Raw genomic sequence first — 54,784 nt, forward strand, 5'->3', positions numbered from 1 at the left:
CACCATGTGCGTCGCTTGCAGGAGTTCATTAGACTGTGGCTGTCCAGGTTTGGCAGTAGATAGGGGACTGGGGCCACGGGCAGTGGGCAGCTCAGCTGACTGTGTGCCCACGGGTGGCTGCTGCCTGCCCCAACCCATCCATTGCAGCGGCCAGGAGGCCAGCCCGCCCGGACAGAGCCGTCCTCCTGCGCGCCCTAGCTCGGCTCTGAAGGAGACAAACGGCCCATAGGTCCCTCCAAAAGGCCGTGCAGCCCGAGGGCGCAGCCGCTCCCTCGACGCTGCGCTCCTGAGCGCCGCCTGGGCGGGAAAACGACATCTCCCATGATGGCTAGCGGCCCGCCCGGCCGCAGCGCGCCCGCGGTGACGTCATCCCGACTACAATTCCCAGAGACGCGCGGCGGTGCGTGGCGCGGCGCATGCGCGCGGCTGCCACCCCTCCGGCCCCCGCGGCCCCGCTGCCGAGAAGACGACGAAGGCGGCAAGATGGCGCTCACCAGGTGGGTCGGGTAGGCCCCGTCCGGCTGGCCGCGCTCCTCCGGCCTCCCTGCGGTTTCCCGGCCGCTTGCGAGAGGCTTCGACCGGCGAAGGAGGCCGTGCTGCAGGGCCGCGGCTTCTCCCGGGCAGCGGGCCCGCCGGGCAGGCAGGAGGCCCGGCCGCGGCTGGAGGGAGGGCGGTGAGGGCCGGGGCGGGGGGCTGCCCTGCCCTGCCCTGCCCTGCCCTGCCCTGGCGGGAGGGGGGGTTGGTTCAGGGTGCTGTTAGTTGAGGGCTCTGCCTCCTAAGCGTGTTTTCTGTGAGAGGAAGGAGCTGCCCCTGCTCGGCTGGACGTGATCGGTTCCAGGGGGGTTTTGTCAGGGTTTCCTTAACCGTGAGTGAGGGCGAGAGGTCTTTGTTGTGAGTTACCGGGCCTCTCGCAGGGATCAGGAGTGCAGCTCTGGAATGCCAACTTTCTCGGAGGTGGACACTTGCTTAATAAAAGTGTAAAAGAGCTCCACAGTCTAGACGAGCTAGAAAAGGGGAAGTCACGAAATTGGGGTTCGACTTCTGGGCTTTGGCTGGGAGGTATGTGACGTTAGGGGGGAGGTCGGACAAGTGGAGTATTTTCTGTTTCTACTCTGTAGTGGTGGAAAGAATACACAGTGGGATGTGACCCTCCTGTTGGAGAATGGGCATTGTCACTGTCCTGTTCAAACATGATGTGAATGTGGATGAATTTACCGTCAGTTTTCATAGGAAACTTCCAAAATGCTGAGAAAACACACATTGCTTTTCCCTCTATAACTTCAGACGTTATTGCCCTCAGGTTTATGAATGTAGTACTCGCGTTTCATAAATTTCTTTCTTAATCTGTATGAAGTGTAAAGAAAGTAATAATATAGTCATGGACTCAAGCATAGTTGAGTGTCGCTGAGTGAAATGATCAGAACTAACCTTTTATGTCTTTCTGGTTTTGGTGGCTGTCTGTGGACATGCAGCTTTCTACCAGCTCCAACCCAGCTGTCTCAAGATCAGCTAGAACTAGAAGAAAGAGCAAGAGCTCAAAGATCTAGGCAGACTGCTCTGGTCTCATCACGAAGGGAACCTCCCCCATATGGTTACCGAAAAGGATGGATACCACGGGCGCTAGAGGTAGGTATTTAAATTCACACTTTAGTAGTGTGTCTGCTGATGGGAAAAAGAAGTCTGTTTTCTGAAGCAGAAATAAACTCCGAGCATCTTGAGTGTAGCTCAGAATTGTGCAAAGCCTTACCACATGCACCATTTCCATCCAGACAGCTCAGTATATTCTTGGGTTGAGGGAAGATGTTGTAATTCACCAAACTGCTTCAAACGTTTGATGGTAAACAGGATAAGGATTCTTCCATTCAGAGGTTGTTGTGTTGTAACATGGAAATGGTCTTTTCAGTTTACAGTCTGCGAATGCAGGGTTTCTCTGAGAGAGACATCTATATTATTTCTCAGTCGTTACTTGTTAAATGAACATTCCGGATTATAACTTGAAGAAGTGAACATGTGTATGTCAGAGAAGAGAGTGCTCAGGTGTATTCTGTTCTTAGCATAATAAATAGCTGCTATTGGGGGAGGTTGTTAGGCTTGGAAGGAAACTTAATTTGTTAGATACTCATTGATAAGTGCGTTACTGGCAGAAGGGTTTTGGACAGTGCTGTGTGTATTTAGCCGTAATCCTTGACACTTTAATTTTAATTGGCAATGATAAAAGGTAGAAGGGTAAATACAGATCTGTAGCTCTGATTACAAACCTGTTTTAGTACAGCTTCTCACTGTGAGCCACAAAAGCTTGCAGATTTTGAAATGGCACTTAACATCTGAGACTTTCTTTGATGAGTCATGAGCCAGTGCTCTTGGGACAAAGCGTGCTGTTGAGGTTTTGATACAGTATTTCATGTGTGATCCTGCCTTGTTCCAAATACCATAATTTCATGAACTACTAACAGCCTTGCCCTCATTTATGTTTAAGTCCCATTTATGTAAAGATGGATCCAACACTACCCTGGTGATTCTTTAGTGCTAGGTAAGGTGACTTCAAATAGCAGTTCCAGTGGTTCTCTAGAAGAAAACGTTTTTGTATGGGTTCAGTATTTAATAAAGTTTATGATGTTAAAAATTATACCTTTGTTATATCCAGTATAGGGTTTCCTCCCTACACTGTTGATGACTAAGTTAGTATTCTAGTGCTTATTCTTTCTGAGCGTTAGTAAAAGAACTTCTTAACAGGTGATGGAAGGTTTTCAAAGTTTCCAGCATCACTGAGCCATAAAGTGATGCACATTTCCAAAAGACTGATAAGGACTCCTTTCTGCCTCAAACAAATGCAAATTCTTCAAGAGCAGTAAATTCTTCCAAAGCATAACTGTTGTCCAGTGATGCTGGAATTCCATTGTTAGAAGAACCAAGATTGTTCTTAATAGATCACTTCATAGTTATGCAAAAAATTTTGAGGAATGACTGACTTTTGTTCTGGCTAATACTTCAGCATGATTCTGTAACTAATTGTTGAATGCAGGTCATGCAGTGGAAGACTTTAAATAATGGAAGCAGTATTTCAGTGAGCGCTTAAAGATGGTGTAAGCATGTTCTTTTTTAGAAGGAAGTGTTCTGCTCGTTCATGCCAGCCTCACTCCACGCCCTCTTTGCAGTGGTGTTAACTATTTGGTCATGTGGTGAGCGTGGAGGGAGATCAGTCTACCCAGGACACCCATTATTCTTCTTTGATCTGGTTCATTATCAGACCCCATGTAAGCAGTGCCATTGCAACAGGGGGAGGGGGAGATGCTTATGCTGCTTCAAGCAACTGCTTTCTCTGAAGAGTTGCATTTGAAACTGTAGCCTGATGCTGGTTTATCAATCATACAGATTCTGTGTGCATCTTCGGTGTTACTGAGACTAGTTACTGGTCTGCTTTAAGAGGGCTTTTCGTTATCTGCTCATTAAATGCTTTTACAGCAACATGTTGAATGAGAGAGGAAGTACCTCTGTTGGGTGTTGGCCCAGTTTTCAGTATATTCACGTGTTGAAGTAAGGAAACAGGATAGCTTGCTATCTGTACCATTGTAAACCTATGAGCTACAGTTTTTGAAAGGAATTGAAAGCTTTTTCTTCATTATGGTATGAAAAGCAACGAATAACGAGTAGAAATTTTCATCAAAAAATGCTGCGCTTGTAATTTTAGTTTTTCCACAGTTGCTTTATTGCAGAAGGTAAATTTTGGGGGTTTTAATTAATAATTTGCATATGAATTAAATACTTAATCATGTATTGTCTGTAGCATAGTAGTGCTTGCACATTCGTCGGTGATAAGGGCTCTTGCTCTGTGCAGGGAGTAAGTGCTGCAAGATGTCTATGCACTTCAGTGTCTTTTAATAAGTGTAAGTTCTATAGCCCATTGCTGTCTTACCCAGCTAAAACAATAAAGTTACTGGAGCATTCTGGCCATGTTTGATTTGGTTAAAATCAATCCACTCTTCTCATTCCATTTCCCACCCTTGCAAATGTTTATACCATGTTTTTGTCTTTCAGTCATTCACTACTTTTTCTTTTATGCAGGATTTTGGAGATGGAGGTGCTTTCCCAGAAATTCATGTGGCCCAATATCCATTGGATATGGGCCGAAAGAAGAAAATGTCCAATGCTTTGGCTGTTCAGGTGGATGCAGAAGGAAAAATAAAATACGATGCAATTGCTCGACAAGGACAATCAAAGGACAAGGTAATATTTCTTCAAATATGTAGACTGGCATGTACACCTGGAAAAGTAAGTATATGCAGTGTGTACATACAAAACTCACTGGTCTGGCATTAGCCAAATGGATTGTGTCCTGTTTCCTTAAAGTTTAAGAACTGAAAGTGTCAGACAAACATGAACATTTTGACTGGGATCACTGTGTGATCTTCTCTGTTATGTAATTAAAAGCTGAGGCAAAAATAGTGAGTCTACACAAAACTTACTTGATAGCTTAGCAGCTTTTGTTAGAGAGCTTTCCGGTGAAGGCAAGAAACTGAAAACAGGCCTGATTACAGGCAGCCTTATTTCAGTGTGTAGAAAGAGGGAGCAAAAAAAAAAAAGTCAAAACACAGTTCAGCTTTCAGAATACTACACCTTGAGCCTTACTAAGTTAACATTTGACTCTCTTGGCTGTTTTCAGTATTGTTGGGTGCTTTTTTTTCCTCTCTTCAGTTGCCCCAGAAAGTATTGCCAGTGCTTATACTCCAAAATTTTTGTGCTGAGTTCAGTGATGGCAAGATTCTCACTGAATTTAATGGGAACCAACTTCAGTTTCCTGTGTACAGCAGCCTTTCTAAAACCAGATGACACCTTATGTTGACATCCTAACTAGTATTGAGGAGATCAGATACTTGGGTCTCCTAAGTCCACATTGAGGACTATTTGCATGTGCTTTTTCAAATGTAACAAAATGGACTACATGGAAACCTTAATTCACTTAAGCAAGTTTTGGAGACTGGAAAACTGCTGAGGCATGACCAAATGTATGACCAGCTGCTTGTTACAGCAAGCATCTCCTGTAAAGGATAGGGTAATCCGAAGAATATCTTAGAAAAGGGTTAACTACATGGGGTGTTTTACCTAATAGTTATGAGTAGTTGTTTTCAAAATAATTTGACTTCTCCTGCTGTAATGTAGTGTCATGGTTTAACCCCAGCTGGCAACGAAGCACCACACAGCTGCTTGCTCACTCACCCCTGCAGTGGGATGGGGGAGAGGATCATGAAGACTAGAAGTGGGAAAACTTGTGGGCTGACATGAAGACAGTTTAATGGGTAAAGCAAAAGCTGTGCACGCAAGCAGGGCGAAACAAAGAATTGATTCACCACTTCCCATTGGCAGGCAGGTGTCCAGCCATCTCCAGGAAAGCAGGACGCCATCATGTTACTCGGGAAGACAAACTCCGTAACTCTGAACATGCCCTCTTCCTTCTTATTCCCCCAGTTTACATACTAAGCATGATGTTCTATGGTATGGAATATCCCTTTGGCCACTTCGGGTCAGCTGTCCTGGCTCTGTCCCCTCCCAGTTTCTTGTGCACCTGCCCAGTTGGCAGAGCGTGGGGAACTGAGAAGTCCTTCACTTAGGGTAAGCACTGCTTAGCAACAACTAGAACGTCAGTGTGTTACCAACATTATTTTCATACTAAATCCAAAACACAACACTGTACTAGCTACTAGGAAGAAAATTAATTCTGTGCCAGCCAAACCCAGGATATTTAGAATGCCTTGAAAAGCTTATGGATGTGTAATATGCCCAATGTCAGAAAGGTGGTATATCCTCATCCTGTGCATCGTGTTACTGCAGTACTTCTGGAAAAAAAGAAGTTACTTCAGTAGAGACTCTGTTGTCATGTGGTAGAATGTAGTCAGACTCAACAGAAACCACAACAGTAGCAATATTTTCATTGAGAAGACTATCAGTGGGCTTCCATTAGACTTTATGTAGTGTCTTGAATTATTTGTCAAGAAGAAGGTACTGAAATATTAATTACACTTAAAAGAATTCTGTGACAAAATATTTGGTACTGATACTAAATGCTTGATACAAAATAGAAATTTGTCTTACCCCAAAGCATAAAAAATAATTTGGAGCAGATCAGTAGACAAGAAGTAGACATACTGATTTTGGAGAAGCTGTAGGACAAATAAGAAACAAAAAAATTTAAATGAGAGTTTAACTACACTAATTTACAACTTGCCAGGTATGTCTTTACTTACTGTGGGATCAGATTTAGCTTTCTTATAATAGAACGTTCAGATAGGCATCTAAGTATATTTGGAGAAGAACTAGAAGAGATAGTAGGCTTTAGGCAAGAATTTTCCATATGGCATCTATAAAAAAGTACTAATATTCTCATGTATGCTCATGTGTGGCTCCTTCATAAGCCATACGTACATGATGGAAGAGATGTGTGGTTTTTCCAAAACTGAGGTCTGTAGAACTGGAATTAGGGTTTCATAACGCTAAGCTCTGCCTTATGGGTCAGCTTGAATCTGAGTGCATCCAGCTGGCTTTAAATGCTGAGATTAAAGATTGAGTATGTGATTCAAGGGGGAGTAAAAGTGGGGGAAAGTTAGGTACTGGAAAAAAATTCCGCTGGAAGTAGCAGAACTACTTTTTCTTGATTTGTATTGCAGGAGATGTATTGGCACAGATGTCATAGGGAGTAGCTCTTCAGTGATCTGTGTTGAGTTGAATAATGTGGAATATTTTCTGTAAGAGAATTTCTGATAGTACAGTGTCAGTAGGATTACATACAGAAATTTCATTATCCTGAGAGCTGCAGTCATAATTCAAATACTTCTCCAATCTTAATACTTAAGAGAAACAGATACTTAGCAGCCTGCCAGAAATGAGATGGAGTTTCTGATCCTATTCTATGAACTTTGGTTTGGTCTAGGTTAAGAAGCAAATTTTGCTTTTGTTACAGCTTATGGATTTTTTGGAAGTTGAATTTAGTATTCCGCCACCTTGTAGAGGCAGCACTCCCATCACCTAGACCCTGTCTCTGGATGGCTTGTCAGCAGTTTCTACTATTGCAGTGGTTCATCTCTCTTGCATCTGTTCCCTTACATAGTTGCTTCAGAGAATTTTCCTTGAAAAATGCAGACATAAATGAGAGAGTCTGACAAGCCTCCTGTCTGGGGCTGGCAGAAAGTCTCCTAGACGTGAAATGCTGGATAACGTTGATGAACCTGGACGCGTGACCTTATAGATCCAAGGGTAGAGTTCCGTCTGGTTGTCCAGATGAAGGATTTCCAGCATTAGCTGTGTGGTTAGCTATTGTGCTGCTATAGATTCTTCCCGTACTTTCTCTACTCACATTACTAAAAGCCAGGCTACAATAATGCATCAATATTGATATATTTTGGTGAGACTGATGCTCTGTCTCCTTATTAGGAAAATAAGGACATATAATTGTTTCCCGAGTTTTTATTAAGACAGAAGAGAGCGAAATCAAGGAGGGGAACTATTATGTCCATTACTTTTTTTCTGGCAAGTGCAGGGGTCGGATTTCTTGGTGACCCAAGGCTGTGGCTTAGAAGTTAAAGGAGGAAAAAAAGAACCACAAATCTTTCCTACAGTTGTTTTCTCAAGAATTTTGGTTATTTATTTGCCTTTGTGGTAGAATTTGGTTTGATGACTTATTGTCAGGTTTTTTTTTCTCTGGTGTATGTGCCAGGCTTACAACCACATAATTTGTAGAAACCATTCTTTGATGAGGAAGGAATTCATCCTGCAGTGCTCGATGGTAGCTTCTTGATTTACATGCTGCTCTGGATATACAGAATAAAATATGTTGAGGGGAGGGATTTATATGTTACAAACTAAGAAATTTCTGTCAAGACATCTGCGGCTGTTGGGTGTCTTGTGAAACTCTGAATGTGATTGATGTCTAAATTCTACCATGAGCTACAGTATATTATAAAAGTACTTAAGTAAAAATGTTTTTTCTGATGACAGTGGCACACAGACTTCTAATTGCTGCCTGTTAAGGCTGCCCCAGCCAGAAAGGGAATCATGTAGCTGTCCCAAAAATTGAGCATTTTGTTTCTGCCTGGGAGATTCTGCTTTTCAGTAGCAATCAAAATGAAATATCTGAAACACAGGCTGATGCTTCCTCTTAAATTTTGTAGATGAAAAATGTTAGTGGGTGGGCATACTACAATATCGAACAATCTGAGTCTCTGCTTTAATCTTGGATTAATAAAATGTCTCAGTATTACTGTTAAAATAAGGTAAATATGTAGAAAAACAACACAGTGCAACATCTTTATCTGCCTATGTCCTCTAAAAAGGACTCCAGTTAGAACATGCAACTCTATCAAAGTTTTTGATGGAGACAAATTTTTTTGTATTTTCAGGCTAGTTTAATCTATATATTAGCTTGCCATTTGCATGCAATACTTTAGGGTTTAAATAGTTCATGTAGTTCATTTGTATCTTGGTGTACTGTAGTTCTTAGAGCACCTCTTAGACTCTTTTTTTTATTTTCTTTTTTTTGTCTTCTGAGATACTCGCAGCTCTTTTGGCGTACTTTGTTCTTCATGCAGCAAGACAGTTGTCCTTGGTTAATTACCTTAGAGGAACACTGCTCTTCAGATGTCCTTCATTCAGCATCTGAGAAGCTAGGGTATTTTTTATACTAATTCAGAGGTTTAAAATTTTAGGAGTGAAGGCTGAGAAGCGGTAAATGGCTCTTGTGTGACAAATTAATGCTGAGGGTAATAGGTCAGTTTCGTAGTTGGACATGCACTTTATAATGAACTTGAAATAACAGCTGTAATGACTTTTAACCCTTTGAACTAAGACTTTCTGATGTTATTTTGTTGAACAATTGTGAAGCATTAATGCAATACAATAAATTTTTCCCTGTAGTCATCTAATGGTGTTCTTTGCCTATATTTAAAATCGGAGCTTAAAGTTACTGACAGCTAGCTGCATGTTGTATGAAGACTGAAGTACATACGTAACAGAAAGCATCAAGAACAGATTTCTGAAACATTTACTTTTTTCAAGAAAACCACAAGCATAATGAAATGAAAAAAATCTAGATGTTGAAAAAGACTTGTATCAATTTCTTAAGTAATCCATGAAAACAAAAGTACAAATGTAGATATTTTTTTTGTTGGTCTGTCTTGGGGACCCTGAAAAAGGAAAAGAATATGAAAGGGAAGTAGGAAACTAGCATCTAATCCCAACTCTGAGAGTGATTAACATCATATTTTATCAAATTGCTTCTTTTCTTCAATTACTCCATCTGTAAATTGGGGTCCCAGGTATATCCTTGTTCTGTGGGAGTCATTGAAGAATATGTAATTGTAATGCATTTAGAATTGTATACAAGTTTTAATTAGTACCTGAAGTGTAATCTAAGCCTGAAATGTTTCCTTTGATATATGTACAGTTATTCCTGTTTGCCAGCACTAATAAAATAAAATGTTTTCCAGGTTATTTACAGCAAATACACAGATCTTGTGCCAAAAGAGGTCATGAATGTGGATGATCCTGAACTGCAAAGACCAGACGAGGAGGCAATCAGAGAGGTATTTTATGCACTGATGTGCATAGCTATTGGTGGCATATTGTATGGTTTGCGTATATGATGAATGCACACTGTGGTATTTTTGTCTTCAGATAACAGAGAAAACAAGAGCAGCCTTGGAGAAATCAGTTTCCCAAAAAGTTGCAGCAGCAATGCCAGTTCGAGCAGCTGACAAACTGGCTCCTGCACAGTACATTCGGTATGTAGCACTGTGTGTGTGTACATGTAAGATGTGGTTACATATAAAATTGATTAAAATTGGGATATTCCTTGAATTTCTGAGAACAGAAATTGCTCTTGAATTCTGTTTTCCTGGAAGTAATATGAAACTGGCTTGCGTATTTTGAATTTATCCACTGATGACAAGCTAATTTGAAGTGGGTTGAAATACGCCTTAACATGTCATGAGTTGTGGCATTTTGTGGAGGGGTTATTGTTCTAGCAACAAAATACAGATTTGTCAGGGGCCACTAGTAATAATGCTGCCCTAAAAATAGTCTTTACTGGGAGTTTCAAGCCAAGGCAAGGCATGTAACAAAGTTCTTCCCTTATATAAAGTGAGCAGCTAGAAAGAATTGGGATTACTAGGAGGCTGAACCCCATTTTATGATGATTTTCTGCTGTAAATGCAGAAAAATTCCATGGCAGGGTTAGACTTGGCCTGAGGTGAATTCTGAAAAAAGTATGTGAAGAGGTTCTTAATAACCAGTAAGTAGTCACCAGGGATTCACAGACATAGGTAAAGAGTATTGGGACATGCTTAGTGTACTCTATTAGTTTGTTTCTTCTACTTCAGAATCTAGGTTAAAATAGGAGAATGTCGCCCTGGGAAGATATATTCTGTCTGGTGTCATTGAGTCTCTACATTCAGTAGAGTATCTTCTGTGCAGTTACCTGCTCATGGTGTTCACAGTGGAAAAGTCTTAAACTGGCGTAGATAAAATGAAAATGCAGCTGGAGCAGTGCACTGAGTAAAAATGGAGCTGGGCAAGGAATATCTAGCAGTTTGCAGAGAGAGAACTGAGCAATCTGATTGTTTTATTCAGGTACACACCCTCTCAGCAAGGTGTTGCCTTCAACTCTGGAGCAAAACAGAGAGTTATTCGGATGGTGGAAATGCAGAAGGACCCTATGGAGCCTCCAAGATTCAAGTAATTTCAAAACTTTTTCATGGCAAATACAAGATTCTGAGGTGTATTTCCATAAAATGTGCTGATTAGTAATTGTTTTCTTAATTGTTCAGAATTAACAAGAAGATTCCACGTGGGCCACCTTCTCCTCCAGCACCTGTAATGCACTCTCCTAGCAGAAAGGTATGAAATGCCATAGCTGTTCAGAGTTTTGAATTCTAGATGTATTCACAAGTTCTAATTTGATCTCGTTCATTTCTGTGCACCTTCCACTTACTGCTCTTTTGATGTGATGTTAAGTTATAAACTTGGTGCCCAGTGCAGTCTTTTTGGCTTTTTCCTATGTACCTTGTCAAAAGTTGAATAGATTTCTCATTTTATGCAGGGCTGTGTTGTTGGATTTATTCATGGCATGGATGAGTTGACTGAGGCTTTAGCCTTGGTACGCTGGTGCTGCTTTTAGACAACAACTATTAAGCTAATCCATAATGATGCTAATTTGTGTTACTAAGCATTAGCTCCTTCTGAGAGATGAGTGGAGGGGTGGTTCATCAGTTTCCTACAACTTGAACTGCTATTAAATGTGCAAAAATTAACAAGCCGGCTGTGAGTTCCGGTCTGTGTGAAAGAAGTTTTAAGAGGATGGCTGAAAAGCTGTTGTGACTTCATTCAATGTCGGCAAAGGTGCAGTGCGGAAATTAACATCTTATTGCTGCTGAGAAGAGTCGAGGGTTTTTTTGTAGTGGTGTCCTGAACTTTGAACTTTTAATTTATTTCAGAAGTTTCAGAGAAAGAAAACAGTATTTCCTTTTGCTGTAACTCTAAAGATTACTTTGCTTCTTTTCTTAAATCAGATGACTGTGAAAGAGCAGCAAGAGTGGAAAATTCCTCCGTGCATTTCAAACTGGAAAAATGCAAAGGTAATTAGGTTGTCATAAATTCATCTTTCTAATGTTGCACCCTGCTGGGAGACTTCTGTAAATGATTTAAGCTTGAATAGTACTGGTTTTAAACCTCTATAGGTTTAGGTAAACTGGTTGCTTCCAGCGTGGAGAACACATGATTTTACAACTTGTTTTTTCTGTTTGGCATATAAAGGGTTGTCAAACTGACAGGACTATAAAACTGAGAAAGAATGTGTTACTTCATGGCAGAGATTATGCATTCAGAGAGGAAAAGATGGCATTAGTTAAAATCTCCATAATAGTGCAGTGTGTGAAGTCTGAAACCAAAGTCTCTGGAGCTTGCAAAGTGAAGTCATCTAAACTGAAAAAGGAAAGGGTAATTCACAGAGAACTGAGCGTGTTTCTTTTTAATACTGCAGTCCAGATTTCTGGAAAGTTCTCCTTGTTGCATTCTTTCACTAGTTAGTTTTCATCACTGGTTAGCTATTTTTACTCCTTGTTTGCATAGGTATGTCCTGTCCCTTTGATTTTTATCAGCCAGTAAGTTTATGTTCAGAGAGAAAGGAGTATTTATAATTTGCTGCAGTAATTGGTCTAAGAGGCAGCCTCTTCAAATGGAGGAAGGAAAAGCTGCATGTTTGGATGGGTTTTTTTCTACCCCAACACAGCTGTATAACTGGGACTGATGCTAATCAGTAGATCAAATTTTAGGTTACAGATGCTAAAACCAAAGCAAAAATTTTGTAGAGTTCACTAAAGAATCTTAAAATATCATCTATAAATAATGATAGGTTTCAGCTTTTGAAAGCAAAATCGGCGTTCAGTGTCTCTTACTTTTGCTGGTGGCCTTGCCCCTTACTTTCTCATTTTGAATCGGCTAACCTCTTAACAGGTATGAAAACAGTTTAGGGAAAACAGTTTTTAGGCACAAGTGGTAAAACAGACTGGGAAAGCTATTATCTGTAGTTCTTAATACAAAGCAGAGTGGTCCTCATCAATCAAAAACTGTCATTCGTAGTAAGATGTAACTTGAAGGGAAATTGTGACACAGATTTGGGGAGAGTGTGGAATTGGAGCAAAGCTTATTACTACCTGCCATAAATTTGAAGTACATATAAAGGAGGGCCATCGGGGTGTATTAATGATGGGCTGTGAGTTCTGTGTGTGTTCTTGTTTTCTTACGCAATAAATGTAGCAATGTTCATTATTACAAACAATGTTAGTTTCTGTGGTTAACTGCCTTCGTTTTCTCTGTAGGGTTACACCATTCCATTAGATAAGCGCCTGGCTGCAGATGGCAGAGGATTGCAGACTGTTCATATTAATGAAAATTTTGCCAAGCTTGCTGAGGCTCTCTATATAGCTGACAGAAAGGTCAGGTGGTTGTCTAAACTATTTTGTTTCATGTGGTTTTACCTTCTTTTGCTTATTTCCTTGGGAAAATCAACAATGAATAGGGTATAGCTTTTTGATTTGTCTTGCTTCTTGACTAACATAAGACGTAAGGTCTTACTCCCACTATCTTCGAATCCGTGGCTCAGTGTGGGCTAAATTATTGGCGGTGATGGGTCTCGTTTCTCTCAGCTCTACATGCTGTGGTTGTCTGGCTTTGAACTTTCTTTTTGTGGCTTGATTCCTGCCCTGTTTACTGAGTAACTCCAGGACAGAAGATCTGCTTGTATCCCAGGTACTAGCTTTCTTTTTAACTGTGTTTTATGTGTGCAGGCTCGTGAGGCAGTAGAGATGCGTGCCCAGGTGGAGAGGAAGATGGCTCAGAAAGAAAAGGAGAAACATGAGGAAAAGCTCCGAGAAATGGCTCAGAAAGCCAGAGAGAGAAGAGCTGGGATCAAAACCCATGTTGAAAAAGGTACATTTCTTTGTTTTTAAGATGCTATGGGGTTTTTTTAGCACTCTCTGAAGTATGGGTTTGGAGAAATAACCTGAGAACTTAAAATACCTAAATATCAACTGTAATTTCTAAGCATGACGTCTGTTCTTCATGTCTTTACTTGATCAGCTAGTGAATTAGTTTAATTCACTGGCTGGTTTGATGGGATCTGGATTTGAACCTCACAGTAGTTTGTGTATGCAGATTTAGGACGCTGTTGAGAATTTCAGAGTTGTTAATAATCAGTGAAAGGAATGGCTTTCGTGGACTGTTATAAACGAATTAATATATTATGTTTTTATAATAGGCTTGTTGCAGATGAAGAGTGACTTTGTTTACAAGAATTAAATCATCTTGTTAAGTTTTCAGAGATGGTAAATGCAATATTCTGTCTCTTGTACTGTTATAACTGGTCTTGCAGAACTGTAGTTCTGTTGGCCTCAAGGCCCAAGACCTGCTAACTTAACTAAATCATACCATTGTGATAAGTGTTATATTTTGAACTAAATGACACTTCAGAGATCAAGACGCTGAACTTACAGAGCAGTTACCATCACTCTAAAAGCTGGAGGGATATGGTCATACGGTGCCAAATGCTGTAGCTGGGATGGCCTAACCTGTTGCCAGCAGGCTGGGGACTGGCTGGCTGGAGAGCCACTCTGTTGAAAAGGACCTGGGAGCCCTGGTGGACAATCCACTAAACACAAGCCGGCAGTGTGCCCTGGCAGCAATAATGCCAAGGGCATACTAAGCTGCATCTGCAGGTGTAACCAGTAGGTCAAGGGAAGTAATCAGTTCCTTTTACTGGTGACCAGTTAAGACTGTGTCTGGAATACTGTGTCCGGTTATGGACCCCCAGGTACAAGACTGATAGTGGTAAAAAACTGGAGAGGGTTCAGTGGAGGGCCATCAAAATGGTTCAAGGGGCCAGAGTATCTGCCTCATCAGGAGATGCCGAGGAAGGAAGCTTGTTCTGCCAGGAGATGTGGCTTTAGGGGACACTTTAGGGACTCGGGAGCTTTCCTGACTCTACAAGGGGATCGTTAGAGCTCTTCACTAAGCTGTACAGTGGGAGAATGAGACAGTGGTCAAAAATTAAACCAGGAGGTTCCAATTACGTGTGTGGAGAAAAATGTTCACCATGAGGACGAGCAGCAGTGAAAAGGCTGCCCAGGGAGGGTGGAGATCTCTGTCCATGGAGGTTTTCCCCACCTGAGTGGACAAAGCCCTGAACAACCTGGTTTGAATTCAGCATTGATCCTGCTTTCAGCAGGAAGTTGAACTAGAGACTCTCTTCCAACCTGAGTGATTCTCTGATACTGAGTGTTCTTCAAAGCACTTAGATGCCTGTGTGTTTGAACAGTATTTTTACACTTCAGAGATAGAAGTATGATAATGATGATCTGTAGGTGTTTTAGGATGTTAACTTCTAGATGGACAAGTATTTTAAGCTCTTGAAAGTTGAGACAATGTAGTTACTGGCTGTGTCTGCTTTATCTGTCTTGTCAAGGACAGTTAATCACTTGTGGCACAAGAAGGCTGTGGTTTTCCATGTGTTCTGTTTGTTTAAAGTGTAACATTTTAAACAGTGCTAAGGGTCACATCTCTTCTGTAAAACACTGAATTGAATCACTGTGCCACTGTCTGTGGCATAGTTAATTCAAACTTCAACTATTTGTCTATAATGAGCAATCTTGCATTTGTTCAGAGGATGGAGAAGCTAGAGAAAGAGATGAAATTAGACATGACCGACGCAAAGAGAGACAGCATGACAGAAATCTTTCCAGGGCAGCCCCTGACAAAAGGTGAGTCACAAAGGAAAGCTGCTTTATTCCTCCACTGGCGCCGGCTTGCCCACCAGGGAAGCTGTTACACGGAGCTTCCTCTTGCTTGATAGGAGTGCCTGAACGTTACTTTGGGGAGATACTGGTATGAAGCACTGTTCATTCATTGCATGCAATGGTGTTACTGTGCTAGCGTGTTGCTGTACTCGTCTACATTTAGAATTTTCCAGATGAAAGGAGGAGGGGGCACTGCTGGCTTCGGGTAGGTTTTCCTGTAGCAGAACTTCAGTATATTGAGATTTAATTAATATGTTGACCGCAAAGGTTGAAACCTGGATCCTGTAACTTCAGTGAGACCAGAGTATCATTAGTGGCTTTGTTTCTTGAAGCTGTTCATTTGAAGGAAGCTTGGATTTATGAGTGTAGGCTGAAGTATCTTGTTTGCCCAAGCTAGTGAGATTTCTGAGCACAAGTGGTTTCTGGAGGCTTAAAATCTCTAATATCTTAAAATTAGATTGCTTTGCCTTCCCAGAATATAATTACACTGGTTCTTGCAAAAAATAAATATGACATTTTAGACTAAGTCAGCTTGATATAAATTGCAGATAGTGGAAAGCAAATTTAAATGTCATGCCCAGCTGAACATAACTTTCCCAAATGTTTCCTTTGCCAGGAGACAAATTTTAAATGTTACCTAGTAAGGAAGGGCAACAGTCAAAATCTGGCTCCTGAGGCAAAGATTTAGCAACTAATACAGGATCAGGTTGCAGCTGAGCATGTCAACAAATACGGTTTACTGACCTAATAAAACTTAACATTTTTAATTCAGGTCAAAGCTGCAGAGAAATGAGAACAGAGATATCAGTGAAGTTATTGCCCTGGGGGTGCCCAACCCCAGGCCATCCAATGAAATCCAGTATGACCAGAGGCTGTTCAACCAGAGCAAGGTAAAAATACCTTTTCACATCTGTGTAGCTTTCTGTGAGAGCATGCTCATCCTTCCTTAGTGGGTATGGCTAGAATACTGAAGGGACCCTGTTTGCGTGGTTGGTGTGGATATACTTTGAAAGAAGTCTCTACACAACTGGTCAGAAAACTATTGATCTCCTTTATCCATAGCTGATGCAAAAAAAATGGAATATTCTGAATGTGTAAGTGGATTAAAGTGTTTTTGTTGTGGTTTTCCTCATTGGGGTGCGGGGAGAAAAAAGCTATTTTGCCTTCAAGCTGCAGTGACCTCCTTTTCTTCTTGTGTATGAATGTACTGACTGAATAAGGGAAATCTGCTCAGGGAGAGAAGCAAGTAAATACTTTCTATTCCCATTATTGCTTATGTTAAAAATCCTTCTGAAGATATAAATAGTTAACAGCAACATTTATGTTCCCTGAGCTTCATACTGTTCAGAGATGAAAAAGTAGATTAGGCTTCAGAAAGTCCCTGAATAGATCTGCAGTTCGTCAGTCGTTCTTTTTCACATATCCAGTGAAAGACTTGCAGGCAGAAGGGAAAGCTGATGAACCAAAAGTGAACGAGCAGGCGCTTCTACTTTCAGAGTTTACATAAGCCTCTATGTGATTTGGATCCATCAGCTTAAATCATGTTTTCCAGAAATTCTGAGTAATACACATTTTTGTAGGGTTGTACTTGGCTATTATAGACAGCTGTACTTGCAGGGCAGACTGAAATGATCCGTTATTCTGAAACATTAGTGGCCTGTAATCCTTCCTCTTGCTCTCTGGGAGAGCAGAAGTGGCCCTGACTGAGGCTTGCAGTGATTGTGTCACATCCTCCGGACTTGACCCCAGATCCAGAACCGCTTATATCCTAATGAAGTGCTTAAATGACACAATACCGTCTTTTGTGTATCTGTGACACCATCAGTGTATCCTGATGTTAAAACAAATGAGCTGAAATTGTGCAGACTCACTGCTGTTCTTTTCTTCTTTACAGGGTATGGACAGTGGCTTTGCTGGAGGAGAGGATGAAATTTATAATGTTTATGACCAGCCCTGGAGAAGTGGCAAGGATATGGCCCAAAACATCTACAGGCCAAGTAAAAATGTGGATAAGGACATGTACGGTGATGATTTAGAGGCTCGAATAAAGACCAACAGGTAAGAAAATAAAGTTAAGAAACGGTCTTAATTTGTAACCAGAGTACTATCAACTGAGTATCACCTCTTCTTCTGCAGGTTTGTTCCTGACAAGGAATTTTCTAATTCGGATCGTAACACAAGAGGGAGGGGCAGAGATGGACCAGTCCAATTTGAGGAGGATCCATTTGGTTTGGACAAGTTTCTGGAAGAAGCTAAGCAACATGGTGGTTCTAAACGGCCATCGGACAGCAGCCGCCCTAAAGAACATGAGCATGAGAGCAAAAAGAGGAGGAAGGACTGAATGCCTCTGCTCGTGAGAGGTAAAGAAATGGACTAGACGCTTGGACTTCATGCAGAAGGCGTTTTTAGTATCAGAGGTGTATAGGGGGATGGCACTGTAATGCAGCAGTTCACGACTCTTGTCACAGCTCTGGTGTGGATATATACACACACTAATTCTTCTACATAGGACAGCTACCCCTGGAGCGTGGAGAAATGGTGACCACTTTGAAGCATTTCACAAGGGAATTATTCTTTAGCAGGTGTTCTGACTTTTGATTCCCTGTTGCCCAGCATCTCAGGGTAAGAATGTAGCCTCTCCCTTCAGCTTTTAGGTTTTGTAGGTAGCTAAAGCTTTTACTTCATCTGTTTGAAGCTTTCCTGCTGTATATAATTACTGTTCTATGCTGTCATGAACGCTAGGGAGTTTACGACTTAATGTTTCTTTAGTGCGTCTATACAGTTTATTTGAACAAGGAGGGGAACCAGCTTGATTCTGTTTAAAAACAAATACTCACTCATAGTTTCTCCATAACCTTTATTTTAGTTCCTTTACATTTAGTGAAATAAAGCCTCCTTCCACCGCTCATTCACTTTGGTTCTTTCTTTGACTGAGTCTTCTATAGGGCAGCTGTTTGAGAGTAAGCTGAAAACAATGGAAATTATTTAAATTAGCTAGGAAAAAAGGTTTGATATTTTTCATTTCTGATCTTCTAAAACATTCGTATGGAAAGTGGAAGATGGGTTTATAACCGGTTCAGTTTCATGCGCCATAACCCCAAAAGCTAAGCTCCTGTTGGGAGAGCTGAATATAATTTGCACAGCAATTGCTAGTTGCATCAGCAAAACGCATCTTGAAAGCTTGGGCTTTCAAGTGGAACTAATAGAAGGTAACTGTCTAAACCTAGCCTGGAACGAAGTGGGGAAAGTGCTCCTGTATTTTGGTTCTAGAGAAGCTTGCATTTTTGAAGAAATTAAGCAAGCTAACTACTACCTACCTTCTGCTTTTTATTTTGCTATAAAGAAGTCTCTTAGCTCTTGCACCTTTTGTGTGGGTATACTCTTCAAACCCTAGGCAGTTAAGTGAATGTGGCTATCGTACAGCTTCAGGAATAAAAAGCGGCAAAGTAATTTCCAAGAAATTGACACTAAATACTTATCTGTGCTGTTCCCATACTTAATTTGATAACTGCATACAGGTAAGTTTTTTTAGTTGCAGCCCAGTTCAGGAGGGATCAGCCCATTGCCTGGCTTGTCACAGTTTACAACTGAAGTTGGCAAATGACTCCTTCATTTCCCCTTCCATTTTGTAACTCTGAGGTCAGTTCTTCTTAGGAATAGGTACCAAAGTAACCACAACCAATGATGTACGAACCATGTCAAGCAAAATACTTTTTATCACAGACAACATCCTGAATCCCTGAAGTCTCTTGCCAATTCATTTTACTCTTTGTACTTCCTAGCAGTGGAAGCCTCAAAATGAGAAAAGAGTTGTCAGAAAGATACTGAAGAATTCTTAGTAATTACTCAAAGATGAGAGTTGATAGTGTCTGTCATAACAGCCTCCTTGTTGCTTATGGTTATGGTTTCACTCTGTACTACTGAGTGAGTAGCTAGGTCAGCCGAAGCACATGTAAGTCTACAAGAAAATCCCCTTAGTAATTTGCCTCTATTTAGCGAGCATTTTAGATGCAAGTTTCTAATGGCTTTGCGCAGCCATTGACTCCCTGTCCTTTCTCCCTTACCTGTCAACACCACTGCATATTAAAGGTTTGGAAAGTGGTGGGATGGTCATTTCCATGCTCTTGTTTTGCTGCAGTGAAGCTAGATGATACAGCTGTCTGGCTCTAACTGACCAGTCAATGACAGACACCTTTGTATAGGTACTAGACCAAATGTTTTTAACTGATGGAGATGGCAAGTTAAAAAAAAAGCTGCACTGAAGCTAATTTAAAGTTACCTTGAACACATGAAAGTGGGCAGCTGATTTTTTCCAGTACAAAATGATGGCTGAAGAACTTTCACTAAAGCTCAAAGCTTAGCTTTACATTGTTTGTCATCTTCCCCATGCCACTCAGCATCCAAATTAGATGCTGGAATCCACCTGCACAGAAATCTCTATTACAAATAACAGCTAGTTGTATGGCAGTTCCTGAACAGTTTTACTGCATTCATATTCCTTTAGCTTAGCATAGGAAGAGATTTTGATTTCTGGTATGTGATCTCTCTGATACCTGTATGATCTCAGACCCTAATGAATTGAGGGATGAATAAGCAAAAATACTGATTATTTAAAAAGCATACTAAGTGACAAAATGCTTAATCACACTTGGAATGAATATGGCAATATTTTGATGTTACTATGTCCAACCAAAGGCAGAATTAAAGAGCTCAAATCATTACATTACTTCAATAAAGGAATTGGCACATTACCCTGGCACCTTCAAGTATGTGGGAGTCCTGCTGAAACACATTCTGAAGGTCGCTGGGAGTTGAGAATTTAATCCAGCAATAACGTCTGTGAAAGCCTGTATCTTTATCCTAGTCAGCAGTGTAAAAAAATAAAATCCAGTTACTATAGAAAACACTCACATAGGCTATTAAAAACTTTCCATGGATATTCAATTTGACAATTCGGAAGTTATCAGAGAAATCAGTACACCTACTATTTCAGAAGCCTTTTTCACACTTTAAGACATGTACTCTCATTGGCAGCATGCAGGGGCCTAGCAGAGGCTGTTCTGCATCCCCTTCTCTCCATTTGAGTCCAGCAATCATAAAAAAATTAAACTATAACTTAAAGACTAGAATAATGCATAGCTGGTTGCTTTAAACTGCAGTAGTTACCTACTATTAGGGCAGTCACAACAGAACTGACATTTAAATGGCTGCCTGATTTGAAAATAAGCCTGCCACAGTACTTGAAAAGCACTGAAGAAGATAAAGCAGCTGCTTAAGATACTAAGAAAAGAGGCTGCAATTCAAGATGACAAGCACTAACTGCGCTGAAAAGAAAAAAAAAGTTTAACTTTTGAGAATAATTTGGCAGTGGGAAAAGACAGTTGTCAGTAGAGAGAAGATAATGCTGAAAAGCCAGATGTACCGGAGTGGCTTTTATCCCAGCTCTGATCCCCAGAGTTCACAACAGCTCTGCCGCTCTGATCAGGCATGACTGGCTGCGCTTCCAAACACCGGTGAAGTTTTCACACACAAGGCACTGTAGTCACACTGCCCTGTTTCAGTATCCCAGTAATGTCTTAATTAGGGTTTCTTACGCTGCTGGCAGATTTTTGTACCTCTGGCAGTTTTAAGCATTAACAAACACTCCTAAAGTAATCACTGAATCAAAACAAATAGACATGCACCAGTTAGGCTTTAATCAGTGATGGAGGCAGGTTTTCGGTAAGCTGCCAGCCTTGGCAATGAAGCAATGCATTCCGTCCTGCGCCTGAGGAATAGAGCATGGCAGGCACACACCAACGCTTGAGCATTCAGACCGTTTCAAACTATCTTTCTCCACTTCCAAACTAGTCCTCAGCTGGCAGGGAAACCATCAGCTTGCTAACTGAAGTTCAGTGCACACTAATCATTGCTCCACATGGAGAAACAGGAGCAGGCAGAACCTCTACTCCTTAGCAATGACCTGCAACTTACCCGTAACAGTGGGAAAGGAACGCTTTTTTTTCTCCTTTACTTTTCTAAGAAGCTGCACTAGATAATATTATCCCTAACCTACATGCTCAGAAGATAAATAACCTAAACAGCAGAGGCATGAACAGCTGACAGCTTGGGAGCATCCTGAAATGGTAGGCTTTGTGTTAGTCCCGCGCTCCGGATGGGGTATGAACGCACAGCAGGAAAAGACTGCAGGTTCATACCCACACCTTTGCATTTGTTAGGCCAGCGAGACCAGGCACACGAACACTTTCTTGTCTGTCAAAATAAAGACAACGTGACAGAGAAGTTCAAATCACTTTTAGGTTATTTTTCCAGAAACAGCAGCACCAACAGGATCCGAGGGATGCGCTTTTCTGAAGCTCTTTCAAAGCCAGTGGCAAGCAGGAGGCCTCAGCGAGGCCTGCAGGAGGCCCGCAGCTCACGGACAGGGGAGGCACCCGCCGGGGTGAGGAGCCACTAGGGGGCGCTCCCAGCGCCCGCTCCGAGCGCCGGGTGGGCTGCAGGCCGCGGCGCGGGAGCAGCGGAGCCGCCTCCGGGGCCGGGCCCACCCTGCGGGACGGGAACCCGCCGGCCGCTCTTCCTCGCTTTACCGAGAAGCCACGAACAGCAGCCCGGAGAGAACGCCCGGGTACTCACAAACGGCAGCTGGCACCTCTGCACCGACCCGAACTGGGAGAAGTACTCCTTCAGCTCCTCTGTGGGGGAAACGCGCGCTGGGTTACACGGGCCCGGCACCCCCGCGGCCCCACGGCCTGTGCCGGCACACGCGGCGGGACCGCCTCCCTGCCTCCCTCCCACCGGCGGGGGCGAGGCGGGTGGCGCTGACTCACTGTGCGACACCGTCCAGGGAACATCAGTCACGAAGAGATCGAACAGCCTCCGGGAGCGGCGCACCACCCGCACGGCGCTGGCCGCCGCCATCTTGGGAGCCGCAGCGGAAGGGGGCGCCCGGCCCGGCCCGCCCCGGCAGTGAGCGGCGCCGCCCGTCGCGGCCTGGCCAAAATGGCGGCAGCGGCCCTGACGCGGGAGGGCGGGGAGGACGCCTTCCGCCGGCTTTTTCGCTTTTATCGGCAACGCGACGCGTCGGATCTGCGGGGCGTGGTAGACTTCTCGGTGCCGGGGGGCCAGGTAACGCTGGGCGGCTGCTGTCCTTGCGGGCCGGCGCGGCGCGCTGCGGCCCTGCGAGCGCTGTGGTGGCGGTGCTGCCGCCCGTGCTCCGCGCCGGCCGCTTCCCCTCCTGCTCGGCGCCGTCTCTCCTGCCGCGCCCTTAGCGGCTGGAAGGCGCTGCCGTGCGGCGCGGAGCCTCCTCGCGGGCCGCTGCAGCGTTTAGAAACGAGCTGGGTGGCCGCAGAGGAGCCCGCCAGGCCCCTGGGGCCCGCCGCCCTCGGCCAGCACGCCGCCTAGCTACGCATTTACTGCTTTTCTTTATGTTTATTTACTCCCGTAGTGTTTAATTGTCACTCTACGCAGCAGTAAGGTGTCCCCAGAGCCTCTGTTGAAGCCACGTGTTACTGAAGGGACGTGCAGGTACACGTGGGTGGCAAAAAGCAAATGTCGCTCTTGGAGCTGATGCTGTTTCCGGGCCTCCTGGCCTTTGTCTTGGCCATGAAATAGCTGGGTGAGCCGGGATCAGCCTCTCCCCGCCGTGCAGTGGGTGCCCAGAGTCCTTGTTGTCTTCCCCTTGGGGAATTTTCTTCGCTTTTCTTGCTCCCATATAATACCCACTTGGCTTGGCCCTCAGGCCCAGCTGTTGCAGCGGCTGTGCAGTCAGGAGCACATCTGAAAGCGGCAGCCATCGTGGTTAGTAGTTTACTGTGTCTTGAGTGATGGAGAAGTGACCTTTAAACTCATCTTCTGTTTTGTCGCATCACAAAATGAACTATTGTTAACCAGGAATTTTCTGCGTATGAGCCTGTATGAGAAAAAAAAAGGAGTAGGGAACATAGTTAAAATGAAACTTTGCCTAATTTTTCATAGTTCAATGCTTAGTGTTTTCCTTTTACTCTTCTATTAGAATATATATTTTTCTATCTTTTCAGACAGTAATTTTGATACTGTTAATGGGACAGAAAACCAGACCCATCTGAAATCGTTCAAGGCATTAGCATTAAACAAGGGAGTTGTTAACACTTCAGCCTTTCTTGATCTTGCACCAATCCTTTATCAAATAGGATTCCAACATCACTGCCCTTGTGAGAAATTCAAAGTACTTGAAAGCATCACAAGTATCTGTCCCCTCTCCGTATCATTCTTTTTGTGGCTGTTACCTTCTAAGATCAGTTGATAGCTTACTAGTGAAAGCACCTTTTTATTCCTCTTTCCCTCAGGTTAAAAACATTTGGCTTTTCCCTTTAGGAAGGCGTACAGGCCAGGCAGATTGGCCCAGATACTTCTGTTCCTTTTCTCTCAGAAAACTTTCAAGTGATTGAGTTCTTCAGTGAAGTGTGACATACCGCAGCTGCCCTGCTACCAGGCTAATTTAACTGATTCAGCTCGTGTAATTTTTTAGCGCAGAAACAGCTCCCGCTTTCCACAAGCCCTGGCAGCAGCTGATGTGTAAGCAGTTTGAGAAGGCAAAGAGGTGGCAGAGTCTTAGTGAAAGGCAGAGCCTTCCTGGGGATGTTCTGCAGACAGGACTATGGACTAAGCTCTTCAAGGCTGGCAGTCACTAAACTGCTTTTGGCAGAGAGCTGAACAATTGGTAAAACTGAGCACATTGCCAGAGGCTGCTGCCCAACGCTAGTTTAGAGCTTTCTTACAAATTCTGTGTACATATTTTAGACACATTGCTCAGGAGGTGTTAACCGGAGCTGTCAGCCTGCGGAAAGACTGATTTTTACGCATTTGCCACTGCAGAGTCTGTGTGCAAAGGCCTTAATTTAATATACGCTTTATCATAAACAAAGCCTTGCCTGTCTCTGCCTGCTTATGACCAGCTCTTTCCTTATACGAGCCTGTACTTACTATGCATAGCCCACATGGAGAGCTGGACTGGGGAACCAAGCCAGAACAAAATCAACCTGCCTCTACCCTGCCGTCCCTAAGACAGTTCCCAATCCTCAGGGAAGAAGGGAACGAGAACACAGTGGATGAGTTTGGTTCTTTGCAGCAGGAGTTGGCTTATTGCAGCTTAAATGCAAGCGTTACTGCGACCCAAGAGAGTTCCTCAAGGAAACGTATCTTGCTAAGCCTTGAGCTGTTGACCCTGCTGTTGGAAACAGAAGTGGCAACATGGTGTTCAGTTTGAAGGTATAAAATGTTACAGGTATATTGCTGTCTAATGGAGATGATAATTACCAGAATATTTTACAATGATGAGGCTGCACTGTAGAAATGGACAAATAGTGCAATTTTTTTTCTCATTGGTATAAATTGATGGGGTTTTTTATGAATGGAGGACATCTGTCCTGATCCGTAAGTATTGTATAAACCGCAGGTACCTTTTGATTGTTGTATTGAATACATACTAGCTCTGTTAGCAGCATGCCCTGTTCTGGTCACAGTTGCTTAGACAGTAGTTCTGTGTTACAACTGGCATTTTCACAAAACTTACCTTGGAATATGGTAACACCTTTTCTTATAGGTGGTATATTTGGATGCGTTCTTCATGTCTTCCTTTTTTTCTCCTTTTTTTTTTAAACCAGATTTGTTTTCTTTTGCCAGGTGTTCAGATCACAGCTCAGTATTTCTTCTGTCAGTGATCAAGATGCCTACAGAGCAGGATTGCAGCCAGTTAGCCAGTGGAAAGCCTATGGCCTCAATGGGTATCCAGGTAGGTACCTCTGATTTAAAGAAAAAAATAAACACAACCTTGTTGCTTGGGATTTGAGCATCTTCCATCTTAGCCTCCTTGCCTTGCCTGGAAAAGCTATTTTCGTTTACCTAGGTGTAGTTTAGTATTATTTTAAGGGCAGGAGAACAAAAGAGTCAGCTAAAGAGTAGGATATATATATATGAAGGTGAGTACAGAAGGGCCAGTTGTTTCACTGTCTCTGATCAACCAGACCATCCCTCATAAGAATGGATTTGCCTTTGATAGAGATTTTGCATTTCTGTAGCATCTGTTTTTCCTCAGCATATATCATGAAAATTAGATAAGTGACTGAAATACAGTGATTTCAGGGCTGAAGTGTGGCATCTACTTGCTAGTGTAGAACACTGAGTACAATAAGTGAATAAGAACCTGTTGTCCTGTTCAAGGTACAGAATAATTTCATTAGGCAGGTTATTTCAAAAGCTGAAATGGATCTTAGGCGTGCAGGTCGCCTGGTAGAACCACAGAAAGATGTTAGGTTGGAAGGGACCTCTAGAGTCCTGGTCCAACTCCCTGCTTAAAGCGAGGACAAGCTGAAAGTTAGATCATATTGCTCAGAACTTTGTATAGGGGAGTTCTGGAAATCTCCAAGGATAAGAAATTACATACCCTTTCTGGGCACCTCCAGTGTCTGGCCACTTTTGTGGTTTTTTTTCACCTTGTATCTAACCAAAATTTGCCTTGCTGTAATTTGTGACTTACCTCTCATAATCTTGCTATGCATCTCTGAGAAGAATCTGGTTCCACCTTCTGCATAGTGCCCCTTTTACTAATATAGAGCAGCGTGTAACCAGCCTTTATTGCCGCAAGCGTGCACTACTGACTCGTGCTTAATTTGTCCTCCAAGACCCCGTGGTCCTTTGATTCAGAGCTGCTCCCTGGTCCTCAGGCTGTATGGTGCATGGGGTTATTCTGCCCCAGGTGCAGCATTACCACTGTTGAACTTCCTGAGGTTCTTGTTGGCCCATTCCTTCGGTTTGTCAAAGTCCCTTTCAGTGGCAGCAGTAGCCTCCAGCATATCCACTGCTGCTCCAATTTAGTGTGATCTGTGTGATGATGATGGACATCCTGTTGTCCCGTTGTTGATGTAGATGTAGTTATCAGTCTTGGCCCTGGTATCAGCCCGAGGAACACAGCCCGTAACAGCCACCGGTTAGACTCTGAACCATCAAATCACTGTTCTTTAAGCCTGGTGGCCCAGCCAGCTTTTGCTCACCCTTTTAGTTTACCTGTAAAATCCATAAGCCCCCAGTTTGGCTGCGATAATGCTGCAGGAGACTTGACTGGAAAACTCACATTTAGCAGGCAGGAGGGCTGATGAGACAAAATTTACCTTCAGTAAGTCCATGCTGGCTGTTTCCAACCACCTTGTGTCTGGAAATGGCTGTTATGAAGGCTTGCTCCATAATCTTACCAGGGATTTTGGTAAGGCTGATGAGTTTGTAGTTCCCCATATCCTTATTTCAGGGGAGTTTTTTTGTTCTGTTTTGGTTTTTCTCATGTTTCTTTTGGTTCATTGGAACTGCAGTCAGTGTCTGTGTGGGTTGCTATGAAGCCAGCCTACCACTTCTGAAACTAAGGCAGCCACGCTAGCCATCTGGCACAGTCAATACACAGGGAATAACTGTAGGAGAAAGGCTTCCACCTCTTCTTGCCTCTCTCAATTTTTTTGTTCCACTTAACCTGTCATATTATAGCTGCCCTTCCTTGGTTTCAAGCATTTTATGACTGTGTAAATGTCCTTCCTAGCAATTACATGGGGAGGGATCACAAGTGTTCCACTCAACTGCGTTTTTCTTCTGCTTTGACAAAGAAAACCTTTCACTAAAATAAAATGCAAATACATCAAGAAATTCCCGTTCCTGTTTAGCATCAAGTCATGTGTGGACAAGAATAATATTTTAACCTTTTCCAGCTACCTATATCTGGACACCCTAAAGCACTATAAGATATTTAACTGCCCTAATAGCCCTCTAAAGTAAGTTAGAATTTCTTCAGTTTGTCTATGGGCAAATGAAAGGGAAGTAATCTGGTTTTGTCCCCACAGTGAGCAATGAAATACAAGACTAAGGAAGCTGGGTGAATTTCTGTTGCAGTGTCCCGAGTTCTGTGAGATGTGGGTGATGCTGTCTTTGGATCTTTGTAACTGACACAAATTGGGTTTACGATGGGTTGTTCTTGTTGCTAGACATCTGTATGTCTTACGCTTCCTTTGACTGAGGCTGGAGACCACTTCCACCAGGTGTAAATTAATTCCTAGTGTGCCGTAACATCTTGCTGCAACAAGAGAACAAGCTTCTGCTTCCTCAAGGCAAATTCCTTTAGTATACAGATCCCCAAAGAATTCATCATTTGCCTGTTCCACTCAGACCAGCTCTTTCAAGGCCAAGAGGTTCAATTGTGTTGACTTCAAAGCTTGTCTGTGGTGTTCTTTAGTCAGCTCAGAAAGACTGCTACAGAAATAAATCTTGTTCTTTTCCCTCACATGTCTGGCAAGTCACTGATTTCTAGCACTGCTGGCGCTCCCAGGAACTATTAGTCTTGACTCTTAGCGTAGAATTTTACAGTAAAACTCTGCAACTGTTAGAAATTACAAGTTTTCTGCCTTTCTTGACATCAGCAGCATAGCAGCAACCCACTTTTTAGTTGTTTTCACTTCTGTAAATCTAGACTAACCCAGTGTCTTAAGAGTAAGCAATGAAAGGTTTGGAGAGACGTGAGCATGTTCTAAGCTTCTGTTACAAGTAGGGTCATAAAATTTGGATTCTTGTTCTCAGCTCTGTGTGAAACTAGCCCTCCAGGCTTTTAATTCCTTCATTAATACCTAGAGATTATACATACATAGTAGAGTGTAATTCCATGAATGTAGTAAAGCGCTTTGAGGACCCCACATCAAAAGGTGTAGACGGGAAGGACAATATTATTATTCTGTTCTATGCAGAGGCCAACAAAAAATAAATTTAATGCTTCTGGCAAAGTAACTTCTTGTAACCAGACCTGTCTGAAGGTGCAGGGAATGGAGTGAAATGAATGACAGTATATTATTAATACACTGAAGGCTCTTTTTCTAACCAGTTAATTTAATCTTGTGAGGTCTGTGAGATACGCTGGCAGGAAGCTTTTCTTGTGATTTTATTACCACTTTCATAAGGCCACAAGGCAAGTTTGTATCCTACTGAGACTCCTAGCCTTGTTTCTTCCTTTTCTTCTATTTTTGTCTGTTTAACTTGATTTGACTGAGAAGTTCAAAAAGACACAGTAGGGCAAAACCTTGAAACCTCCTTTTCCTTTGTTCCTCCTATACCCTTATCTCTCTTTGTATGTCTATTTTGTGTTGGTGAGTCTCACTGAATTGACAGCCTTTGAGGGAGCGCCTTGATTCTCAGAGTAGGTACAATACAGATTAATAGCATCTTCCCGTCAGACACTCATTCATCAGTGCCATTGACCCTGGCCTGCAAGGAGACACCCCTGGGGTGCTGGGGAGAAAATTCCAGTGAAGAATCTTGTTAGCACTCCTGCTGATGGCAGATCTTCTGTCAAGGACTTTTGTCTGTTAAGATATAGACCAAATCAATCTGTTACATCTCGGCTAACCCTCTTATTTGAGCTGCTGCTTGAACTCCGCCTGAGGTGCACGGCTAAATGAGTGTGCAGACTAGTTACACATTTATGTTGTTTTGCCAATTAAAAATGACTGCACAGTATTTGCGGTCATCAACAAGAAGTTTGGGATATAATTTGGCTTTCATGCCCTTTGAGTATTACCATACCAAAATGCAGGGATGGATACAACCAGATTTACCTGGAAATAAGCATGAAGCAAAAGAGAGGACAGTTTACGTTGCTAGAGACTTGCTCAGCCCATGGACTGATCTCTGCATTTCATGATACTGAAGTAACAAGAAGATAGTATGAGTTCAGAGACAGCAACGAAGTTAGTTTGAAATCTAGAAAAACTGGGCCAGAATTACTTCAGCTTTGCAGGGTTCAAGAGAAAAGTCTCGCTGAATCATTTAAAAATCGGATATACTCCAAAGCAATTGGCTTTGCAAGTTCTTACTCCTTTATCTGCTTGTAGTCAATATGCCTTACACAGGCATGTCCTTCATGATCATTTTTTACTTTGACCAGAGTTGGCTGCCCTGTCTGCCGTGTACTTTATGGCCACCATTTGTAGTGAAAAAAACCAATAGATTTTAACAGTTCAGACCTGGCAATAGATCCAACAGCTTACATGCAAAGTCAGTGGTTGTATGTCTAAGGTGTTTTTTCAGTACTTCTGACCCCTGTCCTTTGCTCTAGTTTTAGAAAAAACCAGGAAAATGCCTAATCATACTTTTCTTCCCACCCTCTCCCTTTTTCTCTGTGATCAGGGTTTATTTTCATACCAAACCCTTTCCTCCCGGGCTGCCAGCGTCACTGGGTGAAACAGTGTCTCAAGCTATACCCCCAGAAACCCAATGTCTGCAACCTGGACCTGCACATGGCTCCTGAGAAGACTATTGACCTGTGGGGACAAAGCAAGGAGCAATTGAAGTAAGTCCACAATAACCTTTGGTGGTCAAAACTAACGGAGCCAGAAGTTGTTCTTAGCCCTGAGAAAGTCTTAAGAAAAATGAGCAGGGAAGGGAAGCTGAAAAAGACTGTGTATATGTTGGCAGTATACAGATGGTGTCAGACATGCCAAGTTAAAGATGGATTTTTCATGGCTTGATGTGGATCCTGATGAATGCCCTGCTTTCACACTCAAAATGGGATTTTCTAGTAGCAAATGATTCCAAAGTGATCAGTCAAATGTAAAATAGTGACCCTGGCTGATATCATGGTGCTTGGAAGCTTGCTAAGCTCAGCTGCGAGGGGAACCATGAGGTCCTTCTAGGCTTCAGTTTTCCTGAGGAAAAAGGGATCCTTTCCAAACATCCTGCTCATGCTAGCTCTTCTTCCCAGTCAGCTGTCAGACCTAGCATACTGTAATTAAAAGGCTGCTGTCTGCACTTTTATTTTTTTAACTTCTCAAGTTGGCTAGTTTCTGTGGGTTTATTTTCCAATGTATTTCTTTGGTTTGTTTTTTTTTTTTATTCAGTCTGAGGTGGCAATTAAATGTACGGTTTTAATGGCAATCCTATCTGCTCTGTAAGATTGCCACAGGTTCAGAGTTCTGTGGCTGATGCAGCTGCCTTTCCTCTACTTGATTTGAAAGTTATTGGAGGATTTACTCAAGTTTTGAAGTCAAGCAGAAAGTTTTAAAGTCCAAGTTTTAAAGACTTTTTTGTTGTTGTTAATTAGTCACCTGTAAAAATACATACAGGATAGATGCTTGTTTACAGTACACAGTGTTTTAGTTATTTGGGTATTCATCATTACCTTGTCGATTTGACTGATGAAATCAGTGATTGAGTGACCAAAGTTCCCTACAACTCTCATCTTGCACCACAGTAAAATTGACATGTTGAGATTTTTCTTTGGAAATGCTCTTAACATCTACAAGATATGGAAAGGCAAGAGCAAGGTTTGGACTTCTAAGTATTTGAACCTAGGAGAGAAGTTATGCCTCCACTTGTGTTTTCCAGGCTCAGTCAGAATTATTTACAGAAATTCAGACACCTTTTTTGTGTTCCATCAAGGATGAAAAATTGTTCTATAAAAGTATTGTGAACTGTGCCCTACAGCTAAAAAAAGTGGGGTACTGTTCCAGCTTGACAGGCCTTTCCCAGCAGCACCTCCTGCACACAGAGAGAACGATCAGAACAGAGGTTAATTTGCAGCTGAATCCAGTTCACTTGAAAACAGTGTTTGGAAGAGTGATGGCTGGCAGAAACACGGGCACTTGTCTGAGTCTTCAAGTGAGCAAACTGGTGTATTTGTGCTTTTACCTAGGCAGATCAAACTAGCCAACTTGTCTAGGAGTGAGAACCTTTCAGGGAGGGGAGAAATAGGGTGCTTAACTAAAAAGAGGTGTACTTCCAAGATTGGACACGACTTTAATGCTATTTAAAGCCATCAGGAATATGCATAAATGTGCTTATCTGCTCTTTTCAGCATGCAGGAATCACAAGGTAGGGAGAGTCCACACAATTGCTAGAAATGTATGCTATGCTTTCCCCACAAAGTGAGGAAAAAGTAATTTCTTTAGTGCTGGGGACAATTAAAAGCATAAAAGGGGGTAAAGCATCCCTACAAGGGAGATACATATGTACTCTTGTGTGTAAGGAAAAGGGCGGGGGCAGTTATAGAATGCGATCTAGTGAATCTAGACCAGTGAATACAGAAAAAAGGGAGCTTCACACCAAAGCTCCCCTGTGTTCAGTCTTGTTATTTTTAACCTAGTTATACCAGAATTTCTCTGTGCTTTCTTGTAGGAGCATCTGTTGCTACAGCTCTAAGAACTCATTGATTTCAGATATGTAACAATCAGACTTTGCTCTCCTTTAGCAATCACATGTGAAATCACATGCAAAATACTAAGTTGTGGAAATAAGGACCTACTGAGCCTATTGGGGTTCCTGCTGTTGTGCAAGTACCCTAGCACTGTAGCAAATGAATGGCCCTTTCAAAAAGCATGTGCTAAAAATGTTTAATTATGAACATCAGATCTACGAGTTGAAAGATTTAGAGGAACGAGTTGTGGGCTCTCCCTCTTCTAGATGCTGTTACCTGCTTGTAGGCTCCATAAATTGTTCCAAGCAGCACGTATTTGGCAGTTACTGTGTTACTGCATTATGGTAATAGCAGTTGCTATTGCCTTATGACAAAGATGGAAACTGGAAAGATGACTCAATAATCAGTGAGCTATGAAAAATTATTAAAGGTAAAGAAACTGGCCTTTAACTCCTGTGCCTGGTTTAGCTTAGGAGCTATCAGTACAGTATAGGTGAAGGGCAGAAACAAGGCATGTGTCTGGGTAGAAATGCATATTAAATGCAGATGCTTGGCTGAGATTTGACCATGGCAGCACAAATATAAATCCTGTTTTGTAAAAGAGAGCATGTCTTACAAAACTAATGAGGCTATAAATCAGAACCAACAATCTGGTGATACTGTTTATTGTGGTGTTCTGAATGCGTTTCCCTTTTCTTTCTTTATTTACCATAACACATGATTTAGCTTGAGAAAAGAAGCTGAAGTTGCTGGAGTAAGTGGACTAGAAGATATATGTGTGCCTTTCTATATTTGTCACTAGCATGTTTCTGTCTGATTTACTATAGTAATACTCTTGGTAACTTTTAAAGGACTTTTCCATAGCCATAGTAAAAGCCCATCCCTAAGGTCTCTTCCTGCCATCGCCACCTTCAAGTAAGAATGGTAAATTGGTGTGTGGCGTCAGACCACTGAGTCCCTTTGCATTAGGGTTGTCACTTGAGAATAGTTTTTTGTCCTGCAGAGCAGTCTGGATAGGAGACATCTGCAGTCTAGACTTTTTGACATTACAAGAAACATATGGTCATAGCTAGAGCAGTCTTGCTTCTTACTGAACAAAGGACTCCTTGTAAAAGTACCAGGTAGTAGAATTGACAGTCCTTTGCAGTATTATGCAGCTTGATACACTTCACTGTCAGGTGAAGCATTTTCCGGCTCTTGTCATTTTCCATTAAGTGCCTAGAATGTTTTTTTCCTTCTGTTTGCGGCTTTTAGATCTTCATAGATTCTGTTCTTTCACTTTCGGTGCTTAAATAGTACATGCTTAATTTTGAGTTCTAAATCCGCACCAGTTAATTGTGTTGTCTCCATCTGATAACCCATTATGTACCCCGTTGAAAATACAAGCTGACAGCAGTTGGCAGTAGACCCTATAGCTTGCACAAATTGCATGAAGTAAATTTCCAAGGTCTTTGGAGGAAAAAGATAATGACACTGAAAGAAGTTTAGCATTGATGGTTTTAATAGGCTGTCGTGTGGGTAAGTGAATCTCATTACTGTATGCTGCACTACCAGAGGACCCCTCAGAAATTAACACATATCTGATTTCTTTCCATTTTGTCTTTGCAGAAGGAAAGGTTCCGGTAAAGGGGAGCCTAGAAGCTTATTGGAGAAGCTGCGCTGGGTGACTCTTGGTTACCATTATAACTGGGATACTAAGGTACTGAAACAAAATTCTTCATTTTTCGTAGCTGTAAGCAGTCAGAATGGCAGGCAGAGGAGGGTATCATGGAATAAAATGCTTATGATCCTATGAGACAGCCTTGAGGAAAGGCTGTAACAAACCATGCTTGTAAGAATGTTTTAATCTCCATTAGCTTACTGTGAAACATTTAACAGCAAAAGTCCATTGCTGCATTCTTTCCTTTGAAAGGTAATGTGGTAGCATATACTTGGCTCTAGACCTGTGACTGTTTCGGAGTAAGAGCATTTTTACCCTACCAAAAGGCATGGTCACAAAAGGGTGTTAACTGCCTAAGATGAGAATGACCTTGAATGCTTGAAGACAGCTGCTTCTCAGAAACTAGTCCTCTTTGGAGGGGTGAGCGAGAGCAGGAAGAGACTGCTGCTGGTGTGACTTTGAACGTAAGAGTCTGAACCAGTATAGTACACTCTCACCAACTAACAGCTATTTTGGGGCTCCTGACCAAAATAAACTTTTTCATAAGACTGAATCAGATGGAGGCTGAGAAAAGATGACAGTGAATATGCGGTATATTGCAGATACTTAACCAAATCTGCTTGCAGCCTTATATTTACCAGGTCAGCCTATTATTGGGTAGCCTGAATAAAAACTTGGTTATTGCTTTCCAGTCCTCTCAGAATCACTCATGGGAGAGAGAAAAAGTAGGTTTGCAATTGATTCCTGTTCCTTACTTTCCAAAGAAGGAACAAAGATGCTTGTTTCAGAGCCTTGTTGAGTTACAGAACTGTCTTTCCTTTGGCAGCTTTACACAGTGACCAAGTAGATCCTCAGGATGTTGGTACTAACCTTAGGCATTAATCTTACAGACTTCGAGTTTGCCATCCAGATATGATGATGAACTCCATGATTAATTGAATCTCTGGCAGTCTCAGCATAGGCACAGAATTAAATGATAGGAGGTAAATGCGCTGTGGGTCCACCTATGTCGTAGTCATTTTTCCAGATGAATATGATGCCCTTCTCCCTGACTATCAGCCAAACTTCTGAGTTCTCTTTCAATGTTTGTTTCCAGTTGTATTTGCTGCTCTGATGTTCTGGGTGTGGTTTGTTTTGTTTTGTGTTTTTTTTTTTCCCCGCTCTCCTTCCTCCAGAAGTACTCAGCAAATCACCACACTCCTTTCCCCTCAGACCTTGCATTCCTGTCAGAACAAGTGGCTGCAGCCTGCGGGTTCCGGGGTTTCCAAGCCCAAGCAGGCATCTTGAACTATTATCATTTTGACTCTTCACTGGGAATTCATGTAGATGAGTCTGAACTGGACCATTCTCGGCCCCTTTTATCATTCAGGTGAGTTGAGGAAAGCACTTGAGTGTTGTGGAGGGATTGATGGCTTTATTATATGGTTGCATACGGTTATAGGAAGTCAGTATTATGTAGTTTGCTAATTGAGTATATAATCCTCAATCTCTGAAGGCATGAACAGTAGGAAGGTGTAGTTCAAGGGCATAGGTTTTTCTTTGAAGACTGCTTGAATAGCATGGATGCAGCGCCTGGAGTGGAAGAGCTCTTAGCACAGAATGCAGTTCTGTTCTAAAGCAGCAGAGTGTCAGCTGGGTACTAGCAGGCAAGGATGAAATACCTCAGCAGAGTTTCAAGCCTGGCAGGACAGCTGCTCACACTGTGCCTACCTTGAACCAGAACCAGGTATCTTAGTCTGTTCTCCATGTTCTCATTGTGAAGTTGTTACTAGGAGTCCATCTGGTTTTCTTGTTTGGGTTTGTTTTTTTTTATAAAGGGATTTAGCTGCTAATATTTTCTTACTGCACATGTAATTGTTCTCTACCTGAATTTTCTTTCTCTTCTCTCTCCATCCTCTTACCATCTCTAGTTTTGGGCAATCCTCGATATTTTTGCTTGGGGGCCTGAGGCGGGAGGAGGCCCCAACAGCCATGTTCATGCACAGTGGAGATATCATGGTGATGTCTGGCTTCAGCCGTCTGCTCTACCATGCTGTGCCCCGCGTCCTCCCCAACCCTGAAGGGACAGCTTTGCCTTCGTGTCTGGACCAGGCACTTGCTTCAGACCTTCCTGTTGGCTCAGTCGTTGAGCACAGCTCTGATGAGGATTGGCAGGTGTGTGCCAAGTACTTGCAGTCTTCCCGCATCAATATGACTATTCGGCAGGTGTTGGCTGAGGGTCAGAAATTTCCTGAGGAATCTGGGACAAACAGAAAGGGCCAAGCACCCTCTGAAGAGAGTCACCGTAAGGAGAACAGTAGAACCAAGAGGCATAAACCGAATACAGATAGCTGAGACCAGTAGATCATGCTGACATGGACTGGACAGGCAGTCTCCACATGGAATCATATTAAAGTCACTTGTCTGTATTGGGATTAATAAACTTCTACAGAATAACTGTAGTCCTTCTCACTGTAAGAAACAGGTTGGGGGAGAAAAATGATTTAGAAGTAAGAGAAGGATAAGTTCAGGACTGAGACTCAGGAGATGAATTCTATTGCCACTTTGTTGCAGACATTTACGGTACTCCGTTCCCTTTAAAATACCTGTATATGTCAGAGAATTTCAAGCTTGGTTCAGTGATGCTCATAAAGTATTTTGAAATCATTGGGCAGAAAGTGCTGTGTATCTTTATACATAATTACTGTGTGTTAAAGAATCCTATTGGGCTTGTAAAGCTCAGCTGAAGTGTAGTAACAAGTACGAATGAGAATAGGCTGCTGTGGGTGTGAGACCTACCTGCAGCATTTCCAAGAGAATTACTTCTACAGCAAAAACTGGTTCAGTGATCAGAAACTAGCAGCTCTCTCAAGCAACACCTGCTGCAGTCTTGTGCTCTCCTTTTGCCTGCTTGCACCCACTCAGCTGCAGCAGAAACTGCTCTTCTGAGTGGAATAGGACTTCTTTTTGCATACCTCAAATTTTGGAGAGAAACAAATGGGAACAATATGTACTTGGAATATCTAGTAGCTCCCAGCAGGGTCTCCTGCCCACAGTAAGTACGTGACAGACCTCTATCCCCATTCTTTCAAAACTGCCTCCTCTTAAGTGCCTGCAGATTATGGTCCTCCAGTCCCAAGCTAGCGTCTTTAAGGAACAGAATGACTTGCAAGTAGAAGCAATGAAGCTGTAAATCAAGTACCTGAAAAAAAAATGAATTGGTGACTATCTCTGTCACCCAAAGATAAATATATTGAAACAAACAACAAAAAAAAGCACTAGCTTTTGTGCCAGTTTTCTTTAAGACTCAGACCTTCTTATCTGCTTTTTAATGCAATTTTAATTGTTGGAGTGGAATGCACTGTCCCTGGGGTATTTTGTTGCACTTTCCCAATGAATAAACTGACTTGGTTTTTAAATTAAAGATCTCTATCAGGTTTGGGCTGGCTCTTTTCTTTTTCTCCTTCTTAGTTATTTCTGCATATTGTTAATGCTGCTGCATTCCCTGTACTGTCCCTTCTAGGCTTCTTTTGGATCTCCTGCCTGTGCCAGCTCAGGTGGAGGAGACCTGCATATGTCCGCCGGGCTGCTTTGCTTATGGGTGGTTCAGGGTTTGTTGGGCAGTTCCAGAGAGGTGTTGCCTGCAGTATGAAAGTACGTATGTGGCAGCTTTTCCTCATGGGGAAAGTATGCCTTGTCTACTTATTTCATAGCAGGTAGATCTGTGTATGTGCACAATTAATTCCTTATACAACACTGCAAAGAGCTCCAGTAATTTAATCTCTAAAATAATCAGTTGTGGGTTTTAATATCTTATTCTATGCCAGAAATGTGTCCTTTCTGTATCCTAGGCCTGGTGTATTTACAGCAGAGCCCTGGGAGAGTGAATACTATAATGCAGGGAGGTTACAACATGAGCAGAAAGGCAAGTTGACTGAGTAAGTCTCAGAAAACAGCAAAGCTCCCTTAGTAGCACCTGTAGGTGGGCAAGGGGAGAGCAATATTTCTTCTCCTGACAGTGAGAAGGCAGACTGTTCTTCGCTCTCAAGAGGGAAGCAAAAATCTGCCAGCTCACTCAGCACTGAAGATGAGAGAAGAGTCATGGATCTAGACGGTCACAAACTAGAGCTGGTTTCCTCATGTTGCAGGCTGAGATTTAAGTCCATCAGTTCCCTACAAATACATAACAAATGACTGCTTGTCATTTATGCCACGATTCAGTTGTTCCTGTGAAGAAGGACAAGAAACCATACTATTTATCCTTTGCAGTTTAAAATTGCAGCAAATGCTGCAAACTACTAACAGCAATTGGTCATGGGAAGTATCCAGTCCATTGGAGCTTTCTGTTTAGATGCAGCTGAGTTGACAATTTGCTGAGTTACTGACTTGCAGTCAAGCTTGTTCTGTAACACCATTGTGAGTGAGACAGCGCTGATCTAGTTCTGTATCAGGCACCCAGAAAATAAAAATTCTATGACCCAGAAATGGGCATATGGGAAATGACCCAGGAAAAAAAAGCGTCATCCATGTACAAAGAGAAACCACTATAAGAAGGGAGAATTTCCTGAAGTGCCAGCCTGGCAGGAGCATTGTTCTGTGACTGCAGAAGAGCAGAGTGCAAATGAGCAAACCACAGAACTTCAGTGGGCTCTGCAAATGGTGCTTCCGGACCATGATTTTGAAGAGGCAGCAACAGCTGCGGGAAGAGGTTGTGAAGGGGGCTGCATCCAGTGATACGCTCCCTACACTCTTGCTGATGTTCCTCCTAGGACAGAAGGATAGGGAACCATTTACCTACTCTATATAGCACTCAGGCTGTGACTTTGCACCTCACTTGTTTAGGTTTGTGATGATGCAACAGGATTTTTCATAGTATTGATCAAATTTTTGTATCTATAGGTACCACAAATATTTGCTTGTGTTCATATAGGTACGTGCTGAGATAATCTCTGTATGTAGCTTTTAATTCCTCCAGAGGAAAAACACTGTCCAAGGGCCACAAGCACAAAATTGCATCAATGGCACAGGCCGCAGTCTTTTAGGATGTCCTGCTGTGCACAGCTGAGGGGAGGGAAAGAAGAGGTCTCTGGACCAATTCTGCAAGAAAATTAATGTAATGAGTTGATTACAGGAAGATTTAATTCAAAGCCACCTGGAAATGAAGCATGTTGTTTACTACATGTACTCTGTTCATTATGTGATCTATAGATAAAGCTAACTGTCCAACAGAGTTGAAACAATTACTGGGCTTTTTTTATAATCAATAGTAAAGTGAAAATGAAATACCTAGCTAAATCAGAATCAAAGCACAGTGGGATGAATACTGGGTGCAGAAGAGGAAACTACCTGTACAAACAAAAGGGAATACCCAGACAGCAGCACAGTATCTCACTGCCATGGCTGCAGGTCCAGGTTGAAGCTGGCTTGCATTTTGTGGAGTACAGACAAGAGCTTGGATCTGTGTTCATCTATTCGTGTAAGTCATTGTCATTCTTTGCATCACACCTGAAGCAGGGTAGATTTAACATGGAAAAGAGACCTGTCAGTGACAGGATTGTCTTCCGCTTAATTAGGATGCAAAATTAATTGAGCTATAATCCAGTGTACTCTAAGCATACTTAAGTTCTGATGAAATCATAAAACTTGCCTGGATCTGAACACATTACCTCAAAAAGTTAACAGAAGTACATGGACTGCAGACTTCAATGATTCAGAAAAATAAGTTGCTGAAGGCCTCAGAAGACCCATATATAAAAGGTCTTTTTTTGGATACTCTATGCGAAAAGAGACTTTTGAGAGAAAGCCATGCGAGTCATCTGCAGTCTGCTGATGCCTCTGTAAATCCTAATAACCAAAGCTGGTTGAAAACAATCTGTAGCATAACACTATAGATCTGGCACAAGATGTGGCTGACACAAGTTTAGCACAGTACAAAATAAGTTCTGCTATTTATACTTAGCAAATGGTAATCACAAATATCTTAATAAAACCATTTTTCTATACAAAGAATGCAACATTGACTAAGAATATCTTCACATACGCTCTGGTAAAGTTGCAGTGAGATGAAAGTCACCACTGTGCAAGTTACAGCTTAGCTCATACAGCTCTTTCCTTGCATCATCTTCTGATATCTGTAGTCACAGGCCCACAAAAATAGTGGTTGAAGGGACCTCTGGAGTGGCCAGTCCACCCTCCCCCTAGGAACAGTGCTGTTGCCACAAGGCTACCCACGCAAGACAGAAACCTTCCCCGATGGGTGTAGAGGAATGAAGCTGGGTTAATTAGCATTGATGATTTACAGCTGTGGGCTGGCTTCAGGGGTGGTGGGTTGGTCAATGTAGATAAGGTGCAGCTGTGGCTGGCCAAGTTAAGTGGTTGAGAGGCAGTGAAGAGGGAGCAGCCGAGGAAGAAGCAAGAGGAGAGGGCACACACGCCCTGGATGAGGTGAGACGAGACGAGGAGAAGGCAGCAGAGGGACTGTATGAAGAGTGTGCTGGTATGAGATGGTAGAAGACCTTGTTGCAGCTTGGTAGTTTGGAGAGTGCTGTGACAGATGGAGACTCTACCATTTCACTTGGTAACCTGCGCCAGCACTCCTCTGCTTGCATCATGCAGAAATTTTGCCTTATGTCCTGCCCGAGTTTCCCAAAATACAGCTTGTAACCATTCCCTCTGCCTCCTTTTTACCATCTGTTACTAGCAAGAGTTTGGTTCCATTGTCTTTGTAACTCTCCTTCAAATAATTGAAGTCTACAGTTAGACCCACTCCCCCTTTGTCTCCTCTGTGCCACATGAAAGGACCCCAGGAACCACATTTCCCCACAGATCACATGCCCTGGGCTCCTGACATTGCTCTCGAGCCCTCTTCAGCACCTTTTCCTATTTCAGGTGGTACACTGCTCTCTCTGCTAGTGCTGGTTTCTGTTACAAACAGGATGCCAACAACAAATGGACTACTGAATCCTTGTTCCTAAACCCACTAGACCCACCAGATTCGCTTAAAACCACTGGATCTTAGGCTATAGGGTTATTTTTACGGTTTTTCCTAAATTAAATAACTTTTTCCTTCCCATCTACACCACAATAAAAACAAAAGCAGTAGTTTTGTGAGGTGCAGAGTGAATGTACCATGGCTCCCTATGGATTTATGTTCCTGAAAAATCGTGAGCTCTCACTGAAGCTTTTCTTCCAGCTGAGCATCTATAAGTGATTTTTTCCATGTGATCTCTCCAGTGTTTAATACATGCACGGTGCACCCTTTTCCTGAACTATAGGGTCCCTCTCCACCTACTGACTACCTACTAAGCTTGCAGAAACTTAATTAGCTGTGAAATTTATGCCATCTATCAAATCTAACTGAAATAAACCGACAGGTTTCAAAGTTGCCAGACAGAAATGTGAAGACAGAGAGTTTAACACATGCACAAACCATGAGAAAATAAACCTTACTCCCTTAGGAAGCCAGGCTCAAAAGTCTACTTTCATGCTCTTAACGCAGACTTGTCTGGACTTTTATAGCAGGTCTTGCTCTGAGGGGTTTTGCTCTTGGGGTCCCAGTCAAGAGAAGAACAAACCAGAATAATTTTAGCCCAGTGAGCACCATCCCCAACCAGTTTCTGCTATTTTAAGAGTATGACACCTCTTAGGAGGAGCCAGCTATGCACAGAAACTCCAAACAGGTTAATCAGCTAAATGCTTCTCTCTCCAAGACAGTAAATAAGTGTCTGGAGTACAACAGGAAGCCAGATCTGATTTTTGTTTGCAGCTAGGGCTTGTATTCAGATAGGCATCACAGAAGGCATCCACCACTTCTCTATACCAGGGGAGGGGGGAGAAGGAAGGAGGGGATAAAATCTGGACAAGCCTGCAGTAGCTCTTCCTCTCTGCAGAATACAGGAGATGTTTATTTCTCTGAACAGGGAAAGCTTTAACCTTGCGGAGGCACTTCCCATCTCGTTTTTCCCAAGTCAGTAGAAGTATTCCGTCTCTGACCTTCTCCTATGGTGCTGTTGATGCCCTCTTCAACAAAACACCCACACGTAGGGGACTCTCCCCTGAGCTTCTCTTTCTGTGTCTGCACTCACACATCTTAGCACTGAGGTTGTGCCCTCCTTCACCATCACTCAATGCTCATTTCCTTAACTTGGGTGCTCAGTGCTGCTGGCTGGGCTGAAGGAGGCCACCTGCCCACAATACAGCTTTTCTGTCAAATGTTTCATGAAACAGATGTTTCATGATCTCAAAGCAATTCCAAAAGGTAGGTCAAGATCCTTACCCCCTGAAAGGTCAGAGGCAAGGCCAGTTTACACCAAAATATGGGGAAACAAATAGAAGTAAGGTGAGGTGGCGCTCACACTTACATATTAGGTTTACAGTTGGACTCAATGATCTTAAAGGTCTTTTCCAACCTAAATGATTCTATGAGGTACAACAAAACATTCTCCAGATATTCTTGTTGAGACTATGTATAGACAGCAAAAAGCGAATCAGCCTAGAAGACACACTGCCTCTTTCCTGTCTGATGTTGGGAAGTCAGCACTTTACATTAGCTTTTAGCTTCCTTCCAGGTGAATTTAAAACTCATTCTTATTTACTGAGAAAGGCCAGAAGAATCAATAAAGGCCTTGGCTTTCTAGAGGTGATCATCTCACCAATCATTTCTTCTCTGTTCTGCACTAAGGGCTTAGATAAGGAGAAAGAAAACAAAAACAAAACCTTCTTAACAGAAAGGTTTCTTAATTAGGACGGGGGAAAAATGACTGCAATTTTGCTGTGGCAAATTAAAACCAAAATGAGGTAGCAAAGAGCAGGGTCTGGAAGGGAGGGGGGCAATCAGAGACAGCTATTGATTTTGAAATGATGGAGGAGCCAAAGGAGAGCGCACAGCCTGGGAAGGAGACTCATCTTTCAAAGCACTGTTCTTGCTTAAAAACAATCAGTCCAGGCAGAGGTGTTGGTTGTTGCTGAAGCTTCAGAGTTAGCTTTGTTTTCAGACAGAATTTAAATTTTGGAAAGACTCACTGGTTCATAAGGGGATGGCTCCTGAGGCAAATCTTGAGATTGTGGAGCTAGGAATCATGGGATGGAGCTGAACAAAGCAAACCTGACTGAAGTATCAGGAAATTCTTAGCAGTAGTGGTAACAGAAAGAGTGTTCAGAAATAGTTTCTTCCAAGGACAAAGAAAAATGTCACTGCTCACAGCCAATGCAGGCAGAGAAAAAAAGGAACAAACCCACACTGAATATGGGGCAAGCACCAAGATCTAACACCCTTCTCACTCCCAGTTGTTGCATAGCATGTCTCATCTTTTCTAGAACAGAGAGAACTGATCTGGCATTGCCTTACCTTGTCCCAGTGGCTGAGATCAAGCTTAGGTACAGCTTTCTGCCACTCCAGGCAGCACACTTTCATATACACTGGCCTTTTCCCCCTTGGCTTTTCAGACGGCACTCCTCTAAGATTAAAGTCAGATGTCAGTCTGACCTTTTGTCAAATACAGCCAGCACCTGAAAAGACTGTCAGAGAACAGCACCAATCTCGTAATGACTGGTTTGAGTTTGTCAGCTTGTTGTCATTGCTGTGATGAAACCTGACTTTCCAAAAGTGCTGGCAGGTGTCTATGATGGGGGGGCAGGAAGATTGTAGCTGCAGTACTGCAAATAATCTGCAGCCATTCTAAACCCAGCTGAATGCTGTGTGCAGGTAAGCTCCTTTTCAGCCCAGACAGCAGAAAACATGCCACAGGCCCTTTTAAAGCAAGGGGTTTGTTCCACCACATAGGAGACCTATCTTCTGTTCTTCACACTGGCATTACTCCATCAGATCCTCATCACGATGCTGGTGACAAAGTGGCATCTCTTTTGCTCCCCATAGGACTAGCAGTTTGTTGGAGATAGCATATCCTTGTCCACAATCCATTTCCCCCCCTCTTCCTCTTGCCTCCAAGCAGTGCTAGAACAAGTGCAACAGAAATCTGTCCTTTCCCTGTCACCTCCTCTGTCTTTGTAGCTCAGATGCTGGCATGTCACCTGTTCCCTGCCTGAATCTCAACTGTAGGCAACACATGTAATTAGCTGGCAGAGAGACCTCTTCATCCCCTCCTAATGCCCGATCCGCACGTGTCAACAGCGGGAGCGCACCTCTCCAACAACTGTTTCTGCGGCTGCTCCTGCCATTGACAGCTGCTGCTGGATGTCAAACATGAGTGTAGGGATATGATCTCCTCCAAGCCCTTCCTGAACCACTTCTGTGATTGTGCTCCAGGAGGGATTAGTCTGGCATGCTGGTTTGCTGCTTCAGCACTTACCTGGGCTGAAAGTGGAACCAGCCTGCAGACATCTCCTGGCTTGTACTGGGGTCTTATATAGCAAGGCGTAGTCTTATTACTATCCTTGTCTAATCCACCAGCGCTTCTTCCCTTCTCCTAGGGCAAAATGATAAGGGAGAAATTAAAGGAAAGAAGGATCCCAGGTCAGCAAGCATAAAGAAGTGATGATACGGCATGGTCTTTCTGATCCCCCAGGACCCTCCCCTGTAGCTGCAAGCATCACTGCACACAGTTCTGGAACAGCAGAGGCTGCTCAATTCTGAAGGCTGCAATCCCTGGCTCTACAGATCTTTGATAATTCCTTTCCCTGGAATTCACACAAGGAATGCTGTCTTTTCAGGTGATATGGAACCTACTGAGAAACCATGGGTCCCATCCGGAGAGTAAGTGTGCAGGTACTCAGTGTTTGATTTGTTTAATATTATTTTCTGCAGCAGAAAAGTGGGAGAGCGAGAAACATTAGTCACATACTTGCTTAATTGAGATCTAATAGCCAAGGTCAGCGCTCAGCCAAGAATAGATAGCAGAAGCCTCCCATGATGTATTTTTTCAATGAGCTGTTCATAGCACACAGACTGATCTATTGTCAGTTTTCACTATGAAAAATTTAACTATCTCCTGGAATATGCTCAAATCCATTTTGCATCATTTCCTTGCTTTTTCATTTAAAAATATCTTTCCAATAAGACCTCATGACCGTGCAAATTAGCAGATCTCTGCTGTGTGGAGAGATTGCTTCACCTCCACTGAAGTGCAGCTATTTGTTCTTTTGCCAGCCCTCTGCAAGATGACGATACCTGTTTGTCAGTGTCTCACATGCTTTTCTGTGCTTTAAACAAAAAACTCTTAAAGGGAAAAGATGAGTACTCAAGGGAAGATGCTGCAATGGGCACATCAGTAAGGAGGAACACCGGACCTTTGCCTCGAGCTGTATCCTGCATGTCTGCAGTGTTCCAGTGCAGCACAGGTAGGTACCTGCTGGTCTACAGCACCTCTCTGGTCTCCTGTGGCACTTCAACCTACAGGACCCAGCACAACCATCTACTTGGTTCATTCCTTCTAGCTTTTGCGTATGGGTCTGTGCAATGTTCCTCCCCAAACCAAGCATTTCCAAACATTTTAGGCCAGAAAACCTCTCCTCCTCCAAGTTTTCCCCATAGACCACAAAGCAAGCATCTCTCCAAAGCCTTAACTGAGAGCACAGAAGAGATAAAATTTATATGGCCTCACAGATCACTGATCACTAAACCTAGAGAGCTGATGGAAGAAATAAGGCCTCTGAAAATGAAAGGAATAAGGTCTCTGAAGAAGAAGAGAATATGGTCCCCGAGGAACACACCTTAACTCCTGTGGTACCCAAAGGATGCGGCTGTACTTGCTTTGCCAGGGGCCAACGCACAGGACATGATCTGATCCAACTAAGAACAGAAAACATACTCTGTGTGGGCACCAACAGCAAGTGTGAATACACTAGCTGCAAGGGGGCTTTCTGTTCTGGTGCATATCTGCCTTCTGTCTATCTTTGGAGTCTCGCAGTACGTATTACTGGTGAGCTCCAAGCCCCTCGTGGTGCGAGTGTCGAAGTTGTTCACTGTGATGCTCCCCAGACCACCTCTCTTGCAGCATGGGTGCAAGGTCCTCCTACAGACAGCTCCCTGCACATGCACGGTAGAGTACCTAAGAACTGGCAGCTGACTCAGAGTTCTCTGCTCCTGAGGGCACTATGTGGATATACAGTGCAAGAACCATATAGTAATTCAAACCACAGTCCCTCTGTCTTTGCACTGCAGCAGCCACCAGCACAGGACGTGCCCAGACAGTGGCCCCCTTCTGCTGAAAGATGGAATGTGCGGAAGCCACCACCATATCCCAGTGTATACCACTCTCCCAGTCTGGAGAGAGGACAGCATGGTCCTCACCCATTCTCAAAACAGGGAGGGTGAGTTAGGGGCTTTTAGAACAACTCTCAAACATTACTGCCAGGCATCTGGCCGGGAGAGGAGAGTGTGGTCGCCATGGTAATTCTTCACCTCATTTAACTGCGAAGTAACCTCTTGCATCTTTACATGCAGCCGTTCCCAGCACATCTGCCCTGCACACAGCACAGGCAGCACGCTGCCCAGGGTATCCACATGCAGAGCAACCCCCTGCCTGGAGCCCACACACACACACATCCCCTGCAGTGCAACACTCTTGCCCATATATGATACATAACATGTATGTGCTGAGCAATACACATTCCCCCAGCTCTCTCCACTCGTATCACCTATGCCTGTAGATAACCAGGCAGGCTTACAGCCCTTGCTTCTACAGCTATAGGTCCCTCTGCTGCACAGGCATAAGATGCTTTAGAAGCACAAGATCAACACATGCTCAGCCAGCCATCAAAACACTTACCTGTCCTGTCTCCCCAGCCTTGCCACAACACCTGCCTACAGCTCTTGTACAGTTTATTCTCGGATGCATTTTGGTTTTATGCTGTGGCATGAGCAAGGAATAAATTCAGTTCTGTCCCACTCATTTTCCTCTTTCTGCCTCCGAGGATAAAAAGTCCCCAAGAAGCACATCTATATGACTGTGTGCCTCTCTGCAGAGCCACTCATGGGAAGCTGGTGGTCACATCATTGGGTGCTCCTGACAGGACCCTGCTGTTCACATTTCTGGCAGGTAACTATAGGAAATCAATCTCGGTTTCATTTCTCCTCAAAGCACTCTGTGGGTCCCTGCAGGAGGGCTCTGTTCCCTGCTGATAGCAGGGGAACGGAATTCCAGAACATCAGTGACTGATTTTATAGCATAGCAGGAGCATGGTAGATAGGAGCCGTGAGCTGAGTCCCTGACTCCCCTGCTACACAACAGCCAGGTATCACTTCATATCAAAAGACAAAACTCAGCTCCCACTTACACCACCAGACACGGCCTGGGGACCTCTCTCACTGTCACATCAGGTTCCCTCAGCTCTTCCAGAAGGTGCTGGTGTGAGACCTTAGGTAGTGTTACTAGGATGGGCACAGACCTGCCCTCGGCCAGGCCAGGTGACAAATAGAAACCCCTCAGCCACACATATGTGACAGCTCCAGCTAACAGGGCCCACAAAAGCCAGCAGGCATAGACTCAGTGGAGCCTCAAGTTCCCATATCTGGTGCAAGTGTCCTTTTCTGCCTTGTGCTGTAGTGAATTTTAACTAGCATGTAGCAAAAGCAGACGGTCAGGGATGGCCCATATTGTGAGGGTGACAGTCACCTGAGTCTGATGGTGTTGCTAACAACCACATCCCACTTGTTACTGCTATATAGCTTGCATGCTCTATACACGTGGCCTAACAAATGCTCTGAGAAGTGCTAGAGGCAAAACATCTTTAGAGAGCTGGCAGCAATGCCTGCCCATATCCTTTTGGGCTCATCCTCCTCTTTGTAAACCTTCCAAGCTCACCTTGAAGACCTCAGCTCTCTCTTGAGGACCCCTACCCCTCCTAAAATCACCTCAACGTCACCATCCTCAAGCCTGAATGCCCTAATCAGAGTATGATTCAGCTAATACAACCAGTGATCTGATGTACGTGGGCGAGGATACAGCTGAAATGAGATTTGCCCAACTGGCTGCCCAGCATCTCTGGACAAGACAGTCCCTGTTCACCCAGGACTGGTCAGGGTCCCACATCTCATCCTCCCCCATCTCCAGGAAGCAAAAGGCACACACACATGGCAATTCACCTTCCCATCCCCATCATCGCTACCTGCACGCCTGGCTGTGGCTGAGCCCAGGTGCCTTCAGAGACACAGGCCCGGCTTGAAGCCCTGCACAGGAGGTGACCCAGGCAGAGCTGCTTGCAGAGAGCACAACCAACACAGCTGGGCTTGCTCCAGCACGGAGAAACACCTAACGCCTGAGCACACACTTACCTCTTGTGGCCATGCTCGATACAGCAGCCACTCAGGCCGGCAGCATCTTCACTGGAAATGCGATTTTTCTGTGAGTTCTGCCATTTCCCGTAGCTGCCGCTTATGCTTGTCGGGCAGAGACGTCTCTCCCCTGCACTTGGGGGGGTGAGCACAGAGCCAGCTTTGCCGCCCCGTTTGCCTGATGCTGATCAACACACACACACTTGGGAGTGGGAAAGACAACTTGAGTGCTCGGCACGTGTCCTGCCCAGGCGTCTTGGATGGAAGGCCAAGTATCCATCTCTGTTCCTGGGGCAGATTTCCCCTATGGTAGGGCACAGCCTCTAACATCTTTCCTTTCCTCAAGTTAAGCATGGCTTTCACTTCCTTGGATTTTGAAGGGAAAGTTTTTATCTACCTAATTAGGGGTAGTTCAGGATTCTGTTCAATTTCTCCCTCAATCCATTGCCCTGTATGGCAAAGCCTCTCCCTCCTCTATCCGAATAATAACATCCTTGCCAAAAGCAGAGGCAGCACGTAGAAGAATGGCTGCAGAAGCGTGGCCTTAGAATCTCTGAAGATCTGCACAATCCAGGCCTGGTATTAGAATAGGCCTGTAATCAGAATTGTGCTGAAGTCGCTGTGCTGAAGTTAACAAGAAAGGTAGCCTTGAGCTATTCGTGAATCCTGAGACCAAGTAATTATGTTGTGCCAACAGGCCGTGGCTGTAACAAGCTACAGCTCCTGGGAAAGCAGGTGCAGGGCCAAGAAAGATAGGGACCGGTATGGGAATATAGGGAGTAACAAACTACAAGGCTGAAGCACAGCAACACAATTAGCTACATGGATAGAATGCTTATTTTAGTCATGATAATTAGGGGTGTGAGAACCGTGCGTGTTTAGAGACTACTAACCAATTATATTTCTGCTTTACGAATATGCATGTGTATCGGTTCTATACAAGTAGTGTTAGAAACTAATAAAGTTGAGCAAGATGCATAACTCATATTGAGCGTCTTCTTGACTCCGGCAAACCCTTCTTCCAACAGCAGCAGCCTTCCATTTTCCTGTACTGACCCTTTTCTCTGGACTGAACTTCAGGTAGCTGATTCTTTCTGTGCTCCCATCACCCCTAATACTAGATCTGTAATTCAAGAGCAGCTACTGCACAGAACAGGTTGTTTCCCCTTACATCTAATCTATGACCACCTTCCCTCAGCCACCAAGTCAGTTCAGTTCACCAGTCCGAAGGAAATCTGGTCAATTTTCCACAGGATAATTTTCTGTTGGATCAGCAAGCTGAACTGACTCACTCTGCAGGTAGAAAGCCGAGCATTAAAAAAAAAAAGCCCCTTTAGCAACATCTTCTGTCAATTTGTCTATCCCCCTTCATCCAGTTTTTCTAAAGAGGAGAGGCACGAGAATGAGAATCTGTAAAACTGTGCTTAGTACCTGAATGGTAACAAACTGCTCCTTCCTCCCTTCTCCAGGCTAAGTAAGGTCTGGTCATTGCTCAGGTGCTAGAGTGCTGTCCTCACCATCTCTCCTCTTCTCTACAGCACGCTGCCTTCTCATGTGCCACCTTTGTAACAGCATCAGTAAGGGATGAAATTAAAAGTATCAACAAAGACACACTTTCAAGGGAATGCTGATTTTAGTTCTGTTTTTCACAAAGGACCAAATGAATAAGAAGGAACCTGTCCAGTCTCCGCAGTACCAACAATGTTGTCAGAAACAGCAGCAGCAGTTGTGGTCCTCCCTGGAGTTAGCCATAGCAGCCTGATCACACTCTGCTGGGCTCAGTGCCCTTTACCAGAGCTTCTCAGAGCGCTCTGCGGCAGCTGATAAAGTAAGACCACCCCTGCTTGCCAGGGTACTGGTGGGAGGAGGATTTGGGGTCACTTCCATAGTGCCAAAAGTCATAGGCCCAGATGCTCAATGGTATTTAAGCACCTAAAAAGAAGTTAGGAATTAAAATATCATGGGGCTCTGGATCCTAATGAGGATGCAGTTATATTGGCATTCAGTGTTTCTGCTGATACAGCTGATAGTGCTTGGAAAAGTTCTGCTCAAAAAAGAGCGCTATTCTGCTGACATAAGCTGCCTGCACACAAGGAGGGCTTCACTGGTACAACTCTGCTGCTACAGCGATATCACACGCATTTACATGTAAATTAGGGTTTTGTTTATACCGCACAGATGCAGCCTTTCACTTCATCCTGGATGGGGAGGGGAGAGGGAGGGTAACAGTCTCACTACTCTCATTTTATGGACTAAGAAAGCAAGGCACAAATGAAATTATCTTACTGGCTCAATATCACCCAACGTGGGTGACAGAAAAGGCAGAGACCCTGGTCATAGGTTACAGCCACAGGTCTTTCTTTGCTGCTAGAGATAGGGAAACAAATGAGCGAGTCATTAAATAGGAGCCTTATCACATCAACCATGCAAAGTCAAATCCCTGATTTGTTTGAGATGGAGGGGCTAGTAATGAATCCACTAGGGAGCCCTGAACCTGGGGGACTGAGGCCTGTTTAGGTCCACGAAGCACTGTTAGAAAGCAACGGAACTTGAGACCTAAAGAAACTACTACACTACTTCACCACTCGCCAACCTGAGCAGCAATAGGCATGACTGCCAACAAATGTCCATGGAGGATGGACGTGAAACCAACAACATATCACAGGAACCAAGCAGGGGATCAGAAGTTACTGAGATTACCTTGCTTCCAACCACTGTTGCCCAAGTAAATACGCACTAAATGTACTTCCATTCTGCCAATACTCCTGTATCTTGACCACAGACTCTACCAGGCCATACTTCCACTTACAAAAGCCAACATAAGCCAAGAATGATAAAATAACTGGGTCTACCTCAGCTATTCATTCTCAGACCTGCCTCTCCTGCTCTACTAAACCACATATCTGACACGGATACAGGGTGAATTGCACAGGAGGACCAAACTCATCATTTTTGCTAGGAAAGTTTTAACCCATATCACCTTCTCACAGTAGCAAATACAGAGGTTCCTGGAGCTACAGCCTTTGTTTGTCCCACAGTGCCAGTAAGTGACCTGAAAAGACACATCACCACACAGTTCCACTGTGATGGTATAAAGATACATCCAAAACTCAGGCTCCAGATAAAGCAGGTGTGGCCATGGGTTGCGTGAAACATAGTCAAAGCGAGTGGATGTTACTGCCGGCCTTAAGTTAGCTATAAGATACAGTCTAGCTCCATTGCAGAGAAACAGCAGCCTCCATTCCAAAACACTGCCCAAGTCACTGCCCAGAGGAGAGGCAAACATCCAGAAATTTGAAGTGGAGGGTGGGAGGTGGGAATGGTGTGACAAACAGAAACATGACTTTCTGAGTAGTGTTTTGCACAGGAGTCTTGAGGACAGGGAACATGAGGAAAAGCAGACAAAGCATAGAGAAGGTGGCTTCAAACAAACCTAGAGCGATCTTGGGAGTCAGCCCTGACTGAAACATAGACAAAACCAGCTCTTCAGTACTAGCTGAAAGGTGGCTAGAGCCACAAGCAAGGAAATAGCATCCTGCTGCTCAATTCCCTCATACCATTGAAAACATAACCTTATATTTTGGAACTTTAAGAAAAAAGGTAAATACAGTTACCTACCTCTCTCCTAAATGAAGGATTAAATTTTTGGCCAGCTGTATGTATCAAAAGGAGCAACAACTGCAGGAGGTTAAGTCAGTCTGTTATTAATTCCCTGTTCTGCTGGCCAACACCCCGATTCTAGACATATCATCCCACCCTCTCTCACATATCTGTTTTCTTGTGGCTCATCAGACATATTCACACACATCTTTCAGTCCCTGGTATATATATCTCCAGTTACAAACCTTCTGTCCTGACTCTTCTCATCACAAAAAAGTTATGCAAGCCTGGCTGGTTTCTCCAGGCAAACACACCGAACAGCAAACAATTCATCAAGTTTACAAACTGTGGTTCAAATCAGTGCCCAGAGATTGGTTCAGTCAAGGCTTCATTGCAAAAAAAAAAAAAAAAAAAAAAAAAAAAAGAGAGAAAAATAGTCTGAATGGAGTCTTTTCAGCACTGTATAACTTTAGAGGTTATTTCCAAAATAACGTCCTCCGAGCCAGGAAACAGAAGCTGTGGCAAGCCTAGAGCTGTAGCATTCACAGCAGAAAGTGTTAATGTCAGGGAGAGTCTCTCCTGGAGCAGAAACACAATTCTCAACTTAGCTAAACTTAAACCAACCAACTCCGTTCTTTAGAAAGATAAACCTGCCTCCCCTTGCTTCCACCAGAAGGAAGCAATCTGCTGTGGGTGTTCACAGGTTATCAAGATACGCTGAGAACAAATGATGGTCATTTCTACACCAGACTAGCCAACCTTCCAAGCATCACTCTCTTAAGAATTATGCTAAGGCCTCACCAGCTTTCCACAAAATTTAGCTAGGGATTTGATAAATTCTCCTGAGGCACCCTCATAGCTATCTGCTTTCTTCAAAGGCTAAGAAGTTGCCAAAGAGTTTTCCACACTTCTGCTAATTCTTCTCCTATGCTTCAGAAAGGCATTCTGCCATCAGACCCAAGCTAAAAACCAAGATTCGCTGCTCCCCCGAGTAATTTCCCAGCACGGTCCCTGCAGTTTACATACTAGGTTGCTATAACTGTGAAAGGGAAACAGAAACAACACTCACCTCACAGCACTGCATTGGTCTGCCCAAACTGCAGCCTTTTCAATTAAACCTTCAGCACTCATTTTGTGCTTACTTCAGCCTGCGCCTGAGACTGAAAATGAAGAGGAAAGGCACATGAAGAATGTAGACTTTTCCCTCTCGGAGCAGCCTGCCTGCTATTAACTGCCTTGAATACAATGGCTGAGCCGCTGCTCATTCTGTCTCTGCACTGCAAATATGAAAGTCAAAGGCTTAAGTTTATTTCTGCCTACAGCTGCCTTGAGACCTTCCATCAAGACTCTCTGCATAGCCGGCATCATTCATGTACCCAAGTTTGTCTCAGTTATCAACTCTCACCTTTCTTGAAGGAAATTCTTCCCCTCAGTCACATCTCAGTGACGACTTCTGATTATCTCCTAAAAGTGCAGAAGGCTCTTGTTCTCTCAGCTCTGCTATGCTTCTCTGTCCCAGTGGTTATCCAATTGTTCCTTCCTGAATTTGCCCTTTTTGCTGTCTCCAAACTTCACAACTCTACTCTGTGATCCCCAAACCTACAGACAGTTAGAAACAGTATCCATTGACTCACATCAGTGATGTAAGCTCTCTGGTGAGATGAGCCTGCTGTGCAGCAATTCCTGCCTGTCTGACTTGTTACTTGTGGTTCACTCTTCCTTTTGAGTCATTAAATTTAGTTTTTCATACAGTTCCTTTGCTTCACTGAGTTAGCTAAGTAAGGATGTTCGCTCTGCCAACTCATAGGAATAGTATTCTTGAGATCTAAAAGGAAACTAAGAACTGGAATTTGCTGTTCTGAGTTTGTTTGGCTCCTCTGTTTTGCAACTTAGTCCAGAGACACAAGCTGCAGCTGCCAGTGTACACAGGTGTCTTGTGTGTTACACAGAGCCGTATCAGAGCTGTCTGCAAATGTGACTCCAGGAGCTCTGGGGAGTGTGCTTGGTGCTGCCCATGGCAGCCGCTGCACCCTGGGATGGCACCCTCATGCTGGGCCTTGTCTCCACAGACACCCTGGATTCTTCCGTCACTGCAGCTCCAGGGTTAGTGTGGCCTTCCCTGCCCCCTGTGCTGTGCCAGAATTGGCCAGGTGCCCCTCAAACACCAGGTTGTGCTGGCCCCACACCGAGGGCAGGGCAGGTCCTGGCAACACAAGGAGGTCCCATGTGCAGGGGAAGCACTGCAGCCACTGTGTGAGATCTCTGTCCTGCACAAGTTAACCGGTGGGTACCTTGATGTTTTTTCTTCCTGTGTTTCCTAAACCAAAACTGAAACCATTGCATTGTAAGGGTTTGTGCTAGTTGAGTTTAAGGACAGATGAGGTAGCCAGTTTGCAGGTACCTACATGTGGAAGGGGTTTGGGTTCTAATTGAGCAGATAACATGGCAGTGAGATCCCGTGCCTGGCAGGTGAAGCAGCTTATCCTCTCTAGAAGTAAGGCATTAGTAGATGAAACTCCTCCATATGCAGGTGTGCAGGGAATGGAAGGTGTTGCCCTACACACACCCTGTGAGCATAGGCTGGTGGACCATCTGCACCCCATGGCACAAACTGGTCAGGGAGAGGAGACAGGAGGAAAAGGCCAACAGCCAACTATGGCAGCAGGGGAAAAAATCCCACAAAAAAAGTTCTACGTGATGTGGTCCCCTAGTACTTTCTTATTTTCTTTTTTCATTATAGTATTTGTTCATTTCCTCATAGATCTCTTCAACAGCCTTCCCCTCCTTATCCAGAAAAAGCTCAGCAGCAAGAGGGGTCCCTGTGCCTCTTCTCCACCAGCATTCCTAATGGCAGCCACACTGAAGCAAGTCCACTTGCACAAGCACTCAAATGCTGAACAGGAGTGTTTGCTGCTTTGATCGTTAGGTCCTTCCTAGCAACACCAGTCTCCCCCATGCTCCCTTCCCGTGACATGAGAGGGGGCACAGCCCATCCTATCTTAGCTGATAGCTCTGTCTCACTGCATACCGAAACCAGATGAAGAAAGAACGCTTCCCAGGCAAGTCCATACCTGCTTCAGTGGCAGTCACGATATGGGAGCGCCCGCAGACAGCATGAAAAGGAACAAGGCCTCACACCCAGCCCATGCTTGTTACCCCTGAGCCTGTGTTTGTATACCTCATTACAACAAGCTCTCTCGTTCAAAGGTCACCCAGAGATATGAAGTGTACTGGATGCATACTGCTGCCTACAAATAGGCTGGAACCAGGCTGTGAAGCTCTCCCAGGTTTTCTTGAGGGGAGAACAATGACTATCTTTCAAAGACACTAATTCACTTTTGTTAGGAACTCTATGATCATATCGAATTTGCAATGAGATTCATGACAGAGGCTCCAAGATGTGACTGTAATACAGAAAAAAAACCTGTCAAGAGTAGCAAATCACAAAGGAAAGGATAAGACCATTCTCTCAAATTCAACTGCTTAAACTTGTTAACTTTCCATTAACTGAGATTTGTTCTCATTTGTTGTTTCAAGTTAGATTCTAAGAAACACCGCAGCCCACCCTTATCAATTACGCTGGAGAAATCAAAAGTCATACTCTGCCATCTCTTCAGTATGTAATTAAGCATGTTAGGCTGTTTCCTTTCCACCAGTTAACACTCCTGCAATTCAGAAACCTCTGGATGCCTTCCCCTTCCCAATCCCTCACCAAGATGTATACAAAGTTGTATAATAGTGCACAAATACAGATGCTTTGTGGTTTGTGGAGCACCTTCCCTCTGGTGTTG

General features: G+C 43.6%; 3 protein-coding genes and 1 long non-coding RNA gene across 6 annotated transcripts; 2 read left to right on the forward strand and 2 right to left on the reverse strand.

The window, feature by feature from the left end:
* Positions 1 to 459: 459 nt before the first annotated feature.
* On the forward strand, positions 460 to 18,240 carry SNW1 (SNW domain containing 1). Its single transcript, XM_005243887.4, has 14 exons — positions 460 to 497; positions 1,473 to 1,626; positions 4,063 to 4,224; positions 9,474 to 9,569; positions 9,661 to 9,767; positions 10,615 to 10,719; positions 10,812 to 10,881; positions 11,553 to 11,618; positions 12,861 to 12,977; positions 13,329 to 13,470; positions 15,200 to 15,296; positions 16,105 to 16,222; positions 17,227 to 17,390; positions 17,469 to 18,240. Exons 1-14 carry the CDS (start codon positions 484 to 486, stop codon positions 17,671 to 17,673), a joined length of 1,617 nt encoding a protein of 538 aa, XP_005243944.1. The 5' UTR covers positions 460 to 483; the 3' UTR covers positions 17,674 to 18,240.
* SLIRP (SRA stem-loop interacting RNA binding protein) lies at positions 18,173 to 22,312 on the reverse strand. The gene is made up of 4 exons (XM_055793965.1): positions 22,160 to 22,312; positions 21,966 to 22,024; positions 20,085 to 20,192; positions 18,173 to 18,297 (listed from the first exon to the last, which is right to left on the reverse strand). The coding sequence occupies exons 1-4, from the start codon at positions 22,248 to 22,250 to the stop codon at positions 18,238 to 18,240; spliced, it is 318 nt and encodes a 105-aa protein (XP_055649940.1). The 5' UTR covers positions 22,251 to 22,312; the 3' UTR covers positions 18,173 to 18,237.
* Positions 22,313 to 22,325: 13 nt separating this feature from the next.
* On the forward strand, positions 22,326 to 35,830 carry ALKBH1 (alkB homolog 1, histone H2A dioxygenase). 2 transcript variants are annotated; one of them, XM_055793941.1, is made up of 7 exons: positions 22,347 to 22,457; positions 24,303 to 24,578; positions 24,993 to 25,101; positions 29,520 to 29,682; positions 33,133 to 33,223; positions 34,360 to 34,553; positions 35,095 to 35,830. In XM_055793941.1, the coding sequence occupies exons 2-7, from the start codon at positions 24,561 to 24,563 to the stop codon at positions 35,516 to 35,518; spliced, it is 999 nt and encodes a 332-aa protein (XP_055649916.1). In that variant the 5' UTR covers positions 22,347 to 22,457; positions 24,303 to 24,560; the 3' UTR covers positions 35,519 to 35,830. The 2 variants fall into 2 exon arrangements, with proteins under 2 accessions (XP_055649924.1, XP_055649916.1); XM_055793949.1 differs by lacking the exon at positions 24,303 to 24,578 and having other exon boundaries at positions 22,326 to 22,457.
* LOC114013975 (uncharacterized) lies at positions 23,136 to 54,150 on the reverse strand. Of its 2 annotated transcripts, XR_003557284.2 has the most exons (5): positions 54,065 to 54,150; positions 52,063 to 52,153; positions 43,471 to 43,587; positions 28,949 to 29,036; positions 23,136 to 23,241 (listed from the first exon to the last, which is right to left on the reverse strand). It is a non-coding gene; the product is annotated as an uncharacterized LOC114013975 (long non-coding RNA). The 2 variants fall into 2 exon arrangements; XR_003557285.2 differs by lacking the exons at positions 23,136 to 23,241; positions 28,949 to 29,036 and adding an exon at positions 36,430 to 38,668.
* Positions 54,151 to 54,784: the final 634 nt, after the last annotated feature.

This window comes from Falco peregrinus, chromosome 1 (assembly GCF_023634155.1).
Source record: "Falco peregrinus isolate bFalPer1 chromosome 1, bFalPer1.pri, whole genome shotgun sequence".
NCBI classification, from domain to species: domain Eukaryota; kingdom Metazoa; phylum Chordata; class Aves; order Falconiformes; family Falconidae; genus Falco; species Falco peregrinus.

Excerpts from the sequence above, each read along its gene's own strand:
- SNW1 (XM_005243887.4), top strand. Across the intron at positions 13,471-15,199 it reads CAAAACCCATGTTGAAAAAG|AGGATGGAGAAGCTAGAGAA; the intron begins GTACATTTCTTT and ends GCATTTGTTCAG. Across the intron at positions 17,391-17,468 it reads GCTCGAATAAAGACCAACAG|GTTTGTTCCTGACAAGGAAT; the intron begins GTAAGAAAATAA and ends CTTCTTCTGCAG.
- SLIRP (XM_055793965.1), bottom strand. The coding sequence starts at position 22,250 with ATGGCGGCGGCCAGCGCCGTGCGGGTGGTGCGCCGCTCCCGGAGGCTG. Across the intron at positions 22,025-22,159 it reads TCCCTGGACGGTGTCGCACA|AGGAGCTGAAGGAGTACTTC; the intron begins GTGAGTCAGCGC and ends TTTCCCCCACAG. Across the intron at positions 18,298-20,084 it reads ACATACTTGAAGGTGCCAGG|CTTACTCTCAAACAGCTGCC; the intron begins GTAATGTGCCAA and ends CATTGTTTTCAG.
- ALKBH1 (XM_055793949.1), top strand. The coding sequence starts at position 22,332 with ATGGCGGCAGCGGCCCTGACGCGGGAGGGCGGGGAGGACGCCTTCCGC. Across the intron at positions 25,102-29,519 it reads TGGCCTCAATGGGTATCCAG|GGTTTATTTTCATACCAAAC; the intron begins GTAGGTACCTCT and ends CTCTGTGATCAG. Across the intron at positions 29,683-33,132 it reads CAAAGCAAGGAGCAATTGAA|AAGGAAAGGTTCCGGTAAAG; the intron begins GTAAGTCCACAA and ends TTGTCTTTGCAG.